This window comes from Aquarana catesbeiana, linkage group LG09, assembly GCF_042186555.1.
Source record: "Aquarana catesbeiana isolate 2022-GZ linkage group LG09, ASM4218655v1, whole genome shotgun sequence".
Taxonomy (NCBI): domain Eukaryota; kingdom Metazoa; phylum Chordata; class Amphibia; order Anura; family Ranidae; genus Aquarana; species Aquarana catesbeiana.
Genome location: NC_133332.1, coordinates 322,577,710 through 322,649,798, shown reverse-complemented (window position 1 = coordinate 322,649,798; position 72,089 = coordinate 322,577,710). Strand labels below are relative to the sequence as shown.

The 72,089-nt window shown below is 48.9% G+C and overlaps 2 protein-coding genes across 2 annotated transcripts; one reads left to right on the top strand and one right to left on the bottom strand.

Moving 5' to 3' along the window:
• Window positions 1-20,120: 20,120 nt before the first annotated feature.
• On the bottom strand, window positions 20,121-53,360 carry MAGT1 (magnesium transporter 1). Its single transcript, XM_073600829.1, has 10 exons — window positions 53,202-53,360; window positions 44,609-44,778; window positions 44,053-44,170; window positions 41,014-41,154; window positions 40,711-40,851; window positions 39,197-39,286; window positions 34,695-34,758; window positions 31,381-31,455; window positions 26,098-26,188; window positions 20,121-20,520 (listed from the first exon to the last, which is right to left on the bottom strand). The coding sequence occupies exons 1-10, from the start codon at window positions 53,292-53,294 to the stop codon at window positions 20,505-20,507; spliced, it is 999 nt and encodes a 332-aa protein (XP_073456930.1). The 5' UTR covers window positions 53,295-53,360; the 3' UTR covers window positions 20,121-20,504.
• Window positions 53,361-53,617: 257 nt separating this feature from the next.
• COX7B (cytochrome c oxidase subunit 7B) lies at window positions 53,618-62,545 on the top strand. The gene is made up of 3 exons (XM_073600831.1): window positions 53,618-53,773; window positions 59,455-59,579; window positions 62,341-62,545. The coding sequence occupies exons 1-3, from the start codon at window positions 53,737-53,739 to the stop codon at window positions 62,416-62,418; spliced, it is 240 nt and encodes a 79-aa protein (XP_073456932.1). The 5' UTR covers window positions 53,618-53,736; the 3' UTR covers window positions 62,419-62,545.
• The last annotated feature ends 9,544 nt before the right edge of the window (window positions 62,546-72,089 follow it).

The window sequence follows — 72,089 nt, the reverse complement described above, 5'->3', positions numbered from 1 at the left end:
CCCATAGAAGTCTATAGGATCACCATAGAGACCGAAAACCTCCCATAGAAGTCTATAGGATCTCCATAGAGACTGAAAACCTCCCATAGAAGTCTATAGGATCACCACAGAGAACAAAAACCTCCCATAGAAGTCTATAGGATCACCATACACACCGAAAACCTCCCATAGAAGGCTATAGGATCACCATACACACCGAAAACCTCCCATAGAAGTCTATAGGATCACCATAGAGACCGAAAACCTCCCATAGAAGTCTATAGGATCACCATAGAGACCTCAGACCTCCCATAGAAGTCTATAGGATCACCATAGAGACCGAAAACCTCCCATAGAAGTCTATAGGATCACCATAGAGACCACAGACCTCCCATAGAAGTCTATAGGATCACCACAGAGACCCAAAACCTCCCTTAGAAATCTATAGGATCACCATAGAGACCGAAAACCTCCCATAGAAGGCTATAGGATCACCATAGGGACCGAAAACCTCCCATAGAAGTCTATAGGATCACCATAGAGACCGAAAACCTCCCATAGAAGTCTATAGGATCACCATAGAGACCTCAGACCTCCCATAGAAGTCTATAGGATCACAATAGAGACCGAAAACCTCCCATAGAAGTCTATAGGATCACATTAGAGACCTCAGACCTCCCATAGAAGTCTATAGGATCACCAAAGAGACCACAGACCTCCCATAGAAGTCTATAGGATCACCATAGAGACCTCAGACCTCCCATAGAAGTCTATAGAATCACCATAGAGACCAAAAACCTACCATAGAAGTCTATAGGATCACCATAGAGACCGAACACCTCCCATAGAAGTCTATAGGATCACCATAGACACAGAAAACCTCCCATAGAAGTCTATAGGATCACCAAAGAGACTGCAGACCTCCCATAGAAGTCTATAGGATCACCATAGAGACCACAGACCTCCCATAGAAGTCTATAGGATCACCATAGAGACCGAAAACCTCCCATAGAAGTCTATAGGATCACCATAGAGACCGAAAACCTCCCATAGAAAGCTATAGGATCACCATAGAAACCGAAAACCTCCCATAGAAGTCTATAGGATCACCATAGAGACTGAAAACCTCCCATAGAAGTCTAAAGAATCACCATAGAGACCAAAAACCTCCCATACAAGTCTATAGGATCACTATAGAGACCACAGACCTCCCATAGAAGTCTATAGGATCACCATAGAGACCTCAGACCTCCCATAGAAGTCTATAGGATCACCATAGAGACCACAGACCTTCCATAGCAGTCTATAGGATCACCATGGAGACCACAGACCTCCCACAGAAGTCTATAGGATCACCATAGAGACTGAAAACCTCCCATAGAAGTCTATAGGATCACTATAGAGACCGAAAACCTCCCATAAAAGTCTATAGGATCACCATAGAGACCGAAAACCTCCCATAAAAGTCTATAGGATCACCATAGAGACCGAAAACCTCCTATAGAAGTCTATAGGATCACCATAGAGACCGAAAACCTCTCATAGAAGTCTATAGGATCACCATAGAAACCGAAAACCTCCCATACAAGTCTATAGGATCACCACAGAGCCCGAAAACCTCTTATAGAAGTCTATAGGATCACCATAGAGACCACAGACCTCCCATACAAGTCTATAGGATCACCATAGAGACCACAGACCTCCCATACAAGTCTATAGGATCACCATATAGACCACAGACATCCCATAGAAGTCTATAGGATCAGCATAGAGACCGAAAACCTCCCATAGAAGTCTATAGGATCACCATAGAGACTTAAAACCTCCCATAGAAGTCTATAGGATCACCATAGAGACTGAAAACCTCCCATAGAAGTCTGTAGGATCACCATAGAGACTGAAAACCTCCCATAGAAGTCTAATGGATCACCATAGAGACCGAAAACCTCCCATAGAAGTCTATAGGATCACCACAGAGCCCGAAAACCTCTCATAGAAGTCTATAGGATCACCATAGAGACGACAGACCTCCCATACAAGTCTATAGGATCACCATAGAGACCACAGACATCCCATAGAAGTCAATAGGATCACCATAAAGACCACAGACCTCCTATACAAGTCTATAGGATCACCATATAGACCAAAGACATCCAATAGAAGTCTATAGGATCACCATAGAGACCGAAAACCTCCCATAGAAGTCTATAGGATCACCATAGAGACCGAAAACCTCCCATAGAAGTCTATAGGATTACCATAGAGACCGAAAACCTCCCATAGAAGTCTATAGGATCACCATAGAGACCGAAAACCTCCCATAGAAGTCTAATGGATCACCATAGAGACCAAAAACCTCCTATAGAAGTCTATAGGATCGCTATAGAGACCACAGACCTCCCATAGAAATCTACAGAATCACCAGAGACCACAGACCTCCCATAGAAGTCTATAGGATCACCATAGAGACCAAAACCTCCCATAGAAGTCTATAGGGTCACCATAGAGACCACAGACCTCCCATAGGAGTCTATAGGATCACCATAGAGACCACAGACCTCCCATAGAAGTCTATAGGATCACCATGGAGACCACAGACCTCCCATAGAAGTCTATAGGATCACCATAGAGACTGAAAACCTCCCATAGAAGTCTATAGGATCACCATAGAGACCAAAAACCTCCCATAAAAGTCTATAGGATCACCATAGAGACCGAAAACCTCTTATAGAAGTCTATAGGATCACCATAGAGACCGAAAACCTCTCATAGAAGTCTATAGGATCACCATAGAAACCGAAAACCTCCCATACAAGTCTATAGGATCACCACAGAGCCCGAAAACCTCTTATAGAAGTCTATAGGATCACCATAGAGACCACAGACCTCCCATACAAGTCTATAGGATCAGCATAGAGACCACAGACCTCCCATACAAGTCTATAGGATCACCATATAGACCACAGACATCCCATAGAAGTCTATAGGATCAGCATAGAGACCGAAAACCTCCCATAGAAGTCTATAGGATCACCATAGAGACTTAAAACCTCCCATAGAAGTCTATAGGATCACCATAGAGACCGAAAACCTCCCATAGAAGTCTATAGGATCACCATAGAGACTGAAAACCTCCCATAGAAGTCTAATGGATCACCATAGAGACCGAAAACCTCCCATAGAAGTCTATAGGATCACCACAGAGCCCGAAAACCTCTTATAGAAGTCTATAGGATCACCATAGAGACCACAGACCTCCCATACAAGTCTATAGGATCACCATAGAGACCACAGACATCCCATAGAAGTCAATAGGATCACCATAAAGACCACAGACATCCTTTACAAGTCTATAGGATCACCATATAGACCACAGACATCCAATAGAAGTCTATAGGATCACCATAGAGACCGAAAACCTCCCATAGAAGTCTATAGGATCAGCATAGAGACAGAAAACCTCCCATAGAAGTCTATAGGATTACCATAGAGACCAAAAACCTCCCATAGAAGTCTATAGGATCACCATAGAGACTGAAAACCTCCCATAGAAGTCTATAGGATCACCATAGAGACCGAAAACCTCCCATAGAAGTCTAATGGATCACCATAGAGACCGAAAACCTCCTATAGAAGTCTATAGGATCGCTATAGAGACCACAGACCTCCCATAGAAATCTATAGAATCACCACAGAGACCACAGACCTCCCATAGAAGTCTATAGGATCACCATAGAGACCAAAAACCTCCCATAGAAGTCTATAGGGTCACCATAGAGACCGCAGACCTCCCATAGGAGTCTATAGGTTTACCATAGAGACCACAGACCTCCCATAGAAGTCTATAGGATCACCATAGAGACTGAAAACCTCCCATAGAAGTCTATAGAATCACCAAAGAGACCAAAAAACTCCCATACAAGTCTATAGGATCACTATAGAGACCACAGACCTCCCATAGAAGTCTATAGGATCACCATAGAGACCTCAGACCTCCCATAGAAGTCTATAGGATCACCATAGAGACCACAGACCTTCCATAGAAGTCTATAGGATCACCATGGAGACCACAGACCTCCCACAGAAGTCTATAGGATCACCATAGAGACTGAAAACCTCCCATAGAAGTCTATAGGATCACCATAGAGACCGAAAACCTCCCATAGAAGTCTAATGGATTACCATAGAGACCGAAAACCTCCTATAGAAGTCTATAGGATACTATAGAGACCACAAACCTCCCATAGAAATCTATAGAATCACCACAGAGACCACAGACCTCCCATAGAAGTCTATAGGATCACCATAGAGACCAAAAACCTCCCATAGAAGTCTATAGAGTCACCATAGAGACCACAGACCTCCCATAGGAGTCTATAGGATCACCATAGAGACCACAGACTTCCCATAGAAGTCTATAGGATCACCATAGAGACTGAAAACCTCCCATAGAAGTCTATAGAATCACCAAAGAGACCAAAAACCTCCCAATCAAGTCTATAGAATCACTATAGAGACCACAGACCTCCCATAGAAGTCTATAGGGTCACCATAGAGACCTCAGACCTCCCATAGAAGTCTATAGGATCACCATAGAGACCACAGACCTTCCATAGAAGTCTATAGGATCACCATGGAGACCTCAGACCTCCCACAGAAGTCTATAGGATCACAATAGAGACTGAAAACCTCCCATAGAAGTCTATAGGATCACCATAGAGACCGAAAACCTCCCATAAAAGTCTATAGGATCACCATAGAAACCGAAAACCTCTTATAGAAGTCTATAGGATCACCATAGAGACCGAAAACCTCTCATAGAAGTGTATAGGATCACCATAGAAACCGAAAACCTCCCATACAAGTCTATAGGATCACCACAGAGCCCGAAAACCTCTTATAGAAGTCTATAGGATCACCATAGAGACCACAGACCTCCCATACAAGTCTATAGGATCACCATAGAGACCACAGACCTCCCATACAAGTCTATAGGATCACCATATAGACCACAGACATCCCATAGAAGTCTATAGGATCAGCATAGAGACCGAAAACCTCCCATAGAAGTCTATAGGATCACCATAGAGACTTAAAACCTCCCATAGAAGTCTATAGGATCACCATAGAGACCGAAAACCTCCCATAGAAGTCTATAGGATCACCATAGAGACTGAAAACCTCCCATAGAAGTCTAATGGATCACCATAGAGACCGAAAACCTCCCATAGAAGTGTATAGGATCACCACAGAGCCCGAAAACATCTCATAGAAGTCTATAGGATCACCATAGAGACCACAGACCTCCCATACAAGTCTATAGGATCACCATAGAGACCACAGACATCCCATAGAAGTCAATAGCCTCACCATAAAGACCACAGACATCCTTTACAAGTCTATAGGATCACCATATAGACCACAGACATCCAATAGAAGTCTATAGGATCACCATAGAGACCGAAAACCTCCCATAGAAGTCTATAGGATCACCAAAGAGACCGAAAACCTCCCATAGAAGTCTATAGGATTACCATAGAGACCGAAAACCTCCCATAGAAGTCTATAGGATCACCATAGAGACTGAAAACCTGCCATAGAAGTCTATAGGATCACCATAGAGACCGAAAACCTCCCATAGAAGTCTAATGGATCACCATAGAGACCGAAAACCTCCTATAGAAGTCTATAGGATCGCTATAGAGACCACAGACCTCCCATAGAAATCTATAGAATCACCACAGAGACCACAGACCTCCCATAGAAGTCTATAGGATCACCATAGAGACCAAAAACCTCCCATAGAAGTCTATAGGGTCACCATCGAGACCACAGACCTCCCATAGGAGTCTATAGGATCACCATAGAGACCACAGACCTCCCATAGAAGTCTATAGGATCACCATAGAGACTGAAAACCTCCCATAGAAGTCTATAGAATCACCAAAGAGACCAAAAACCTCCCATACAAGTCTATAGGATCACTATAGAGACCACAGACCTCCCATAGAAGTCTATAGGATCACCATAGAGACCTCAGACCTCCCATAGAAGTCTATAGGATCACCATAGAGACCACAGACCTTCCATAGAAGTCTATAGGATCACCATGGAGACCACAGACCTCCCACAGAAGTCTATAGGATCACCATAGAGACTGAAAACCTCCCATAGAAGTCTATAGGATCACCATAGAGACCGAAAACCTCCCATAGAAGTCTAATGGATCACCATAGAGACCGAAAACCTCCTATAGAAGTCTATAGGATCGCTATAGAGACCACAGACCTCCCATAGAAATCTATAGAATCACCACAGAGACCACAGACCTCCCATAGAAGTCTATAGGATCACCATAGAGACCAAAAACCTCCCATAGAAGTCTATAGGGTCACCATAGAGACCACAGACCTCCCATAGAAGTCTATAGGATCACCATAGAGACTGAAAACCTCCCATAGAAGTCTATAGAATCACCAAAGAGACCAAAAACCTCCCATACAAGTCTATAGGATCACTATAGAGACCACAGACCTCCCATAGAAGTCTATAGGATCACCATAGAGACCACAGACCTTCCATAGAAGTCTATAGGATCACCATGGAGACCACAAACCTCCCACAGAAGTCTATAGGATCACCATAGAGACTGAAAACCTCCCATAGAAGTCTATAGGATCACCATAGAGACCGAAAACCTCCCATAAAAGTCTATAGGATCACCATAGAGACCGAAAACCTCTTATAGAAGTCTATAGGATCACCATAGAGACCACAGACCTCCCATACAAGATTATAGGATCACCATAGAGACCACAGACCTCCCATACAAGTCTATAGGATCACCATATAGACCACAGATATCCCATAGAAGTCTATAGGATCAGCATGGAGACCGAAAACCTCCCATAGAAGTCTATAGGATTACCATAGAGACTTAAAACCTCCCATAGAAGTCTATAGGATCACCATAGAGACTGAAAACCTCCCATAGAAGTCTATAGGATCACCATAGAGACTGAAAACCTCCCATAGAAGTCTAATGGATCACCATAGAGACCGAAAACCTCCCATAGAAGTCTATAGGATCACCACAGAGCCCGAAAACCTCTCATAGAAGTCTATAGGATCACCATAGAGACCACAGACCTCCCATACAAGTCTATAGGATCACCATAGAGACCACAGACATCCCATAGAAGATAATAGGTTCACCAAAGAGACCACAGACCTCCCACGGAAGTCTATAGGATCACCATTGAGACCACAGACCTTCCACAGAAGTCTATAGGATCACCGTAGAGACCACAGAGCTTCCATAGGAGTCTATAGGATCACCATAGAGACCACATAAATTTCCATAGAAGTCTATAGGATCATCATAGACACTACAGACCTTTCAATGAAGTCTATAGTATCACCATAGAGACCATAGACCTTCAAAAGTATCACCATAGAGACCACAGACCTCCCATAGAAGTCCAAAGGATCACCACAGAGACCATGGACCTCCCATAGACATTTGTAAGATCACCATAGAGACAACAGACCTTCAATAGAAGTCTATAGGATCACCATAGAGACCACAAACCTTCACCTCCAAACACCATATCCATTATTGGTACCAGCTGATTGGAGAAAAGTCAATGTAGCACCAATATTTAAAAACGGCCCAGAATACATCCCTGGGAATTACAGACCAGTTAGCCTAACATCAATAGTATGTAAACTCTTGGAGGGGATGATAAGGGAATATATACAAGATTTTAGTAATAAGAACGATATCATTAGCAGTAATCAGCATGGATTCATAAAGAATCGTTCTTGTCAAACCAATCTACTAACCTTCTATGAGGAGGTGAGTTTCCATCTAGATAAAGGAAGGCCCGTAGACGTGGTGTATTTGAATTTTGCAAAAGCATTTGACACAGTTCCCCATAAACGTTTACTGTTCAAAATAAGGTGCGTTGGCATGGACCATAGGGTGAGTACATGGATTGAAAACTGGCTACAAGGGCGAGTTCAGAGGGTGGTGATAAATGGGGAGTACTCAGAATGGTCAGGGGTGGGTAGTGGGGTTCCCCAGGGTTCTGTGCTGGGACCAATCCTATTTAATTTGTTCATAAACGATCTGGAGGATGGGATAAACAGTTCAATCTCTGTATTTGCAGACGATATAAAGCTAAGCAGGGCAATAACTTCTCCGCAGGATGTGGAAACCTTGCAAAAAGATCTGAACAAATTAATGGGGGAGGGGCGACTACATGGCAAATGAGGTTCAATGTAGAAAAATGTAAAATAATGCATTTGGGTGGCAAAAATCTGAATGCAATCTATACACTGGGGGGAGAACCTCTGGGGGGATCTAGGATGGAAAAGGACCTGGGGGTCCTAGTAGATGATAGGCTCAGCAATGACATGCAATGCCAAGCTGCTGCTAACAAAGCAAACAGAATATTGGCATTAAAAAGGGGATCAACTCCAGAGATAAAACGATAATTCTCCCACTCTACAAGACTCTGGTCCGGCCGCACCTGGAGTATGCTGTCCAGTTCTGGGCACCAGTCCTCAGGAAGGATGTACTGGAAATGGAGCGAGTACAAAGAAGGGCAACAAAGCTAATAAAGGGTCTGGAGGATCTTAGTTATGAGGAAAGGTTGTGAGCTCTGAACTTATTCTCTCTGGAGAAGAGACGCTTGAGAGGGGATATGATTTCAATATACAAATACCGGACTGGTGACCCCACAATAGGGATAAAACATTTTCGCAGAAAAGAGTTTATCAAGACTCGTGGCCACTCATTAAAATTAGAAGAAAAGAGGTTTAACCTTAAACTATGTAGAGGGTTCTTTACTGTAAGAGCGGCAAGGATGTGGAATTCCCTTCCACAGGCGGTGGTCTCAGCGGGGAGCATTGATAGCTTCAAGAAACTATTAGATAAGCACCTGAATGACCGCAACATACAGAGATATATATTGTAATACTGACACATAATCACACACATAGGTTGGACTTGATGGACTTGTGTCTTTTTTCAACCTCACCTACTATGTAATACTATGTAACTATGTAATATGGTGTTGCTCTGAACAAGACACTTGACTTCTTCCATAACCTCAAACCTAGTGAACATCTTTGGATGGGAAGATACTGAAGAACAGGTATTGATGTTGGATGAATAGACTTTGTAGCAAAGGTTTCCTGAAAGTTAGTTTGAGGTCAGGGCTTTGTTCAGGACCCTCCATTTCCTCCATGACCTCAGACCTACTGAACAACTGTGGGAATAAAAGACCTCATCCCAAAGGTGTCCCGTAGGGATAAGGTCAGGTACTGATGTTGGAGAAGAAGACCTTATACCAAAAAGGTCTTCCGAAAGTAGGGATGAGGTCAGGGCTTTGTACAGGACACTCGAGTTCCTCCACACTAAACTGGTCCCACCATGTCTTTATGAAGCTGGCTTTGTACACAGGGGGGCACAGTCATGGTGGAACAGAAAGGGTCTTCACCAAACTGTTATCAAAAGGCTGGAAGAGCACAATTGTCTCCAATGTCTTTGTATGATGGAGGATTACCAGGACCCTTCACTGGAGTCACCAGAACTCCATCATCTGGATAGTGGCACGGGGGGGGTCCATGTACAGTGCCTTGAAAAAGTATTCATACCCCTTGAAATTTCCCACACTTTGCATTGTTACAACCAAAGCCGTAAATGTATTTTATTGGGATTTTATGTGATAGACCAACACAAAATGGCACATAATTGTGAACTGGAAGGAAAATGATAAATGATACAAATAAATCTGTGAAAATTGTGGGGGGGGGGCATTTGTATGGCCCCCCCCGGAGTCAATACTTTGTAGAACCCCCTTTCTCTACAAGTCTTTTTGGGGATGTCTCTACCAGCTTTGCACATCTAGAAAGGGTCATTTTTGCCCATTCTTCTTTGTAAAATATTTCAAGCTCTGTCAGATTGGATGGAGAGCGTCTGTGAACAACAATTTTCAAGTCTTGCCAAAGATTCTCAATGTGATTTAGGTCTGGACTGTGACTGGGTCATTCTAACACATGAATATGCTTTGATCTAAACCATTCCATTGTAGCTCTGGCTGGATGTTTCGGGTCGTTGTCCTGCTGGAAGGTGAACCTCCCCCCAGTCTCAAGTCTTTTGTAGACTCTAACAGGTTTTCTTCTAAGATTGTCCTGTATTTGTCTCCATCCATCTTCCTACCATCTCTGACCAGCTTCCCTGTCCCTGCTGAAGAAAAGCATCTCCACCACATGATGCTGCCACCACCATGTTTCACAGTGGGGATGGTGTGTTCAGGGTAATGTGCAATGTTAGTTTTCCCCCACACATAGCGTTTGGCCAAAAAGTTGAATTTTGGTCACCTTCTTCCACATGTTTGCTGTGTCCTCCACATGGCTTCTCACAAACTGCAAACAGGACTTCTTATGGCTTTCTTTCACCAATGTATTTCTTCTTGTCACTCTTCCATAAAGGGCAGATTTGTGGAGAACACGACTAATAGTTGTCCTGTGGACAGATTCTCCCACCTGAGCTGTGGATCTCTGCAGCTCCTCCAGAGTTACCATGGACCTCTTGGCTGCTTCTCTGATGAATGCTCTCCTTGCCTGGCTGGTCAGTTTAGGTGGACGGCCATGTCTTGGTAGGGTTACAGTTGTGCCATACTCTTTCCATTCTCCGATGATGGATTGAACAGAGCCCTGTGAGATGTTCAAAGCTTGGGAGATTTTTTTATAACCTAACCCTGCTTTATACTTCACAACTTTATCCCTGACCTGTCTGGTGTGTTCCTTGGTCTTCATGATGCTGTTTGTTCACAAAGGTTTTCTAACAAACCTCTGAGGGCTTCACAGAACAGCTGTATTTATACTGAGATTAAATGACACTCAGGTGGACTCTATTTACTAATCAGGTGACTTCTGAAGGCAATTTAGTATAGGTGTGATGGCCAATATGTCTTAACTCTACAGGCTTTTGGTTAGTGACTGCCCTTGTTCACAGGAGCGTTGTGTACAGCAAGCTTTCTGGAAAGCATTTGCTGAGTGTTGGTCATGCTTTGAGCAGCCATGTTGAATCTTCTTCCGTTCCATTATGGGAATTTTGAACAAAGATCTTCCTGGGAGTTTGGACGGTCACTTTAGACTAGCAAGCTTCAAGTAGTCCAGAAGCTTTGAGAGTCTGCTAGCAGTTGTTTAAAGTGGCAGTCTACATTTCCATTAATATCGGTGTTTAACATTCCAATACTGGAGAAGAATGACAAGACGGGCTTCAACAAAGCTTGCTGAATACCCTGCGAATTCTTTGTAAAAGCTTGTGGTGCACACATTGCTCTTGTACAAGCTGATGGTCATGTGTACCAGGCCTTAGATGATATTTACTTCATAATTCATTTCAATAAATGACATACACTGGAATAGAAATGTAAAAGGATTTATTGGAAATCATCACACTTCCAGAGAACATTGTCAAGGTTTATTACAAGAGCCAGAAGAAAAGTCAGCAGTGAATGTGTACGGGTGTATGTGCGCTGGGTTCTGTTGTCTGGACTGTGAGCTGCAGAGGTACCGCTACTCAGAGGGCCAATCAAGCTCCCTACAGCTGAGAGTCAATCAATTACTGCTGGATGGTTCTCTGGAAGTTTCACCTCCAGCTATAGCAGGGGTCTCCAAACTCCGGCCAGAGATGTGGTCCTTCGCTAGCCTTTATCCAGCCCTTGGGGCAATATTCCTCCCATGAACACCAACAATGGGGCACCATTTCTTCTACTGATACCAATGATGGGGTACTATTCCTCACACTAATATCAATGATGGGAGACTACTCCTTCTACTGACCACCAACACTGAGGCCATGTTTACTCTCATCAATGCTGGGCTCAGGACATTTCCTACCCCCACTGACCACAGTTCGGCCCCCTTAAAGTCTAAAGGACAGTAAACTGGCCCTTTGTTTGAAAAGTTTGGAGACCCCTGAGCTACAGTACCAGCTTATGTCTGAAAGGGTGTGGGCTGGACTTCACCTATGTAGCTCCTTCCGTATTCCCAGCTAGCTAACTAGGAGAAAGGCAAATCTGAACCACAACCAACCCAATGACAGGGTGGTCCTATACATTCATAGTGCACCTCTGATCATTCTAGAAAAAAGAATTCAGACTGAACAGAATATGGAGAATGAAATCCTTCTCAGACATGCTATACCCCCCCCCCCCCCAAAGTCATGAACAGCGTCCCTATACCTGAAGCAAGGTGACCCTGCCGGCCCCCATTAGAGCGTATTCTTTAATATTCGGTGTAATTGGGATTCCGGTGATGGTTTGTGAAAGCTTTCCTTCTTTATCTCTTTCTTCTTCATTGTGAGATAAATACAAAGAGTATAAAAAGTGGAATTTAAACAACATAAGTGAATGTTTGTGGCTCTGGTGTGTGAGGACGATGTGTGACATGATCAGAGAGAGCTGAAAATTCGAGGAACTTATCACAAATGCAAAATTGTCTGATTTCAGGAACAATTTAGAGACAGGACAATTTATAAAAGAGAAGGCGGAACCATTTCCGGGGTAACTATGGCAACCAATGCCATTAGGTCTGAGTGTGCTATAGTGCACATGGGGGGGGGGGGGGGGGCGCCCACTTTCTATTATAAAGACGCAGCACAGCTGCAGATTTATTCAATCATACTGGGCGCAGTTTAAACCAAACCTGTTCTGTGCTTTATCCATTCAGGTCAAGCAGCCCCCCCCCCTCCCCCATACACAGTCCCCAGCTCATACTTACCTTCACACTCCTGCTGCTCCACTACAGCCAGAAAGGAAGAGAATTCCTTCAGGAAATGAAAGAGCATGTGACTGGACTCAGCCAATCCTACTGTTCCATAGGGATTTCTTACACAGGACTTCCCTTTCACTCCCACTATCTGCACAGAGCATTGGAGGAGAGGAAGGAAGAAAAGAAGGGTGCTGAGCAGAGAGCATCGAGGGGGAGGAAGGAAGTAAGGGCGCTGAGCAGAGAGCATCGGAGGAGAGGAAGGAAGGAAAGAAGGGTGCTGAGCACAGAGCATCGGAGGAGAGGAAGGAAGAAAAGAAGGGTGCTGAGCACAGAGCATCGGAGGAGAGGAAGGAAGAAAAGAAGGGTGCTGAGCACAGAGCATCGGAGGAGAGGAAGGAAGAAAAGAAGGGTGCTGAGCACAGAGCATCGAGGGGGAGGAAGGAAGGAAGGGCGCTGAGCACAGAGCATCGAGGGGGAGGAAGGAAGGAAGGGCGCTGAGCACAGAGCATCGGAGGAGAGGAAGGAAGGAAGGGCGCTGAGCACAGAGCATCGAGGGGGAGGAAGGAAGGAAGGGCGCTGAGCAGAGAGCATCGAGCGGGAGGAAGGAAGGGCGCTGAGCACAGAGCATCGGAGGATGAGAAGGCAGGAAGATTGCTGAGCAGAGAGCATCGGAGGAGAGACAGAAAGGAAGGAAGAAAAGAAGGGCGCTGAGCACAGAGCAGAGAGCATCGGAGGAGAGGAAGGAAGGAGAGGAAGGAAGGAGAGGCGCTGAGCAGAGAGCATTGGAGGAGAGGAAGGAAGGAAGAGCGCTGAGCACAGAGCATCAGAGGATGAGAAGGAAGGAAGAGCGCTGAGCACAGAGCATTGGAGGATGAGAAGGAAGGAAGAGCGCTGAGCACAGAGCATCGGAGGATGAGAAGGAAGGAAGAGCGCTGAGCATCGGAGGAGAGACAGAAAGGAAGGAAGGGCGCTGAGCAGAGAGCATCAAGGGGGAGGAAGGAAGGAAGAGCGCTGAGCACAGAGCATCGGAGGAGAGGAAGGAAGGAAGAGCGCTGAGCACAGAGCATCGGAGGATGAGAAGGAAGGAAGGGCGCTGAGCACAGAGCATGAGAAGGAAGGAAGGGCGCTGAGCACAGAGCATCGGAGGAGATGAAGGAAGGAAGGGCGCTGAGCACAGAGCATTGGAGGAGATGAAGGAAGGAAGGGCGCTGAGCACAGAGCATCAGAGGATGAGAAGGAAGGAAGAGCGCTGAGCAGAGAGCATCGGAGGAGAGGAAGGAAGGAAGGGCGCCGAGCATCGAGCATCGGAGGAGAGGAAGGAAGGAAGAGCGCTGAGCAGAGAGCATTGGAGGAGAGGAAGGAAGGAAGGGCGCTGAGCAGAGAGTATCGGAGGAGATGAAGGAAGGAAGAGCGCTGAGCAGAGAGCATTGGAAAGGAAGGAAGGGGGCTGAGCAGAGAGCATCGGAGGAAAGGAAGGAAGGGTGCTGAGCACAGAGCATCGGAGGAGAGGAAGAAAGGGTGCTGAGTACAGAGCATCGGAGGAGATGAAGGAAGGAAGGGCGCTGAGCAGAGAGCATCAGAGGAGATGAAGGAAGGAAGGGCGCTGAGCAGAGAGCATCAGAGGAGATGAAGGAAGGAAGGGCGCTGAGCACAGAGCATTGGAAAGGAAGGAAGGGGGCTGAGCAGAGAGCATCGGAGGAAAGGAAGGAAGGGTGCTGAGCACAGAGCATTGGAGGAGAGGACGGAAGGAAGAGCACTGAGCATCGGAGGAGAGGAAGAAAGAGCGCTGAGCATCGGAGGAGAGGAAGGAAGGAAGAGCGCTGAGCACAGAGCATCAGAGGAGAGGAAGGAAAAGCGGACGTTTGGTAACTCAAACCTTCAGCTTCCTCCACATATTTTCTATGGGATCAAGGTCTGGAGACTGGGTAGGCTACTCCAGGATCTTAATGTGCTTCTTCTTGAGCCCCTCCTTGCCTTGGCCTTGTTTTTTGGGTCATTGTCATGCTGGAAGACCCATCCACGACCCATTTTCAATGCTCTGGCTGAGGGAAGGAGGTTCTCACCCAAGATTTGATGGTACATGGCCCCATCCATTGTCCCTTTGATGCGGTGAAGTTGTCATGTCCCCTTAGCAGAAAAACACCCCCAAAGAATAACGTTTCCACCTCCATGTATGACGGTGGGGGATGGTGTTCTTGGGGTCATAGACAGCATTCCTCCTCCTCCTCCAAACACGGCGAGCTGAGTTGATGCCAAAGAGCTCGATTTTGGACTCATCTGACCACAACACTCTTACCCAGTTCTCCTCTGAATTATTCAGATGTTCATTAGCAGACTTCAGACGGACCTGTACATGTGATTTCCTGAGCAGGAGGACCTTGTGGGGGCTGTGGGATTTCAGTCCTTCAGGGTGTAGTGTGTTACCGATTGTTTACTTGGTGACTATGGTCCCAGCTGAGATCATTGACAAGATTCTCCCGTGTAATTCTGGGCTGATTCCTCACCGTTCTCATGATCATTGAACCTCCACGAGGTGAGATCTCGTATGGAGCCCCAGGTAGAGGGAGATTGCAGTATATTTTACGTTTCTTCCATTTGTGAATAATCGCACCAACTGTTGTCACCCTCTCACCAAGCTGCATGGCGATGGTCTTGTAGCCCATTTCAGCCTTGTGTAGGTCTCCAATCTTCTCCCCGACATCCTTGGACAGATCTTTGGTCTTGGCCATGGTGGAGAGATTGGAATCTGATTGATTGATTCTGTGGACAGGTGTCTTCTATACAGGTAACAAGCTGAGATTAAGAGCACTCCCTTTGAGGCTGGGTTCACACTGGTACAACATGGCAGTCATACCACTTTGGATCTGACTTTGCCCTGCGACTTGAAGTCAGACTTCAATGAAAAGGGACATGACTTTCATCCCTGACAATACCAAGCACTGTGTCTGGTATGAATCTTTAGGGGGAGCTCCAGCCAAATATAAAAAAAAAAAAAAATGGCACGGGTTTCCCCTCCAAGAGCATACCAGGCCCTTCGGTCTGGGATGAGTTTTAAGGGTACCCCCCACGCCAAAAAAGACTGTGCGGGGGTACCCCCCAAAATCCATACCAGGCCCTTATCCGAGCACACAGCCCGGCAGGTTAGAAAAGGGGTTGGGGACGAGCAAGCATCCCCCCCTCCAGAACCATACCAGGCCACATGCCCTCAACATGGGGGGGGGGGTGCTTTGGGGCAGGGGGGGCCTTGGGCCCCCCACCCTAAAGCACCTTGTCCCCATGTTGATGAGGACAAGGGCCTCTTCCCGACAACCCTGTCCATTGGTTGTCGGGGTCTGTGGGCGGGGGGGCTGATCGGAATCCTCCAGATTCCAGCCCCCCACCCCAATTCTCCAGCTCTTCTGTCTCTTCCACTGACGTCGTCTGCCTCTGTCGGTTCTTCTCCGCTGATGTCTTCTGGCCCTCTCCGGTTCTTCTCCCTCTGGCCGCTGTCTTCTGCCTCTGCCGGGTCTTCTCGCTTTTTTGCCGTGTCTTCTGCCTCTGTCCTTCTTCCGATGTTGACTCAACGCTCTCTCCCCCTCTAATGCTGGGTGCGCATTGTGCCACTACTTATATTGGCATGGGCGGGGTCACCAGGTGACGTCACCCGGAGGCCCTGCCTCTTATGACTTCACTGCCTGGGGCATGATGGAGTAGTGACGTCATAATGGGCGGGCCTCCAGTGACCCCGCTCCAGCTATGACTAAGCACTCCTTGTAGTGCGAAACGCGTAAGCTTTGTTCCACTTTGCTGTGACCTGTATTTTGGATGACAGCTTATTGAATGAAGGCAAATATCTTTGGAGTGCGCTGTCCAGAATTTCTTTGATGTCTAACTGACCCCGCTCCATGCCAATATAAGTAGTGGCACACCGCGCACCCAGCCTTAGAGCAAGCGAGAGTGTCGAGTCAACATCGGAAGAAGAACAGAGGCAGAAGACACGGCAAAAGAGCGAGCAGACCCGGCAGAGGCAGAAGACCCGGAGAGGGCCAGAAGACAGCGGAGGGAGAAGAACCGGCAGAGGCAGAAGACATCAGCGGAGGAGGCAGAAGACGTTGCCAGTAGAGAGAGAAGAGCCGGAGAGGTGAGAAATCGGAAGAGACACCGGAGCGGTCTTAACAAATTACTTTAAAAACATGTGTACTGTTTGATTTTTGGACACTTTTTTTTTTTTTTTTTAGGTGACTGGGTAGGGGTGCCCCATACTTATTCACATGGGTGGAAGGCCGGCATCTAGAGGCCCCCTTGTTAAAGGAGGCTTCCAGATTCCGATAAGTCCCCCGCACACAGACCCTGACAACCAACGGCCAGGGTTGTTGGGAAGAGGCCCTTGTCCTCATCAACATGGGGGCAAGGTGCTGGGGGGGGGGGGGCGCAGGGCTTCCCTTGCCCCAAAGCACCCACACCCCCCATGTTGAGGGCATGCGGCCTGCTATGGTTCAAGGGGGGGGGGCACGCTGGGGCGTCGCTCGCTTGTCCCCTCCCTTTTCCTGACCTGCCAGGCTGCATGCTCGGATAAGGGTCTGGTATGCTCTTGAAGGGGAAACCCATGACGTTTTTTTTTTTGCGTGGGGTTCCCCTTAAAGATCATCAGAGCACAAGTCACATGCCAAAGTGGGATCAGTTAAAACGGCGATCCGACTTCAGTGATGTTCAATGGGCTGAAGTAGGATCAAAGTTGGACCAAAGTAGCGCAGGGAGCATTTTCAAAGTCGGACCAGTTAAGACGACTCCCATAGGGAAACATTGATTTTCACACGTCATGCGACATGAGCTTCCAAAGTCGGAGCGTTTTTGGTACCGGTGTGAACCCGGCCTAAGAGAGAGTGCTCCTAATCTCAGCTTGTTACCTAAATAAAAAACACCACCTGGGAGCCAGAAATCTTGCTGATTGATCGGGGATCAAATACTTATTTCACTCATTAAAATGCAAATCAACTTTTATGAAATGCATTTTTCTGGATACTTTTGTTGTTATTTTGTCTCTCACCATTATAATAAACCGTCCAATAAAATTATAGACTGATCGTTTGTCAGCGGGCGAACGTACAAAATCAGCAACCGATCAAATACTCCCCCCTCACTGTACATTCCAGATCAGAGTCAAATCTACAGAAACTCCTCCCACCTTCTGTACAGCCACGCCCACAGACTGTGTTCGTCCAATGTACAGGGAGGAAAGCGCTGAGTCAGGAATTCTGTGCGTTCCAATAGAAGACAGTGAAGGGAGTCTAGAGGTCTGCACATCGAATGCATTGCATTGATCAGTTACTGATCGATTAATAAAACGGTCATTCACTCCCAGTGGATAAAATCTCCATCCCTACCCACCCCCCATGCCCAATGCCCCTTGTATGTCCCGGCCAACGCACATCACTTCCTGTGCTCTTCCACTCGTCTCAGAGGTGCGGGGCTCTCGTGTCGGGGGGGGGGGGGGGGGGTGGTAGATCTCAGATCGGGGGGGGGGGGAGGGGGGGGGGAATCTCCCATCGGGGGAGGGGTGGAGCACTTTCAGCCATCACTACCAGAATACATTAGACCAGCAAGACAAGAAGAGAAGGAACTCACTGAGCGTAGCACAAAACCACCCGTGTGATTAGACACTGACGGAAGCAGCCACCACCAGATGTATCCATGTGCTGCACACTAGTTCTGTGATGCCCACACACCATTGGGCGGCCCATGTTCCCGTGTTAAAGACGGCGCTTGTCTCCATAACGATCGGTATCTGGTGGGATGGCTCCCGATCACATGACAGCCAAATCACACCGTGGTCACATGATCGCCGATCCTTCCCACCCCCAGGCACGCTGACCCCATTAGGGATGCCAACTTAACCACTTCCGGACCGCCGCACCCCGATATACGTTCTAAGTTTGAAGAGGAATATCGTTATGGTAGCAGCTCCCATAGTATCCTCTTCTTCGGCCGGTGGTCTGCTTTCCGATAAGAGTGGTCTCTGCGGCGGATTCGCTACGAGATCACTTTTATTGGCGGCGTGAGAGGGGGGGCCCTCCGCCACTTATCGGAGCCGTCAGTAGTGGCGGAGGCGATCGGATCTTCATCCTTGCTGGGCATGGAGATGAGTGAGGGGAAGATGGGGCCCACCCGACTCCATGACACTGAAGGGCGGAAGCGACATCAAAACGTCACTTCCACCCACACCTCTTAAAAGGGACATTTTTTTTTTATTTTTTTTTTAAATGACAACATATTTTTTTTTTTTTATTGCATTTCTTTTTGTCTTTTTGACCCCCCCAGATCTCACATTAAAGAGGACCTGTCATGATTTTTTCTATTACATGGGATGTTTACATTCCTTGTAATAGGAATAAAAGTGACACTATTTTTATTTTGTTTAAACAGTGTAAAAATAAAAAAAAAAAAAAAAAGGTAAAATAAATAAGAAAAAAAAATATAAAAACCATTTTTTTAAACGTGCCCCGTCCCACCGAGTGAACGCATACGTGAGCAGCGCCCGCATATAAAAATGGCGTTCAAACCACACATGTGAGGTGTCGCCGCGATCGTTAGAGCGAGAGCAATAATTCTACCCCTGGACCTCCTCTGTAACTCAAAACATGTAACCTGTAGAATTTTTAAAACTTTGCCTATGGAGATTTTTTAAGAGTAAAAGTTTATCGCCATTCCACGAGTGGGCGCAATTTTAAAGCATGACATGTTGGGTATCAATTTACTCGGCGTAACATTATCTTTTTCACAATATAAAAAAAAATTGGGCTAACTTTACTGCTGTCTTATTTTTTTTATTCAAAAAAGTGTATTTAAAAAAAAAAAAAAAAAAAAAAGTGCGCTCGTAAGACCGCAGCGCAAATACGGTGTGACAGAAAGTATTGCAACGACCGCCATTTCATTCTCTAGGGCAGGGATATGCAATTAGCGGACCTCCAGCTGTTGCAAAACTACAAGTCCCATCATGCCTCTGCCTCTGGGTGTCATGCTTGTGGCTGTCAGAGTCTTGCTATGCTTTATGGGACTTGTAGTTCTGCAACAGCTGGAGGTCTGCTAATTGCATATCCCTGCTCTAGGGTGTTAGAAAAAAAATATAATGTTTGGGGGTTCTAAGTCATTTTCTAGCATTAAAAACGTGTTTTTAACTAAACAACAAATCTCAGGAAGAGGCTCGGCCCTTAAATGGTTAAATAGACCTCTACAGTAAGTACAGTAAGTACCGGTAGTTACCTCTACAGTAAGTGTCTGTGTGAAATCTTCCACCACAAAATGCACTCGGCCAACTATCTAGAGAGAGAAAAACCTCCTAAATATCATCTACAGAATCGATACAAAATCTTCAAAACTTTTCCAACTCGTTTTATTATCTGAAATATAAAGAGGTGAAATCCCATAATGAACCCAGTGCTGTGCGAATGTCGGCACCCATGGCCGGAGCGCGGTGACCACGCGATGGAGAGATCTTCTAGAGGTGACCTCGCTGGAAGGATCAGGAGAGGAGGACATTAGAATAGTGGGAGTACGAGGATCTCACTGCATCTGACTAAGGCACTGCATGAAATCTTTGGTTCACAGACACCAAGAAAAACAAATCTCATTCCTAATGGAGGAGCAGAAAATGTCCCGCCGGGACCGTCCGCCCCCCAAATCTCTGTCAGCAAAAGACGAGCCCCCGCATGAACCGTTCCCAGTCTTCCCAGTTCCATCACAGCCGCTTCCCAGTCCTTCTATGTCATCAGGAAGCTGGAAGGAAAAAGACAGAATTTAGTGATCCGGCCACTCAGACATTACGACTGTTTAGTACATAGAAGACCATAAATGACATAAAGGGGGGACACAGGATTCACGGGTTTAATGCAATTGGGTTATATGCAGGAGGGCTGGACACTGGCAAGCAAAAGCCATTGGTCAGCCAGGTATAGCTCCTCCCACAAATTTTATCATTGGGCATTTCATTGGCTGCATCAGCACGTAAAAGGCACAATGAAACGCTCATTGATAAACTAGGGGGAGGAGCCAGCATGAGTGATGTCACTAGCATGAGGAGTTATTGGAGTAGAGCATGTGATGGCAATGGAGGTCTGTCATTGGCTGCTGTCCTAGGAGGATGGACATCTTAAAGCCAATCTGCTTTTCCTCTTCAAGAGGTTTCCTTCCAATCAGGATTCCATACATGGTTGTTCCAGCCGATCTCACTGACTGGCCCAACGTCTGAAAAGTCCCATCCATACACCAATCAGGGAGGAAGCAGAAGACTCGGGATAGGAGGCCGATCTGACCCAGTCCTGGAAGAACTTCCCATTCCAGGCTTCCCCCACCAGTCAGTCCATCCTAGGAAGGAACAATTACCAGGCAGACTCCCTCAGCTTCTGGACCCGGGGGGAGCCGTTCCTACACCTGGAGGGGTTCCACGACCCGGACGTTTGTTGTTGAACTTTGAGGCTGGGAGGTTCACAACCAACTGAACAGGTTTTGGAGACATCTTGATGATCCTCATTGCTCAGGGAGAATGTGGAACGCCAACCGGGCAAGAATCCTGGTGAACGTTGCTTGGGCTCTTCCAGATTTTCCGGGTCTTTTGTCTGAAGGACAGATTTACCAACCTGCTTCATAATTGGGGGCTTTAAAAAAAGGGAATGACTGCTGGAAGTCGGGGGAACCTTTGATTTGCGATTTCTAGGATGGTAGAAGCGAGGGAAACTATCTGTAAATCCCATCATTGGACATGGAAGGTGTAATACATCACTTAGTGCAGGTCTCAGGGGTTGTCAACCCAGGAGGTCCTCTTCTTCATACAGCTGGGCTCTCAGGACTATCACAGGTCGGGGGGTTCTGCCCCTTCTATCCGGTTTCAGAGACCTTTGGTGCCTCGTTCCTCGAGCTTCGCCTTTCTACAGAGAGTCTCCTATGTAGCTCCAACCTTTCATTCCTCATTTTGAGATCGGTGGGATCTCAATCTGGTCCTCTGGAGACCTTCCTCTCTCTGCTCTAACCCACAAGGTAGTATTCCTTAAAGATATCATGTGTGGAAGGCGAGGAAGCTCTGAGGACAATGTAGGGACAAGGTGGTGTATAGGATCACGCTCTGAGGAGGGTGTAGGGACAAGGTGGTGTATAGGATCACGCTCTGAGGACGGTGTAGGGACAAGGTGGTGTATAGGATCACGCTCTGAGGATGGAGTAAGGACAAGGTGGTGTATAGGATCACGTTCTGAGGATGGTGTATGGACAAGGTGGTGTATAGGATCACGCTCTGAGGACGGTGTAAGGACAAGGTGGTGTATAGGATCACGCTCTGAGGATGGAGTAGGGACAAGGTGGTGTATAGGATCACGCTCTGAGGACGGTGTAAGGACAAGGTGGTGTATAGGATCACGCTCTGAGGAGGGTGTAGGGACAAGGTGGTGTATAGGATCACGCTCTGAGGACGGTGTAAGGACAAGGTGGTGTATAGGATCACGCTCTGAGGACGGAGTAGGGACAAGGTGGTGTATAGGATCACGCTCTGAGGATGGAGTAGGGACAAGGTGGTGTATAGGATCACGCTCTGAGGATGGAGTAGGGACAAGGTGCTGTATAGGATCACGCTCTGAGGATGGAGTAGGGACAAGGTGGTGTATAGGATCACGCTCTGAGGATGGAGTAAGGACAAGGTGGTGTATAGGATCACGCTCTGAGGACGGAGTAGGGACAAGGTGGTGTATAGGATCACGCTCTGAGGGCGGTGTAAGGACAAGGTGGTGTATAGGATCACGCTCTGAGGACGGAGTAGGGACAAGGTGGTGTATAGGATCACGCTCTGAGGGCGGTGTAAGGACAAGGTGCTGTATAGGATCACGCTCTGAGGACGGAGTAGGGACAAGGTGGTGTATAGGATCACGCTCTGAGGACGGTGTAAGGACAAGGTGGTGTATAGGATCACGCTCTGAGGATGGAGTGGGGACAAGGTGGTGTATAGGATCACGCTCTGAGGATGGAGTAAGGACAAGGTGGTGTATAGGATCACGCTCTGAGGATGGAGTAGGGACAAGGTGGTGTATAGGATCACGTTCTGAGGATGGTGTATGGACAAGGTGGTGTATAGGATCACGCTCTGAGGACGGTGTAAGGACAAGGTGGTGTATAGGATCACGCTCTGAGGATGGAGTAGGGACAAGGTGGTGTATAGGATCACGTTCTGAGGATGGAGTAGGGACAAGGTGGTGTATAGGATCACGCTCTGAGGAGGGTGTATGGACAAGGTGGTGTATAGGATCACGCTCTGAGGATGGAGTAAGGACAAGGTGGTGTATAGGATCACGTTCTGAGGATGGAGTAGGGACAAGGTGGTGTATAGGATCACGCTCTGAGGAGGGTGTATGGACAAGGTGGTGTATAGGATCACGCTCTGAGGATGGAGTAAGGACAAGGTGCTGTATAGGATCACGCTCTGAGGACGGTGTAAGGACAAGGTGGTGTATAGGATCACGCTCTGAGGATGGAGTAAGGACAAGGTGGTGTATAGGATCACGCTCTGAGGATGGAGTAGGGACAAGGTGGTGTATAGGATCACGCTCTGAGGATGGAGTAGGGACAAGGTGGTGTATAGGATCACGCTCTGAGGACGGAGCAGGGACAAGGTGGTGTATAAGATCACGCTCTGAGGACGGAGCAGGGACAAGGTGGTGTATAGGATCACACTCTGAGGACGGTGTAAGGACAAGGTGGTGTATAGGATCACGCTCTGAGGACGGTGTAAGGACAAGGTGGTGTATAGGATCACGCTCTGAGGACAATGTAAGGACAAGGTGGTGTATAGGATCACGCTCTGAGGATGGTGTAAGGACAAGGTGGTGTATAGGATCACGCTCTGAGGATGGAGTAGGGACAAGGTGGTGTATAGGATCACGCTCTGAGGATGGAGTAGGGACAAGGTGGTGTATAGGATCACGCTCTGAGGATGGAGTAAGGACAAGGTGGTGTATAAGATCACGCTCTGAGGACGGAGCAGGGACAAGGTGGTGTATAGGATCACGCTCTGAGGACGGTGTAAGGACAAGGTGGTGTATAGGATCACGCTCTGAGGACGGTGTAAGGACAAGGTGGTGTATAGGATCACGCTCTGAGGACAATGTAAGGACAAGGTGGTGTATAGGATCACGCTCTGAGGATGGTGTAAGGACAAGGTGGTGTATAGGATCACGCTCTGAGGATGGAGTAGGGACAAGGTGGTGTATAGGATCACGCTCTGAGGATGGAGTAGGGACAAGGTGGTGTATAGGATCACGCTCTGAGGATGGAGTAGGGACAAGGTGGTGTATAGGATCACGCTCTGAGGACGGAGTAGGGACAAGGTGGTGTATAGGATCACGCTCTGAGGACGATGTAGGGACAAGGTGGTGTATAGGATCACGCTCTGAGGATGGAGTAGGGACAAGGTGGTGTATAGGATCACGCTCTGAGGATGGAGTAGGGACAAGGTGGTGTATAGGATCACGCTCTGAGGACGGTGTAAGGACAAGGTGGTGTATAGGATCACGCTCTGAGGATGGAGTGGGGACAAGGTGGTGTATAGGATCACACTCTGAGGAGGGTGTAGGGACAAGGTGGTGTATAGGATCACGCTCTGAGGAGGGTGTAGGGACAAGGTGGTGTATAGGATCACGCTCTGAGGATGGTGTAAGGACAAGGTGGTGTATAGGATCACGCTCTGAGGATGGTGTAAGGACAAGGTGGTGTATAGGATCACGCTCTGAGGATGGAGTAAGGACAAGGTGGTGTATAAGATCACGCTCTGAGGACGGAGCAGGGACAAGGTGGTGTATAGGATCACGCTCTGAGGACGGAGCAGGGACAAGGTGGTTATAGGATCACGCTCTGAGGACGGAGTAGGGACAAGGTGGTGTATAGGATCACGCTCTGAGGACGGTGTAAGGACAAGGTGGTGTATAGGATCACGCTCTGAGGACGGTGTAAGGACAAGGTGGTGTATAGGATCACGCTCTGAGGAGGGTGTAGGGACAAGGTGGTGTATAGGATCACGCTCTGAGGATGGAGTAGGGACAAGGTGGTGTATAGGATCACGCTCTGAGGACAGAGTAGGGACAAGGTGGTGTATAGGATCACGCTCTGAGGAGGGTGTAGGGACAAGGTGGTGTATAGGATCACGCTCTGAGGATGGAGTAGGGACAAGGTGGTGTATAGGATCACGCTCTGAGGATGGAGTAAGGACAAGGTGGTGTATAGGATCACGCTCTGAGGAGGGTGTAAGGACAAGGTGGTGTATAGGATCACGCTCTGAGGACGGAGTAGGGACAAGGTGGTGTATAGGATCACGCTCTGAGGACGGAGTAGGGACAAGGTGGTGTATAGGATCACGCTCTGAGGACAGAGTAGGGACAAGGTGGTGTATAGGATCACGCTCTGAGGACGATGTAGGGACAAGGTGGTGTATAGGATCACGCTCTGAGGACAGAGTAGGGACAAGGTGGTGTATAGGATCACGCTCTGAGGACGATGTAGGGACAAGGTGGTGTATAGGATCACGCTCTGAGGACAGAGTAGGGACAAGGTGGTGTATAGGATCACGCTCTGAGGACGATGTAGGGACAAGGTGGTGTATAGGATCACGCTCTGAGGACGGAGTAGGGACAAGGTGGTGTATAGGATCACGCTCTGAGGACGGAGTAAGGACAAGGTGGTGTATAGGATCACGCTCTGAGGACGGTGTAGGGACAAGGTGGTGTATAGGATCACGCTCTGAGGACGGTGTAGGGACAAGGTGGTGTATAGGATCACGCTCTGAGGATGGAGTAGGGACAAGGTGGTGTATAGGATCACGCTCTGAGGATGGAGTAGGGACAAGGTGGTGTATAGGATCACGCTCTGAGGACAGAGTAGGGACAAGGTGGTGTATAGGATCACGCTCTGAGGACGATGTAGGGACAAGGTGGTGTATAGGATCACGCTCTGAGGACGGTGTAGGGACAAGGTGGTGTATAGGATCACGCTCTGAGGATGGTGTAAGGACAAGGTGGTGTATAGGATCACGCTCTGAGGATGGTGTAAGGACAAGGTGGTGTATAGGATCACGCTCTGAGGACAGAGTAGGGACAAGGTGGTGTATACAAGGCATGCCAGTAGTAGAGTACACACTTTTTTTTGCCAGTGTCCAGTCCTCCTGTGGGGGGCAGTATACCCCGAGGAATAAATATTATCAGAGCCTCTCTATGGACCTCAAGAAAACCCATTTAATGAGGAGTATAAAACTCATTAGTAGTGATGGTGGGAAGGAGCGGAGTGAAGATCGATCCGGATTGGAACACAAATAATAATTCTTACCTGTATGGGTAGCCGTGGTATTTGGATCGGAACACAGACAGCAGCCAGCTAAAGAAAAGTACCACCAGACCCATTCCAGCCATACACATTACTGCCAAGAGAGGGGAACAAAATCTGTCAGCTTCACCAATCCGGATCTCCAAAATATAGTAATAACCTACTAAAAACATATACTGCACCCCTCCCCCGGTTTAATCCAATCCCGCCCCCTTCCCTCGCTTTCATCCAATCCCGCCCCTTTCCCTCGCTTTCATCCAATCCCGCCCCCTCCCCTCGCTGTCAACCAGTCCCGCCCCTTTCCCTCGCTTTCATCCAATCCCGCCCCCTCCCCTCGCTGTCAACCAGTCCCGCCCCTTTCCCTCGCTTTCATCAAATCCCACCCCCTCCCCTCGCTTTCATCCAATCCCGCCCCTTTCCCTCACATTCATCCAATCCCGCCCCTCCCCTCGCTTTCAACCAATCCCACCCCTTTCCCTCACTTTAATCCAATCCTGCCCCCTCCCCTTGCTTTCATCCAATCCCGCCCCTTTCCCTCGCTGTCAACCAATCCCACCCCTTTCCCTCGCTTTAATCCAATCCCGCCCCCTCCCCTCGCTTTCATCCAATCCCGCCCCTTTCCCTCGCTTTCATCCAATCCCGCCCCTTTCCCTCGCTGTCAACCAATCCCGCCCCTTTCCCTCGCTTTCATCCAATCCCGCCCCTTTCCCTCACATTCATCCAATCCCGCCCCTTTCCCTCACCTTCATCCAATCCTGCCCCTTTCCCTCACATTCATCCAATCCTGCCCCTTTCCCTCACCTTCATCCAATCCCGCCCCTTTCCCTCGCTTTCATCCAATCCTGCCCCTTTCCCTCACCTTCATCCAATCCCGCCCCTTTCCCTCGCTTTCATCCAATCCTGCCCCTTTCCCTCACCTTCATCCAATCCCGCCCCTTTCCCTCGCTTTCATCCAATCCCGCCCCTTTCCCTCGCTTTCATCCAATCCCGCCCCTTTCCCTCGCTGTCAACCAATCCCACCCCTTTCCCTCGCTTTCATCCAATCCTGCCCCTTTCCCTCACATTCATCCAATCCCGCCCCTTTCCCTCACCTTCATCCAATCCTGCCCCTTTCCCTCACATTCATCCAATCCTGCCCCTTTCCCTCACCTTCATCCAATCCCGCCCCTTTCCCTCACATTCATCCAATCCCGCCCCTTTCCCTCACCTTCATCCAATCCCGCCCCTTTCCCTCACCTTCATCCAATCCCGCCCCTTTCCCTCACATTCATCCAATCCCGCCCCTTTCCCTCACCTTCATCCAATCCCGCCCCTTTCCCTCACATTCATCCAATCCCGCCCCTTTCCCTCACCTTCATCCAATCCCGCCCCTTTCCCTCACCTTCATCCAATCCTGCCCCTTTCCCTCACATTCATCCAATCCCGCCCCTTTCCCTCACCTTCATCCAATCCCGCCCCTTTCCCTCACCTTCATCCAATCCCGCCCCTTTCCCTCACATTCATCCAATCCCGCCCCTTTCCCTCACCTTCATCCAATCCCGCCCCTTTCCCTCACCTTCATCCAATCCCGCCCCTTTCCCTCACATTCATCCAATCCCGCCCCTTTCCCTCACCTTCATCCAATCCCGCCCCTTTCCCTCACATTCATCCAATCCCGCCCCTTTCCCTCACCTTCATCCAATCCCGCCCCTTTCCCTCACATTCATCCAATCCTGCCCCTTTCCCTCACATTCATCCAATCCTGCCCCTTTCCCTCACATTCATCCAATCCTGCCCCTTTCCCTCACATTCATCCAATCCCGCCCCCTTCCCCTTGCTTTCATCCAACCCCGCCCCCTTCTTTCCAAGTTCTTTGCTTTTCTTTTCCCTTCACTATTATGATGTTCATTTTTGTTCTTTAGGTTTAAATGATCTGCTCTGAAAAGGTGACGAACCAATCACACATGGCGTTCTAGGATCATCACTTCTGATTAGTCAATGACCATTTCTTCTATGTCATTTCTAGTGTATTGCGCCTCGTCCTCCGCCGTGTCCCATTTGTGGAGATCTCATGTCCTTGAGATCCGGATACTTCATAAACTCACCATGTGACTGGTGTCCCCCAAGAAACAATCGCCCAATGTTATTTAGTATCCGACTATCGCTTGTTTATAAGGTTTTCTTTTGATAATGAATATTTACCCAGAAAAAGTGATATATTGTAAGTCTACACTAAAAGAAATGACTTCTCAGGCTTATTAAAGCGGAGTTCCACCCAAAAAGGGGAAGCTCCACTTGTTTGTGCCTCCCCCCGCTACATTTGGCCCCTTACGGGGGAGGAGTGGGTACCCGTTTTTGGTTTTTGACTTGTCCCCAATTCTGGGAGACTTTGCAAGATCCCCCAGAAGCTTGACCCCCCTCCTCCTTCCCCCACCACCAGGCTAGTCACAAAAGCACTTTGCGCATGCGCAGTAGAGAACCGGCTTCCCTTAAGAGGAATAGTGGCGGCAGCACCCGACTGAAAAACAAAAAAAAAAACTGCTGAAGTGTCAACATCACGGGATCCCTGGACAGGAAAGTGTCCTAATATTAGAAGTCAGCAGCTCAGGATTTGTAGAGGATTTGTAGCTGCTGACTTTTCTTTTGGTTCACTTTAAAGGCGGGATCTACAGTGCCTTGCAAAAGTATTCACACCCCCCCCTTGGCTTTTTACCTATTTTGTTACATTACAGCCTTTAGTTCAATGTTATTTTTAATCTGAATTCTATGTGATGATCAGAACACAATAGTCTAAGTTGGGGAAGTAAAATTAGTAAAATACATAAAACTATTTTTCAGAAATAAAAAACTGATAATTGGCATGTGCGTAAGTATTCACCCCCTTTGTTATGAAGCCCATAAAAAGCTCTGGTGCCACCAATTACCTTCAGAAGTCCCATAATTAGTGAAATGATGTCCACCTGTGTGCAATCTAAGTGTCACATGATCTGTCATTACATAGACACACCTTTGTGAAAGGCCCCAGAGGCTGCAACACCTAAGAGAGAGGAACCACTAACCAAACACTGCCATGAAGACCAAGGAACTCTCCAAACAAGTAAGGGACAATGTTGGTGAGAAGTACAAGTCAGGGTTAGGTTATAAAAAAATATCCAAGTCTTTGATGATCCCTAGGAGCTACATCAAATCTATCATCACCAAATGGAAAGAACATGGCACAACAGCAAACCTGCCAAGAGACGGCCGCACACCAAAACTCACGGAGCGGGCAAGGAGGACATCAGAGAGGAGCACAGAGACCTAAGGTAACCCTGGAGGAGCTGCAGAGTTCCACAGCAGAGACTGGAGTATCTGTACATAGGACCACAATAAGCCGTACGCTCCATAGAGTTGGGCTTTATGGCAGAGTGGCCAGAAGAAAGACATTACTTTCAGCAAAAAACAAAATGGCACATTTTGAGTTTGTGAAAAGACGTGGGAGACTCGCAAAATGTATGGAGGAAGGTGCTCTGGTCTGATGAGACTAAAATTCAACTTTTTGGCCATCAAAGAAAGAAAAATGTCTGGCGCAAACCCAACACATCACATCACAAAAAGAACACCATCCCCACTGTGATACAAACCCAACACATCACCCAAAGAACACCATCCCCACTGTGAAACATGGTGGTGGCAGCATCAAGCTGTGGGGATGATTTTCAGCAGTCAGGACTGGGAAACTGGTCAGAGTTGAGGGAAAGATGGATGGTGCTAAATACAGAGATATTCTTGAGCAAAACCTGTAGCACTCTGTGTGTGATTTGAGGCTAGGATGGAGGTTCACCTTCCAGCAGGACAATGACCCCAAACACACTGCTAAAGCAACACTTGAGGGGTTTAAGGGTGTCATGACCTTGCAGTAATACATTCATGTCCTGTCTGTCTCTTACCTGGTCTGTGTATCAGCCTTGAGGCTTGTACTCTCACACCTGCATGCTTAGGTAATCTTCCCTCAGTGTGGCTCCACCCTAGCCTCAACAGGAACCACTATTTAACACCGTATTCTCCAAGCCTGCCTTGCCGTGCAATATTGTGTGTTTGGCTTCCTGTTTGCCGTGTGCTCTGAGTTTGTCTCTGTTACCGATCTTGGCGCGTACCCGACTATCCCTGACTTTTGGCGTGTTCTCTGTTATCCTTGTCTGCTAGTCGCCCCGACATTTGGCTACCTCCTTACTATCCCTTGCTGTCCTGGGCTGCTGTTTCCTCTCCATCCTCCTGTAGCCTACCGTGAGCTGGGAGACCCTGGGGGCCGCGACCTGGAGCCAGTTGCAGCCCAGTCCATCCTCACCACTAGAGGCTCTGGTGAACACCTGCTGGCTCTTAGACTCCGCGCCCTGGGGAATCTATGCTCTAACTCACTGTGGGATCCATGTTGGTGCTCCAGGGGACCTGCCTTCCTGAACCATCCCGAGTTCCATCTGCAGCAGTCAGCCTTAGGGTCCACTATCATAGCGGTGCACTCCTGACCCCAACGGGGTGCATCTGTCACCTGGATACAGGTGACCTGACAAAGGGGAAACATGTAAATGTGTTGGAATGGCCTAGTCAAAGCCCAGACCTCAATCCAATAGAAAATCTGTGGTCAGACTTAAAGATTGCTCTTCACAAGCGCAAACCATCCAACTTGAAGGAGCTGGAGCAGCTTTGCAAGGAGGAATGGGCAGAAATCCCAGTGGTGAGATGTGACACCTCATAGAGACTTATCCAAAGAGACTCGGAGCTGTGATAGGTGTCTCTACAAAGTATTGACTTTAGGGGGGTGAATAGTTATGCACATTGACTTTTTCTGTTATTTTGTCCTATTTGTTGTTTACTTCACAATAAAAAAAAAAAAAAAAAATCTTCAAAGTTGTGGGCGTGTTCTGTAAATGAAACGATACAAATCCTCAAACAATCCATGTTAATTCCAGGTTGTGAGGCAACAAAACACGAAAAATGCCAAGGGGGTGAATACTTTTGCAAGGCAAATTAATAATTTTGCAAGGCAAATAATTATGGTTTATATAGGTTATCTAACTGTTTAATTTTTACATAAAAGAGAAGAAGGTCACAGGACAGGGAGATGATGGAAGGAAAGTAGAGATAATCTGACGCTGTGACCGGCGCCCTCTATAGTACTGGAAGCAGCACTGCAATCCTCCAGGAGAAGGTCAGGAGAAGGTCGCTACTCATCACCTTTCCCATCACAAATGTGGAGATGAGGAATTTATCCCCAACTTTTCACCCATAATACTCTGCGCCCCTCCCCCCCCAATCACTAAGACTCACTTTTTCGCTTCCCTACATCCATATCAGAAGTGGCGGCTTCGTGTAGAAGAACCATCCCCAGCGTGACTCCGCCATCTGAAAAGGCAAATTTAAGGAACGAAACAAAAAAAAATACTCAGACAAGGCAATCAATCTTCGGAGAATTAATCGCTCAGAATGCGCTCCAGATTGCAGCTTCAGTGTCATTTCTTTGCAGCCAGTCTACAGATCTATGGCGGGGGTCACAGACAAGAAACTAAAGCCAGTGGGGCGCCTCGGCCTATGTCAGCCACAATTATTGGCGGAGGAGGGGAAGAGAGAGAGAGGAGAGCCGATCGGATGATCAGAGCACCGAGGAACATCACAGCTTTCATTTCAATTGCTGTGTGTTCCCCGCACTCGCTGTCACATACAGCCCCTCCCCCTGCGCCGGGAACTTTGATAGATGGGATTGGGCGGGTGATCTGTCTATCAAAGTTCCTCTGCCAGAAGGCGGGGCTGTTTGATGGCGAGCAGCGTGAACACACAGCAATTGAAATGAAAGCAGTTATTGTGTCCCCCGTGCTCTGATCATCCAGCCGGCAATCCTGTTCCTATCCTCTCTTTCCCTGCACAGGCAGGCTGCATTGGTGAGTACAGGCTGCACTGATGGGCACAGGTGAAGCTGCATTAGTGGGCACAGGCTACATTGATGGGCACAGGCTACATTGATGGGCACAGGGGAAGCTGCATTGATGGGCAGGCTGCACTGATGGGCACAGGGGAAGCTGCACTGATGGGCACAGGTGAAGCTGCATTGAGGAGCACAGGTGAAGCTGCATTAGTGGGCACAGGCTACATTGATGGGCACAGGCTACATTGATGGGCACAGGGGAAGCTGCATTGATGGGCACAGGGGAAGCTGCACTGATGGGCACAGGGGAAGCTGCACTGATGGGCACAGGGGAAGCTGCACTGATGGGCACAGGGGAAGCTGCACTGATGGGCACAGGGGAAGCTGCACTGATGGGCACAGGGGAAGCTGCACTGATGGGCACAGGGGAAGCTGCACTGATGGGCACAGGGGAAGCTGCATTGATGGGCACAGGGGAAGCTGTTTGGTAATATTTTTATAACTTAATTCTGCATAAAACATTTAAGTTTAATTTCATGAGATAATTTATGAGGGCATGTTTAGGGGGTGGAATTAGGGGCGGGAGGGGCAACTGGTGGCGAGTAACCTTTGAGGCCTGACTAGTAGCTCAGGACTTGAAATTTTGAGCCCTAAGTTATAGCAACCAGCAACTACGGCTTCATTCATTAGCATGGCTACAAATCAATATATTGGAAGCTAAGCTGTGTGATGCGAAGAGCGGACCTTACCTGGCATCCTACACCATGAGAGATCATCAAGCATCATACCGGCTCACAAGCCATGCCAGTGAATAGCATTTAGAGGTCAGTAGTGATCGGTACGGACAACTTAAGTCCTCCAAGAGTCTGGTCCATCTCCAGGGCGGTCCTTGTTCCAGGTGCTTCATAGTGCCTGACAGCTGGCTGTCCCTTTACACAAGTGCTGGATATACAAGAGTCCCCGGCCCTGCATGGAAGTTCCAACCCGATTGTATACAGGAAACAAAATTACAGCCATTCCCATCCCCTGACTAGAAGTATGGAGCTGTCCTCTTTATGGCCTTACCATCCTCCACTCCTCCTACAAGATATTGGGGGGGTGTCTGTGGGAATTTGTGAGGTCAGATACTGATGTTGGATAAGAAGACCTGGCTCACATGTTGGGCGCCTGTCACGGAACCCCGTCCTCAACAGGATTATGTCCGCCGTATAGAAGCTTCCTTGCCCGGTACCAGCGCGATCCAAGACCCCTTAGCTCTCCCAGTCACTTGAAGTATCAGTGTAGGGTGACAACAGACTCAAACACCTGTACACAGAGATATACAGGAGGACAACCCCCCCCCCTTTGTATAATGACACGGGCGTGGTAAACTTTACCTCCTCCAGTATTCAAACATTTGAACTGTAGGCCGTCTCCCAGCGAATCCACATATACATCCCATAATAACCCCACTCCCAAGGCAGACTCAAACAATAGAACAATGGGATACAGGCACTTAAACACATAGCAACCCCCCACCCCACCTCAAACTATCTAGCAATGGTCTGAGGCCAAAAGGTGGACCTTATCTTCATATATTCTGAGGGAGATTGTTCAGAAATATTAATGTCCCAAGTGAAAGAGCCCCTTCATTCCTTCACCACAAACCACACACATATAGAACCCGGGAGAACAGGAAATGATGAGTCCAGTGAGGTTGTACGGTGAGACTGGTTAGTACAGATCATAGTGGGGTTCTCGGTCACCTTGTGCCCCTAATAGACACAGGGTGACTTACACATAGGAGGGGGTGGGGGAGCTGGACAAGGAGATTCCAGAGCTCTCCAAGGTAAGCTGGGTTCCACAAGCCCCCCACCCCAAATGACTCCCGTCACAGCGCAAATAAAAACAACTCTTGGTCACACTTGGGGTTCAAATTCATCCCGAAAGGTGACCAATAGGGTTGCGGTCAGGGCTCTGTGCAGGACACCCCATCCTAAAACCATAGTCATTAATATGGAGTTGCCCCCTGTTTTGGCTATACCATCTTCCACTTTTCTTGGAAAGTTTTCCAGAAGATTTTGGAGGGTGTATGTGGGAATGTGTGTCCATTTGGGAGGTCAGGTACGAATGTCGGTGATCCAGTTCACCCCAAAGGTGATCAGTAGGGATGAGGTCAGGGCTCTGTGCAGGACACTGGAGTTCCTCCACACAAAACTGGTCACACCATGTCTCTATGGAGCTGGCTTTGTACACAGGGGGGGGGGGTACATTTATGTCTTTATGGAGCTGGCTTTGTACACGGGGGGGGGGGGCACATTTATGTCTTTATGGAGCTGCACAGTCATGCTGGAACAGAAAAAGGATCTTTACCAAACTGTTACCACAAGGTTGGAGAAGTACAATTGTCTACAATGTCTTTGTATGATGAAGGATTACCAGGATACTTCACTGGAAACCCCTGAACCCCATCATTGGAGGGGGGGGTACACATACATCTGACCATATAATGTAGGTGTGGAGGGGGCAGAACTCACAAATGATTCGATGCACTTTTATCGAATGTATTGCAGAGTATAACTGATACACAAGTATTCCCCGATGTGTATAAAGCTGATATCTGGCTCCATACACCATCTTTCACCAAGCTCCAAGAAGATTTTAATGATTTCAGACATGCAAGTCGACTTTGTTGTGTGGCATATCTGTTCAGGCTCCTGAGCTTCAATCATAAAAAGGATACTAAACAACAAGACAATGTGCGTCTCTGCCACAAACTGGGCTTGGCTGCTTCCATGTATGTAACTCTGCAGGGAACACAAAAAAGAGGAACAAGAATTTAAAATGATTCCTGGAAAAAAGTCTCTCTACAAGAATATATCCCCCGGGCTGTAGATCAGAGCATTAAAAAGTCAGGAGATATATACATAATCCTATGTATTCTTAGGGTTGCACTTTTCTTGCTGCTCACATAAACCTGTGAGAAATGCATCTTCACTACTACTAATCCATCAGAACATGGGACATGGGCTTCCTTCCCTACTAATCCATCAGAACATGGGGCATGGGCTTCCTTCCCTACTACTAATCCATCAGAACATGGGACATGGGCTTCCTTCTCTCCTACTAATCCATCAGAACATGGGACATGGGCTTCCTTCCCTAGTACTAATCCATCAGAACATGGGACACGGGCTTCCTTCCCTAGCACTAATCCATCAGAACATGGGCTTCCTTCCCTACTAATCCATCAGAACATGGGGCATGGGCTTCCTTCCCTACTAATCCATCAGAACATGGGGCATGGGCTTCCTTCTCTACTACTAATCCATCAGAACATGGGGCATGGGCTTCCTTCCCTACTACTAATCAGAACATGGAGCATGGGCTTCCTTCTCTACTACTAATCCATCACAACATGGGGCATGGGCTTCCTTCTCTACTACTAATCCATCAGAACATGGGGCATGGGCTTCCTTCTCTCCTACTAATCCATCAGAACATGGGACATGGGCTTCCTTCTCTCCTACTAATCCATCAGAACATGGGCTTCCTTCCCTACTAATCCATCAGAACATGGGGCATGGGCTTCCTTCTCTCCTACTAATCCCTCAGAACATGGGACATGGGCTTCCTTCTCTCCTACTAATCCATCAGAACATGGGGCATGGGCTTCCTTCTCTCCTACTAATCCATCAGAACATGGGGCATGGGGTTCCTTCTCTCCTACTAATCAGGACATGGGATTCCTTCTCTCCTACTAATCTATCAGAACATGGGGCATGGGCTTCCTTCTCTCCTACTAATCCATCAGAACATGGGGCATGGGCTTCCTTCCCTACTACTAATCAGGACATGGGATTCCTTCTCTCCTACTAATCTATCAGAACATGGGACATGGGATTCCTTCTCTCCTACTAATCCATCAGAACATGGGACATGGGCTTCCTTCTCTACTAATCCATCAGAACATGGGGCATGGGCTTCCTTCTCTCCTACTAATCCATCAGAACATGGGCTTCCTTCCCTACTACTAATCCATCAGAACATGGGGCATGGGCTTCCTTCTCTCCTACTAATCCATCAGAACATGGGGCATGGGCTTCCTTCTCTCCTACTAATCCATCAGAACATGGGACACGGGCTTCCTTCCCTACTAATCCATCAGAACATGGGGCATGGGCTCCCTTCTCTACTACTAATCCATCAGAACATGGGACACGGGCTTCCTTCCCTACTAATCCATCAGAACATGGGGCATGGGCTTCCTTCTCTCCTACTAATCCATCAGAACATGGGGCATGGGCTTCCTTCCCTCCTACTAATCAGAACATGGGACATGGGATTCCTTCTCTTCTACTAATCTATCAGAACATGGAACATGGGCTTCCTTCCCTACTACTAATTCATCAGAACATAGGGCATGGGCTTCCTTATCTCCTACTAATCCATCAGAACATGCGGCATGGGCTTCCTTCTCTACTACTAATCCATCAGAACATGGGGCACGGGCTTCCTTCTCTACTACTAATCCATCAGAACATGGGACATGGGCTTCCTTCCCTACTACTAATCCCTCAGAACATGGGCTTCCTTCCCTACTACTAATCCATCAGAACATGGGACATGGGCTTCCTTCCCTACCACTAATCCATCAGAACATGGGACATGGGCTTCCTTCCCTACCACTAATCCATCAGAACATGGGACATGGGCTTCCTTCTCTACTACTAATCCATCAGAACATGGGACATGGGCTTCCTTCCCTACCACTAATCCATCAGAACATGGGGCATGGGCTTCCTTCTCTCCTACTAATCCATCAGAACATGGGACATGGGTTTCCTTCCCTACTACTAATCCCTCAGAACATGGGCTTCCTTCCCTACTACTAATCCATCAGAACATGGGGCATGGGCTTCCTTCTCTACTACTAATCCATCAGAACATGGGACATGGGCTTCCTTCTCTACTACTAATCCATCAGAACATGGGGCACGGGCTTCCTTCTCTACTACTAATCCATCAGAACATGGGCTTCCTTCCCTACCACTAATCCATCAGAACATGGGGCATGGGCTTCCTTCTCTCCTACTAATCCATCAGAACATGGGACATGGGCTTCCTTCTCTCCTACTAATCCATCAGAACATGGGACATGGGCTTCCTTCTCTACTACTAATCCATCAGAACATGGGACATGGGCTTCCTTCCCTACCACTAATCCATCAGAACATGGGACATGGGCTTCCTTCTCTCCTACTAATCCATCAGAACATGGGACATGGGCTTTCTTCCCTACTACTAATCCATCAGAACATGGGACATGGGCTTCCTTCTCTCCTACTAATCCATGAGAACATGGGACACGGGCTTTCTTCCCTACTACTAATCCATCAGAACATGGGACATGGGCTTCCTTCTCTCCTACTAATCCATGAGAACATGGGACACGGGCTTCCTTCCCTACCACTAATCCATCAGAACATGGGGCATGGGCTTCCTTCTCTCCTACTAATCCATCAGAACATGGAACATGGGCTTTCTTCTCTACTACTAATCCATCAGAACATGGGGCATGGGCTTCCTTCCCTACTACTAATCCATCAGAACATGGGACACGGGCTTCCTTCCCTACCACTAATCCATCAGAACATGGGGCATGGGCTTCCTTCTCTCCTACTAATCCATCAGAACATGGGACATGGGCTTCCTTCCCTACTAATCTATCAGAACATGGGACATGGTCTTCCTTCCCTACTACTAATCCATCAGAACATGGGCTTCCTTCCCTACCACTAATCCATCAGAACATGGGACATGGGCTTTCTATCTCTCCTACTAATCCATCAGAACATGGGACATGGGCTTCCTTCCCTACTACTAATCTATCAGAACATGGGACATGGGCTTCCTTCCCTACCACTAATCCATCAGAACATGGGGCATGGGCTTCCTTCTCTCCTACTAATCCATCAGAACATGGGACATGGGCTTTCTTCCCTACTACTAATCCATCAGAACATGGGACATGGGCTTCCTTCTCTCCTACTAATCCATGAGAACATGGGACACGGGCTTCCTTCCCTACCACTAATCCATCAGAACATGGGCTTCCTTCCCTACCACTAATCCATCAGAACATGGGCTTCCTTCTCTCCTACTAATCCATCAGAACATGGAACATGGGCTTTCTTCCCTACTACTAATCCATCAGAACATGGGGCATGGGCTTCCTTACCTACTACTAATCCATCAGAACATGGGACATGGGCTTCCTTCCCTACTAATCAGAACATGGGACATGGTCTTTCTTCCCTACTACTAATCCATCAGAACATGGGCTTCCGTCCCTACCACTAATCCATCAGAACATGGGACATGGGCTTCCTTCTCTCCTACTAATCCATCAGAACATGGGACATGGGCTTCCTTCCCTACTACTAATCCATCAGAACATGGGACATGGGCTTCCTTCCCTACTACTAATCCATCAGAACATGGGGCATGGGCTTCCTTACCTACTACTAATCCATCAGAACATGGGACATGGGCTTCCTTCCCTACTAATCAGAACATGGGACATGGTCTTTCTTCCCTACTACTAATCCATCAGAACATGGGCTTCCGTCCCTACCACTAATCCATCAGAACATGGGACATGGGCTTCCTTCTCTCCTACTAATCCATCAGAACATGGGACATGGGCTTCCTTCCCTACTACTAATCCATCAGAACATGGGACATGGGCTTCCTTCCCTACTACTAATCCATCAGAACATGGGACATGGGCTTCCTTCCCTACTACTAATCCATCAGAACATGGGACATGGGCTTCCTTCTCTCCTACTAATCCGTCAAAACATGGGACATGGATGAATGAATGATTTGTAAAGCGCTGCAAATGCGAACTGAATCGCCTCAAGGCAATGGGCTTCCTTTACTACTAATCCATCAGAACATGGGGCATGGGCTTCCTTCTCTACTACTAATCCTTTAGAACATGGGACATGGGCTTCCTTCTCTACTACTAATCCTTTAGAACATGGGACATGGGCTTTCTTCCCTACCACTTATCCATCAGAACATGGGTTGATCTGTAGTATGAGCATGTTTTGTCACAAGTATACGATTTGTAGGTTCGGTCCATCTCTGACATATGGAAAATCTTGCGCTCTCTCTCACACAAACACAGGTTTCTATCCGCTCCCACCATGATGGAAAAGAAGGAGAAGGCGTATTTACCACTTGGCCATTATGTGGGTTCTTGTGCGCATACGGCGGCCCCCGGATGTGATTCCACATTTGTCCAGAAGTCATCGCCAACACAAAACACTGGTAGGAAGAAAGAGAAGGTAACCATAAAAGGCCTGAAAATGACAAGCAAGACTTACAAAAGTATTGGAGCCAAATCTACATCACATCTCCTCCAAGTAATGGGGCAATCCTGACCTCCCAGCAGAGTAATGTGTGCCTCCCAGGGGCGGGGCAGCGAGGAGAGCCTCCCAGGGGCGGGGCAGCGAAGAAGAGCCTCCCAGGGGCGGGGCAGCAAAGAGCGCCTCCCAGGGGCGGGGCAGCAAAGAGCGCCTCCCAGGGGCGGGGCAGCAAAGAGCGCCTCCCAGGGGCGGGGCAGCAAAGAGCGCCTCCCAGGGGCGGGGCAGCAAAGAGCGCCTCCCAGGGGCGGGGCAGCAAAGAGCGCCTCCCAGGGGCGGGGCAGCAAAGAGCGCCTCCCAGGGGCGGGGCAGCAAAGAGCGCCTCCCAGGGGCGGGGCAGCAAAGAGCGCCTCCCAGGGGGGGCAGCAAAGAGCGCCTCCCAGGGGGGGGCAGCAAAGAGCGCCTCCCAGGGGGGGGGCAGCAAAGAGCGCCTCCCAGGGGGGGGGGGCAGCAAAGAGCGCCTCCCGGGGGGGGGGGCAGCAAAGAGCGCCTCCCGGGGGGGGGGGCGGGGCAGCAAAGAGCGCCTCCCAGGGGCGGGGCAGCGAAGAGCGCCTCCCAGGGGCGGGGCAGCAAAGAGAAGGTAACCATAAAAGGCCTGAAAATGACAAGCAAGACTTACAAAAGTATTGGAGCCAAATCTACATCACATCTCCTCCAAGTAATGGGGCAATCCTGACCTCCCAGCAGAGTAATGTGTGCCTCCCAGGGGCGGGGCAGCGAGGAGAGCCTCCCAGGGGCGGGGCAGCAAAGAGCGCCTCCCAGGGGCAGGGCAGCAAAGAGCGCCTCCCAGGGGGGGGGGCAGCAAAGAGCGCCTCCCAGGGGGGGGGGGGGCAGCAAAGAGCGCCTCCCAGGGGGGGGGGGGGCAGCAAAGAGCGCCTCCCAGGGGGGGGGGGGCAGCGAAGAGCGCCTCCCAGGGGGGGGGGGGGGGCAGCGAAGAGCGCCTCCCGGGGGGGGGGGGGGGCAGCGAAGAGCGCCTCCCAGGGGGGGGCAGCGAAGAGCGCCTCCCAGGGGCGGGGCAGCGAAGAGCGCCTCCCAGGGGCGGGGCAGCGAAGAGCGCCTCCCAGGGGCGGGGCAGCGAAGAGCGCCTCCCAGGGGCGGGGCAGCGAAGAGTGCCTCCCAGGGGCGGGGCAGCGAAGAGCGCCTCCCAGGGGCGGGGCAGCGAAGAGCGCCTCCCAGGGGCGGGGCAGCGAAGAGCGCCTCCCAGGGGCAGACACGCCCTTTATATTATCAGTGCTGCATGAATAATTTAATAAGCAGTAAAGTAATTCCCATTCTAGTTGGATTGCAGGCACACTACAAACACGAATAGATTATATAAGAAGATACCAAAGCAGCCAAGGCCCATCCAGTCTTGTTATAGAGGAAGTCGAGGTTACTTCTCCGTAAATACACCAATCCACCAATCACAGCCAACAGCAAGCCCAGCATGAGCGGACCAGCATAACTCGGAGGTCTTATTACACGGATCTGGGAAAGACAACATGAAAAAAAAAAAAGAAGAAGAATGGAAAAGTGTAAACGGCAATGGGAAAAATTTACCAGAATAAACACAAAAAAGATACATTTTTGGTAAAAGAAATAATGAAAAGGGTCCTGCAGCACTTCAGAGGCTCTGCAGCTCACACTTACATTGACATCGGTGCGGTCAGCGATCCATCGAGCGATCTGCTCTGCAGCAAATCCTCGGACCTGCAGCTCATACGTGTCGCCTCGTTTGGGTTTCCCTTTGGGGGGGAAATGAATGAAGGTCGGGGCGGAGTTCATGTTTAGCTACGGCAAGAAGATGGAGAGAGGGGAAAACGATTGTGAATATTCATTCATGGTCACATCTCATGGAAACATTTGTAGGACTGATCTCTAGTGCCGAGGATCAGAAGGCAATCAGCATCCTCATTGGATGGATAGATAAAAAAAAATATTTTATTATATACACAGCTGTGCTCATAAGTTTACATACCCTGACAGAATTTCTGATTTCTTGGCCATTTTTCAGAGAATATAAATGATAACACAAATACTTTTCTCTCACTCATGGTTAGTATTTGGCTGAAGACATTTATTATCAATCAGCTGTGTTTACTCTTTTTATATCATAATCACAACAGAAACTACCCAAATGACCCTGATCAAAAGTTTACATACCCCAGTTCTTAATACCGTGTATTGCCCCCTTTACCATCAATGACATCTTGAAGTCTTTTGTGGTATTTGTGGATGAGGCTCTTTATCTTCTCAGATGGTTCCTCTTGGTAAAAGTCCTCCAGTTCCTGTAAATTCTTGGGCTGTCTTCCATGAACGGCACGTTTGAGATCTCCCCAGAGGGGCTCAATGATATTGAGGTCAGAAGACTGAGATGACCACTCCAGAACCTTCACTTTATTCTGCTGTAGCCAATGACAGGTCGACTTGGCCTTGTGTTTTGGATCATTGTCATGTTGGAATGTCCAAGTACGTCCCATGTGCAGCTTCCTGGCTGATGAATGATATGTTCCTCCAGTATTTTCTGATAACATACTGCATTCATCTTGCCATCAATTGTGACCAAATTTCCTGTGTCTTTGTATCTCGCACATCCCCAAAACATCAGCGATCCACCTCCGTGTTTCACAGTAGGGATGGTGGACCTTTCATCATAGACCTTGTTGTCTCCTCTCCAAATGTGTTTATGTTGTGGCCAAATAGCTCAATTTTGGTCTCATAACTCCAAATGACTTTGTGGCAGAAGGTTTGAGGCTTGTCTCTGTGTTGTTTGGCGTATTGTAAGCGGATACTTCGTGACATTTGTGTAGTAATGACTTTCTTCTCGAGACTCGACCATGCAGCCCATCTTTCTTCTCGAGACTCGACCATGCAGCCCATCTTTCTTCTCGAGACTCGACCATGCAGCCCATCTTTCTTCTCGAGACTCGACCATCCAGCCCATCTTTCTTCTGGAGACTCGACCATCCAGCCCATCTTTCTTCTGGAGACTCGACCATCCAGCCCATCTTTCTTCTGGAGACTCGACCATCCAGCCCATCTTTCTTCTGGAGACTCGACCATCCAGCCCATCTTTCTTCTCGAGACTCGACCATGCAGCCCATCTTTCTTCTGGAGACTCGACCATGCAGCCCATCTTTCTTCTGGAGACTCGACCATGCAGCCCATCTTTCTTCTGGAGACTCGACCATGCAGCCCATCTTTCTTCTGGAGACTCGACCATGCAGCCCATCTTTCTTCTGGAGACTCGACCATGCAGACCATCTTTCTTCTGGAGACTCGACCATGCAGACCATCTTTCTTCTGGAGACTCGACCATGCAGACCATCTTTCTTCTGGAGACTCGACCATGCAGACCATCTTTCTTCTCGAGACTCGACCATGCAGACCATCTTTCTTCAAGTGCCTCCTTATTGTGCATCTTGAAACAGCCACACCACATGTTTTCAGAGAGTTCTGTATTTCACATGAAGTTATTTGTGAGGTTTTCTTTGCATCCCGAACAATTTTCCTGGCAGTTGTGGCTGAAATTTTAGTTGGTCTACCTGACCGTGGTTTGGTTTCACCAGAACCCCTCATTTTCCACTTCTTGATTAGAGTTTGAACACTGCTGATTGGCATTCTCAATTCCTTGGAAAGCTTTGTATATCCCTTCCCTGTTTTATACAGTTCAACTACCTTTTCCCGCAGATCCTTTGACAATTCTTTTGCTTTCCCCCATGACTCAGAATCCAGAAACGTCAGTGCAGCACTGGATGAGAGATGCAAGGGTCTGTCAGGAGTCCAGAAACTCATTGACCTTTTATATACACACACTAATTACAAGCAAACAGATCTCAGGTGAGGGTGGTTATCTTTAATAGCCATTCAAACCCCTTTGTGTCAACTTGTGTGCATGTTATCAGGCCAAAATCACCAGGGTATGTAAACTTTTGATCAGGATCATTTGGGTAGTTTGTGTTGTGATTATGATATAAGAAGAGTAAATACAGATGATTGATAATAAATGGCTTCAGCCAAACACTAACCATGAGTGAGAGAAAAGTTTTTGTGTTATCATCTATATTCTCTGAAATATGGCCAAGAAATCATAAATTCTGCCAGGGTATGTAAACTTATGAGCACAACTGTATATATACACACATTCCTAGGGAGGGGAGAGGAGAAGGGGATTGGAGGGAGGGGAGAGGAGAAGGGGATTGGAGGGAGGGGAGAGAAGAAGGGGATTGGATGGAGGGAAGAGGAGAAGTTGATTGGATGGAGGGAAGAGGAGAAGTTGATTGGATGGAGGGAAGAGGAGAAGTTGATTGGATGGAGGGAAGAAGAGAAGTTGATTGGATGGAGGGAAGAAGAGAAGTTGATTGGATGGAGGGAAGAAGAGAAGTTGATTGGAGGGAGGGGAGAGAAGAAGGGGATTGGATGGAGGGAAGAGGAGGAGTTGATTGGATGGAGGGAAGAGGAGGAGTTGATTGGATGGAGGGAAGAGGAGAAGTTGATTGGATGGAGGGAAGAGGAGGAGTTGATTGGATGGAGGGAAGAGGAGAAGTTGATTGGATGGAGGGAAGAGGAGAAGTTGATTGGATGGAGGGAAGAAGAGAAGTTGATTGGAGGGAGGGGAGAGAAGAAGGGGATTGGATGGAGGGAAGAGAAGTTGATTGGATGGAGGGAAGAATGGAGGAGGAGATTTACCATTTGGAAAACATCGGATCCTTCATCAAAGTCCACCATGGCGAAGAATATTCGGTTGGTGAAGGCACTGGAGTAGCGCCAGGAATTGGCCAGGATTTGGTATTCTTCATCGGCTTGTCTAATGGATCAGAGAGAGAAATCTGTGAGAGAAATGAAGAGCCGGATCTCTGGAGTCAGACTGTCCCGGGACGCTTCTTCCCCACACATGGTCAGAGAGGAGACGTCTGGTGGCAGTGATCCCTTCTACTGGAACAATGACAGAATATCGGGGTGAAGGGACATGACTGGGGGGGACAGACATGACGATGGGGGGGGGGGGTGAAGGAACAAGATTGGGGGTGGGGGACAGGCACGATGATTGGGGGGGGACAGACACGATGACTGGGGGGGGGTGAAGGAACAAGATTGGGGGGGGGACAGACACGATGATTGGGGGGGACAGACACGATCATGGGGGGGTGAAGGGACATGATGACTGGGGGGGGGGACAGACACGATCATGGGGGGGTGAAGGGACATGACTGGGGGGGGACAGACACCACGAGGGTCTCCTTACTTGCACACTACACACTGTCGGTGGGACTGCAGAGCTGTGAACATGACAATGACGGAATAATTTCTGGGTGGAGCTTTGATGAGCCGTCGGAATTTATCGCCATTCATACGGATGACGGGTCTCTTACTGGCCCAATCCATCAGCTGACCGACCTTCTCCGATAGCAACATCTGAGGGAGACATGGAGGATGTCAGTACAATCACAGAGATCTACAGAGGGGGAAATACCGATCGTCTCCCCTGCAGATGGTGTAAGTTTTGCCCCCTTACATAGAAATGAAGGGTCTATAATTTTTATCATAGGTGTATTTTATATGATAGAGACAGAATATCAACCAAAAATCCAGAAAAATCACACAATACAAATGTTATAAATGGAGTAAAATAAGTATTTGATCCCCTTAGTAGTTGGTGGAGAAACCCTTGTTGGTGATCACAGAGGTCAGACGTTTCTTGTAGGTGGTGATCAGTTTCCACACATCTCAGGAGGGATTTTGTCTTCTTTACAGATCTTCTCTAAATCCTGAAGGTTTCTTGACATCTCGAAGTTTCATCTCCTCCATACATTTTCTATAGGATTAAGGTCTGGAGACTGGATAGGCCACTCCATGACCTTCATGTGCTTCTTCTTGAGCCCCTCCTTTGTTGCCTTGGTGATATGTTTTGGGTCATTGTCATGCTGGAAGACCCATCCATGACCCATCTTCAGTGTTCTGGATGAGGGAAGAAGGTTCTCCTCCAAGATCTTACAATACATGGCCCCGTCCATTGGACCCTCAATGCGGCAAAGTCGGCCTGAACCTTTATCAGAGAAACAGCCCCAAATCATCATGTTTCCACCTCCGTGTGTGACTGTAGGGATCATGTGTGACTGTAGGGATCATGTGTGACTGTAGGGATCATGTGTGACTGTAGGGATGATGATGTGACTGTAGGGATGATGATGTGACTGTAGGGATGATGTGTGACTGTAGGGATGGGGTGTGACTGTAGGGATGGGGTGTGACTGTAGGGATGGGGTGTGACTGTAGGGATGGGGTGTGACTGTAGGGATGGGGTGTGACTGTAGGGATGATGATGTGACTGTAGGGATGATGATGTGACTGTAGGGATGATGATGTGACTGTAGGGATGGTGTGTGACTGTAGGGATGGGGTGTGACTGTAGGGATGGGGTGTGACTGTAGGGATGGGGTGTGACTGTAGGGATGATGTGACTGTAGGGATGATGGTGTGTGACTGTAGGGATGGGGTGTGACTGTAGGGATGGGGTGTGACTGTAGGGATGATGTGTGACTGTAGGGATGATGTGTGACTGTAGGGATGATGTGTGACTGTAGGGATGATGTGTGACTGTAGGGATGATGTGTGACTGTAGGGATGATGTGTGACTGTAGGGATGGGGTGTGACTGTAGGGATGGGGTGTGACTGTAGGGATGGGGTGTGACTGTAGGGATGATGTGACTGTAGGGATGATGTGACTGTAGGGATGGGGTGTGACTGTAGGGATGGGGTGTGACTGTAGGGATGGGGTGTGACTGTAGGGATGATGTGTGACTGTAGGGATGATGTGTGACTGTAGGGATGGTGTGTGACTGTAGGGATGGTGTGTGACTGTAGGGATGGTGTGTGACTGTAGGGATGGTGTGTGACTGTAGGGATGGTGTGTGACTGTAGGGATGATGATGTGACTGTAGGGATGATGATGTGACTGTAGGGATGATGATGTGACTGTAGGGATGATGTGTGACTGTAGGGATGGTGTGTGACTGTAGGGATGGTGTGTGACTGAAGGGATGATGTGTGACTGAAGGGATGGTGTGTGACTGTAGGGATGGTGTGTGACTGAAGGGATGATGTGTGACTGTAGGGATGATGTGACTGTAGGGATGATGTGACTGTAGGGATGATGTGACTGTAGGGATGATGTGTGACTGTAGGGATGATGTGTGACTGTAGGGATGATGTGTGACTGTAGGGATGATGTGTGACTGTAGGGATGGGGTTCTTTTTTCTTCCTCCAAACACGGCGAGTCGAGTTGATGCCAAAGAGCTGAATTTTGGTCTCATCTGACCACAGAACTTTCTCCTTCTCTGAATCATTTAGATGTTGATTGGTAGACTTCAGACGTTCCTCTACATGTGTCTTCCTGAGGAGGGGACCTTGCGGGGGCTGCAGGATTTCAATCCATGGTGGTGTATTGTGTTACCAATGGTTTGTTTGGTGACTGAGGTCCCAACTGCCTTGAGATCCTTCACAAGCTCCTCCCGTGTAGTTCTGGGCGGATCCCTCACTTTTCTCATGACCATCCTCACCCCATGAGGAGAAATCTTCCATGGAGCTCCAGACCGAGGACGATTGATGGTTATTTTGTATTTCTTCCATTTGTGAATAATCGCTCCAACAGTTGTCTCCTTCTCACCAAGCTTCTTGCTGATGGTCTTGTAGCCCATTCCAGCCTTGTGCAGGTCTACAATCTTCTCCCTGACGTCCTCTGACAGATCTTTGGTCTTCCCCATGATGGTGAGGATTGGATGGAAGAAAGAGATTCTGTGGACAGGTGTCTTTTATACACATAACGAGTTGTCGTTAGGAGAACCTTCTTACATTGACAGGACTAATCTGTGTACCACATGAGCACCTCCTGTAGTGTCTGTGTATACTCCATATATACCCCCCATATATACTATATACACTCTCTATATACTCCATATATACCCCCATATATACTATATACACTCTCTATATACTCCATATATACCCCCATATATACTATATACACTCTCTATATACTCCATATATACCCCCATATATACTATATACACTCTCTATATACTCCATATATACCCCCCATATATACTATATACACTCTCTATATACTCCATATATACCCCCCATATATACTATATACACTCTATATACTCCATATATACTATATACACTCTCTATATACTCCATATATACTATATACACTCTCTATATACCCCATATATACTATATACACTCTCTATATACCCCATATATACTATATACACTCGCTATATACTCCATATATACTATATACACTCTCTATATACTCCATATATACCCCCCATATATACTATATACACTCTCTATATACTCCATATATACCCCCATATATACTATATACACTCTCTATATACTCCATATATACCCCCCATATATACTATATACACTCTCTATATACTCCATATATACCCCCCATATATACTATATACACTCCATATATACTATATACACTCTCTATATACTCCATATATACTATATACACTCTCTATATACCCCATATATACTATATACACTCTCTATATACCCCATATATACTATATACACTCGCTATATACTCCATATATACTATATACACTCTCTATATACTCCATATATACCCCCATATATACTATATACACTCTCTATATACCCCCCATATATACTATATACACTCTCTATATACTCCATATATATCCCCATATATACTCTATACACTCTCTATATACTCCATATATACCCCCCATATATACTATATACACTCTCTGTATACTCCATATATACCCCCCATATATACTATATACACTCTCTATATACTCCATATATACCCCCATATATACTATATACACTCTCTACATACTCCATATATACTATATACACTCTCTATATACTCCATATATACTATATACACTCTCTCTATATATACTCCATATATACTGTATACACTCTCTATATACCCCATATATACTATATACACTCTCTATATACTCCATATATACTATATACACTCTCTATATACTCCATATATACCCCCCATATATACTATATACACTCTCTATATACTCCATATATACTATATACACTCTCTATATACTCCATATATACCCCCCATATATACTATATACACTCTCTATATACTCCATATATACTATATACACTCTCTATATACTCCATATATACCCCCCATATATACTATATACACTCTCTATATACCCCATATATACTATATACACTCTCTATATACTCCATATATACCCCCCATATATACTATATACACTCTCTATATACTCCATATATACTATATACACTCTCTATATACTCCATATATACTATATACACTCTCTATATACTCCATATATACTATATACACTCTCTATATACTCCATATATACCCCCCATATATACTATATACACTCTCTATATACTCCATATATACCCCCATATATACTATATACACTCTCTATATACTCCATATATACTATATACACTCTCTATATACTCCATATATACTATATACACTCTCTCTATATATACTCCATATATACTGTATACACTCTCTATATACCCCATATATACTATATACACTCTCTATATACTCCATATATACTATATACACTCTCTATATACTCCATATATACTATATACACTCTCTATATACTCCATATATACCCCCCATATATACTATATACACTCTCTATATACCCCATATATACTATATACACTCTCTATATACTCCATATATACCCCCCATATATACTATATACACTCTCTATATACTCCATATATACTATATACACTCTCTATATACTCCATATATACCCCCCATATATACTATATACACTCTCTATATACTCCATATATACCCCCATATATACTATATACACTCTCTATATACTCCATATATACTATATACACTCTCTATATACTCCATATATACTATATACACTCTCTATATACTCCATATATACTATATACACTCTCTATATACTCCATATATACTATATACACTCTCTATATACTCCATATATACTATATACACTCTCTATATACTCCATATATACTATATACACTCTCTATATACTCCATATATACCCCCCATATATACTATATACACTCTCTATATACTCCATATATACTATATACACTCTCTATATACTCCATATATACTATATACACTCTCTATACCCCCCATATATACTATATACACTCTCTATATACTCCATATATACTATATACACACTCTCTATATACTCCATATATATATACAGTGGCTTGTGAAAGTATTCATCCCCCTTGAACTTTTAAACCTTTTGCCACATTTCAGGCTTCAAACATAAAGATATAAAATTTTTATTTTTTGTGAAGAATCACCAACAAGTGGGACACAATTGTGAAGTGGAACAAATTAAAAAACTGAAAAGTGGTGCGTGCAAAATGATTGGGCCCCTTTACTTTCAGTGCAGCAAACTGACTCCAGAAGTTCAGCGAGGATCTCTGAATGATCCAATGTTGTCCTAAATGACTGATGGTGATAAATAGAATCCACCTGTGTGTAATCAAGTCTCTGTATAAATGCACCTGCTCTGTGATAGTCTCTGACCCCATTCACACAGGGGCAACACGACTTGCAAACGAATGCCCAGGCGACTTGCAAAACGACTTCTGCATAGAAGTCTATGCAAGTCGCCCCAAGTCGCCCCCGAAGTCGTACAGGAACCTTTTTCTAAGTCGGAGCGACTTGTGTCGCTCCCCTTAGAACGGCTCCATAGTACAGAACGGGAGGCGACTTGTCAGGTGACTAGGTCGCCTGACAAGTCATCCCTGTGTGAATGGGGTCTCAGGGTTCAGAGAGCATCATGAAGACCAAGGAACACACCAGGCAGGTCCGTAATACTGTTGTGGAGAAGTTTAAAGCCGGATTTGGATATAAAAAGATTTCCCAAGCTTTAAACATCCCAAGGAGCACTGTGCAAGCCATCATTTTGAAATGGAAGGAGTATCAGACCACTGCAAATCTACCAAGACCTGGCTGTCCCTCTAAACTTTCATCTCAGACAAGGAGAAGACTGATCAGAGATGCAGCCAAGAGGCCCATGATCACTCTGGATGAACTGCAGAGAACTACAGCTGAGGTGGGAGAGTCTGTCCATAGGACAATAATCAGTCGTACACGGCACAAATCTGCCCTTTATGGAAGAGTGGCAAGAAGAAAGCCATTTCTCAAAGATATCCATAAAAAGTCTCCTCTAAAGTTTGCCACAAGCCACCTGGGAGACACACCAAACATGTGGAAGAAGGTGCTCTGGTCCCATGAAACCAAAATCCAACTTTTTGGCCACAATGCAAAACGATATGTTTGGTGTAAAAGCAACACAGCTCATCACACTCAACACACCATCCCCACTGTGAAACATGGTGGTGGCAGCATCATGGTTTGGGCCTGCTTTTCTTCAGCAGGGACAGGGAAGATGGTTAAAATTGAGGGGAAGATGGATGCAGCCAAATACAGGACCATTCTGGATGAAAACCTGTTGGAGTCTGCAAAAGACCTGAAACTGGGACGGAGATTTATCTTCCAACAAGACAATGATCCCAAACATACAGCAAAATCTACAAAGGAATGGTTCACAAATAAACGTATCCAGGTGTTAGAATGGCCAAGTCAAAGTCCAGACCTGAATCCAATCGAGAATCTGTGGAAAGAGCTGAAAACTGCTGTTCACAAACGCTCTCCATCCAACCTCACTGAGCTCCAGCTGTATTACAAGGAAGAATGGGCAAGAATTTCAGTCTCTCGATGTGCAAAACTGATAGAGACATACCCCAAGAGACTTCCAGCTGTAATCGCAGCAAAAGGCGGCTCTACAAAGTATTAACACAAGGGGGCCCAATCATTTTCCACCCCACACTTTTCATTTTTTAGTTAAAAAAGTTTAAAATATCCAAAAGATTTCGTTCCACTTCACAATTGTGTCCCACTTGTTGGTGATTCTTCACAAAAAATAAACATTTTATATCTTTATGTTTGAAGCCTGAAATGTGGCAAAAGGTTGAAAAGTTCAAGGGGGATGAATACTTTCACAAGCCACTGTGTACCACATGAGCCCCTACTGTAGCCAGTCTGTGGGGATCAAATACTTATTTTACTCACATCTATAGGAAGTGGGGGAGGGTCATCCACTTCCTGTACAATGCAGGGAACTGTCAGCACCGGGGCCCCGCCCACAGCCCCGACACCCCGCCCACAGCCCCGACACCGGGGCCCCGCCCACAGCCCCGACACCCCGCCCACAGCCCCGAAACCGGGGCCCCGCCCACAGCCCCAACACCGGGGCCCAGCCCACAGCCCCGACACCGGGGCCCCGCCCACAGCCCCGACACCGGGACCCCGCCCACAGCCCCGAAACCGGGGCCCCGACACCGGGGCCCAGCCCACAGCCCCGACACCGGGGCCCCGCCCACAGCCCCAACACCGGGACCCCGCCCACAGCCCCGACACCGGGACCCCGCCCACAGCCCCGAAACCGGGGCCCCGCCCACAGCCCCAACACCGGGGCCCCGACACCGGGGCCCCGCCCACAGCCCCGACACCGGGACCCCGCCCACAGCCCCGACACCGGGGCCCAGCCCACAGCCCCGACACCGGGACCCCGCCCACAACCCCGGACACCAGGACCCCGCCCACAGCCCCGAAACCCCCACACTGGGGCCCCAGAGGGAGGAGAATCACCTTCCTTTCAGTGGACGGGGGTTGGGTTGCCTCCCCCACTTTTAGATCATGTGATCACATTCAACATTTTTATGTGTATTCACCTGTGTGATGTCACCAGGGACCCGCCCCCAATAGACACTACTCAATATAAGCTCCACCCCTTATAGACACTCCTCCCACTATAAGCCCCACCCCCTGTGAGACACTCCTCTCACTATAAGCCCCACCCCCTGAGAGACACTCCTCCCACTATAAGCCCCACCCCCTGAGAGACACTCCTCCCACTATAAGCCCCACCCCCTGAGAGACACTCCTCCCATAATAAGCCCCACCCCCTGAGAGACACTCCTCCCATAATAAGCCCCACCCCCTGAGAGACACTCCTCCCATAATAAGCCCCACCCCCTGAGAGACACTCCTCCCATAATAAGCCCCACCCCCTGAGAGACACTCCTCCCATAAGCCCCACCCCCTGAAACACTCCTCCCACTATAAGCCCCACCCCCTGAAACACTCCTCCCACTATAAGCCCCACCCCCTGAGACACTCCTCCCACTATAAGCCCCACCCCCTGAGACACTCCTCCCATAATAAGCCCCACCCCCTGAGAGACACTCCTCCCACTATAAGCCCCACCCCTGAGAGACACTCCTCCCACTATAAGCCCCACCCCCTGAGAGACACTCCTCCCACTATAAGCCCCACCCCCTGAAACACTCCTCCCACTATAAGCCCCACCCCCTGAGACACTCCTCCCACTATAAGCCCCACCCCCTGAGACACTCCTCCCATAATAAGCCCCACCCCCTGAGAGACACTCCTCCCACTATAAGCCCCACCCCTGAGAGACACTCCTCCCACTATAAGCCCCACCCCCTGAGAGACACTCCTCCCACTATAAGCCCCACCCCCTGAGAGACACTCCTCCCACTATAAGCCCCACCCCCACTGTAAGTCTTGCCTTCTGACACGCCCCATTATAAGCCCCGCCCACTGTAAGCCATGATAGGCTCCGGTGTAGAGTCAGTTGAACGCCCCGCCCCCCCGGTCTCTCTCTATGGATATTATACCCCGCCCCCCTCTCCTCCGGTCACCTCCTTCTTCTTCTGTCCCTCGGACACCGCCCCGCACAGGATGAGAACCATCCCGGCCACCAGCAACACTCTGCCCGCCGCCACCATCTCCATCACTTCCTCCTCACCGCTACCGGCGTCCTACGTCATCACGTCACCACACCGAGGTGCAGCTCTCTGATTGGAGGACGCCGGGAGAGATCGGCCAATCAGCGCTCAGGCCGTTGTTCCAGTCCCATTGGTCGGAGGACAGGTGGGCGGAGCCTCACTGACAGTTTCATTCATTCCTCCCCGCCCACACCGCACACTGAGGGGGCGGGGTCTGCGTGCGGGCGGCCAATCCACTTCAGGGTCATGTGACAGGAGGATTCCCCGCCCCCTTCACACCTCCTCTGCTCTCTACGACCAATCAGCGGCGGGTGACAGGACTACAACTCTCGGCGTGCAGTGCGTGTCCTCTGTGCGAGGGGGCGTGTCCGGAGAGCGGATATCCGGCGCCGCCATTTTGTTTTTCTCCATTCGTGTCAAGGGTAAGAAGAGGAAGAAGAGGAGGAAGATGTTCTCCGTGCTGAGGTCCGCGCTACAAGTCTCCGGTGAGTGGAGGAGGGGAGAGAGAGAGAGATATATATATATATATATATATAATGGAGGAGAGATAATGACTTCCCCCTCCTGTGTATGTCTCTGGTGAGTGGAGGAGGGGAGAGATATATATATATATATATATATACATGGTGTATGGGGGGATGGGAGATCTATATATATATATATATACATGGTGTATGGGGGGGGGATGGGATATATATATATATATATATATATATATATAATGGAGGAGAGATAATGATTCCCCCTCCTGTGTATGTCTCTGGTGAGTGGAGGAGGGGAGAGAGATATATATATATATATATACATGGTGTATGGGGGGGGATGGGATATATATATACATGGTGTATGGGGGGATGGGATATATATATACATGGTGTATGGGGGGATGGGATATATATATACATGGTGTATGGGGGGATGGGATATATATATACATGGTGTATGGGGGGATGGGAGATCTATATATACATGGTGTATGGGGGGATGCGAGATCTATATATACATGGTGTATGGGGGGATGGGAGATCTATATATACATGGTGTATGGGGGGATGGGATATATGTATACATGGTGTATGGGGGGATGGGAGATCTATATATACATGGTGTATGGGGGGATGGGAGATCTATATATACATGGTGTATGGGGGGGGATGGGAGATCTATATATACATGGTGTATGGGGGGATGGGAGATCTATATATACATGGTGTATGGGGGGGGATGGGAGATCTATATATACATGGTGTATGGGGGGATGGGATATATATATACATGGTGTATGGGGGGATGGGAGATCTATATATACATGGTGTATGGGGGGATGGGATATATATATACATGGTGTATGGGGGGATGGGAGATCTATATATACATGGTGTATGGGGGGATGGGATATATATATACATGGTGTATGGGGGGATGGGAGATCTATATATACATGGTGTATGGGGGGGGATGGGAGATCTATATATACATGGTGTATGGGGGGATGGGATATCTATATATATATACTGTGTGTAGTAATACCTCTGGGTGCAGTTTCTGGTTTATAGCGGGCCGTCACCTTCATTATCACCACTTGTATTTATATTTTCTCCGCACACTTCACAATCTTTTCTGAGGTTTTAATAAAGAGTAACTGAAGGAAGTAGCAGGAAAGAGGTAGAAGGAAAGCTGCAGGGAAGCTCAAATACCTTTCCTTAGTATTCTTTAGAACATTCTCTGGAACACTTGTAGTTGAATGCGATCCCCTTGTGGGATTCAATCTTTGCTCCCCTGGATAGGCCTCTCTCACTTGTCTAGCAGTCAGTACGGAGCACCAACAAAAGTCTCTGCCACAGACTTGTTTGGAATAAAACCCGTCCGATCCTCTGCCACAGGATGTATTGGTTTGTGATGAATGTCAGACACAGTACTTGGACCTTTAAGCCGACCCGGCAGTACTATGCAGTAAGATTACTTCAGGATACGTCCTCCAACCGAGTCACCAGGCCCCTCTCCAGACCAGCACTCTGCGTGATCCTTCCATGACGGCTCCTCCCCTGGGATCTCCTCGGTTGTCCAGCTTCTTCACTCAGGATGGACAGCTCAGGACCATTCCTTGGCTGCTGTGGTAGACCCCAGACAGGCTTCTGGGCTCACCCACACGCCGCAGGGATGTGGGCCTCCAGAACGGAGGTGGTACTCCTAACACATACCTGTCAGGAGGGCCAACAGGTGGAATGAAAAGAACATAAAACATGGCGTCTGTCCCATAAATACCCTCTCCCAGAATGCAACTAGGAGGACCACCAACACCGAGTTATCTCCGGGACAGAGGAGCACTCATATACTTTCCAACACCCGCCGATGGTGACAACGACACCTACAGGCACAGTGTGGAACCACACGCAACTCAGCCAAGCTGGAACAGAGGTGATTTACCTATCAGTTGTAGATTGAAAATCTACCTGCACTATATATATAATTATGGAGGAGGAGGAGGGGTGTGTGTATATATATATATATATATATATATATATATATATATATATATATATATATATATATATATATATATATATATAATGGAGGAGAGACAATCAATTCACCCCCTGTATATGTCTCCAGTGAATGGAGAAGGGGAGAGAGACACACCTTCCCCCTCCTGTGTATATCTCTGAGGAGGAGAGATATATATATATTAATTATATAGGGGGGATGGGAGATCTATTCATAGGGGGAGGGGTCCTGTACATTGTATGAAGTGATCCTCCCCTCCCCCCTCTCATATAACATTCGGATGAATCTCTTTGGGGTCTGAATGTGAAGAATCCGAAGTCTTCATTATAAAGGATCATCAGGAAGTTATTATATAAAGTATTTGGGGTCTCAGAAGCTCCTCCCCCTTGTTGAGATCATGTGTTCTGGTAATGTTCAGAGGGGGGGGACACTCTCTCCCCTCCCCCCCTCTTTTCCTGTGTACTCCCAGGTTTTGTACTCAGATCAGGGTCTGGTGTGGAATTTGGGAGCCCCACACCTTTCCTTATTTTAATTTGGGTGTGGGGTTCCCCTTAATATCCATACAAGACCCAAAGGGCCTGGTAATGGACTGGGGGGTACCCATGCCGTTTGTCTCACTGATTTTCATCCATATTGCCAGGACCCGACATTTCATTAAACCCGCAAGCAGTTTTAAATGAGATTTTTTCCTTTAAAAATGACATTTGGTGCAGGGACTGTTCTAAACATGGGAAACACGCGTCACTTTACAGGCATACTATAGACACCCCTCAGGTACGATATTTAAAGGAATATTTCACTTTTTTTTTTTTTTTTATTTTACTGTAAGCAAAAACGGCCATTTTTAACTTTTTTTTTGCATTGATCCATGTGCCCTGGGGCAGGACCCGGGTCCCCAAACACTCCCCTGGGGTAGGACCCGGGTCCCCAAACACTCCCCTGGGGCAGGACCCGGGTCCCCAAACACTCCCCTGGGGTAGGACCCGGGTCCCCAAACACTCCCCTGGGGTAGGACCCGGGTCCCCAAACACTCCCCTGGGGTAGGACCCGGGTCCCCAAACACTCCCCTGGGGCAGGACCCGGGTCCCCAAACACCCCCCTGGGGCAGGACCCGGGTCCCCAAACACCCCCCTGGGGCAGGACCCGGGTCCCCAAACACCCCCCTGGGGCAGGACCCGGGTCCCCAAACACCCCCCTGGGGCAGGACCCGGGTCCCCAAACACCCCCCTGGGGCAGGACCCGGGTCCCCAAACACCCCCCTGGGGCAGGACCCGGGTCCCCAAACACCCCCCTGGGGCAGGACCCGGGTCCCCAAACACCCCCCTGGGGCAGGACCCGGGTCCCCAAACACCCCCCTGGGGCAGGACCCGGGTCCCCAAACACCCCCCTGGGGCAGGACCCGGGTCCCCAAACACCCCCCTGGGGCAGGACCCGGGTCCCCAAACACCCCCCTGGGGCAGGACCCGGGTCCCCAAACACCCCCCTGGGGCAGGACCCGGGTCCCCAAACACCCCCCTGGGGCAGGACCCGGGTCCCCAAACACTCCCCTGGGGCAGGACCCGGGTCCCCAAACACTCCCCTGGGGCAGGACCCGGGTCCCCAAACACTCCCCTGGGGCAGGACCCGGGTCCCCAAACACTCCCCTGGGGCAGGACCCGGGTCCCCAAACACTCCCCTGGGGCAGGACCCGGGTCCCCAAACACTCCCCTGGGGCAGGACCCGGGTCCCCAAACACTCCCCTGGAGCAGGACCCGGGTCCCCAAACACTTTGTATGACAATAATTTGCATATAAGCCTTTAAAATGAGCACTTTTGATTTCGGATGTTCGAGTCCCATAGACTTCAATCGGGTTCTGCGGCTTTCAAATTTGCTGTGAACTCCACATATTGTTCATTCTTCAGTGAACAGACGATCTTCAGGTCAGACATCGGCCTCATCCATCGTTCCATTCTGGACCCCACTCAGGTTCTGTCCCCATTGAGGAGATTTCCCATCACTTCCTGTCCCCCACAGCCATACAGGAAGTGAAGGGAAATCCCAGAACTCTCCCCTCTATTCCTATTGTGGGGATCTCTTTCCATGATGATGATCTCCCCTCCCCCGGCTCCTCCCCTCTGATGGGACACAACAAGGTGATTGGACGCCCCATGATAGAAATGACAGGTGCTCCTTTATATGGAAGGACATCATCTTCTTCTTTAGAATCTCTAATATTTACCAACAAAAAGAAAGTTTCCTATTCATAATAAGATGGCGATATGAGGAGCGATCGTACAGGGGGAGGGATCGTACAGGGGGAGGGATCGTACATAGAGATCGTACAGGGGGAGGGATCGTACAGGGGGAGGGATCGTACAGGGGGAGGGATCGTACATAGAGATCGTACATAGAGATCGTACATAGAGATCGTACATAGAGATCGTACATAGAGATCGTACAGGGGGAGGGATCGTACATAGAGATCGTACATAGAGATCGTACATAGAGATCGTACAGGGGGAGGGATCGTACATAGAGATCGTACAGGGGGAGGGATCGTACATAGAGATCGTACAGGGGGAGGGATCGTACATAGAGATCGTACAGGGGGAGGGATCGTACATAGAGATCGTACATAGAGATCGTACATAGAGATCGTACATAGAGATCGTACATAGAGATCGTACATAGAGATCGTACAGGGGGAGGGATCGTACATAGAGATCGTACATAGAGATCGTACATAGAGATCGTACATAGAGATCGTACATAGAGATCGTACATAGAGATCGTACAGGGGGAGGGATCGTACATAGAGATCGTACAGGGGGAGGGATCGTACATAGAGATCGTACAGGGGGAGGGATCGTACATAGGGATCGTACAGGGGGAGGGATCGTACATATACAGAACTGAGCTCCACTTCATGCTGAATTATCTCCACTAATAATATTACTTAGAAAACATTTACTGATTTGTTTTTTTTTTTGTTTTTTACTACAAAAACTTTTTATTAAAATAAATGCGATTAAAAAAAACTTTTTTTTTTTTTTATTCACCCCAATGATGGTAAACTGGAGAAATAGGTTACATTTAGTTCTAGTTTAATGATGTCACCGCTCCGCCCCCCTCCAACCGACCCATCCCCCTCTCCTCATACTGAGGGGTATTGAAGGTCTATATAGAATGTGTACAAACTTCATAGGAGGTCGGGGGCGGAGTCTGTGGAAGGTCGGGGGCGGAGTCTTTGGAAGGTCGGGTAGAAGCTCTGTGATGTGAGGATGTTCTGTAGGTCAAGGGGTGGAGTCTGGAAGGTCAGGCTCTGGGTTATAGCTCTGTGGAGGTCAGTGTGTCCTATAGAGGATTTATGGAGGTGGGCGGGTCTGTAGAGGGGGGGTGGGTCTGTAGAGGGTGGTGGGCGGGTCTATAGAGGATCGGTGGTTACACTAGAACTGATCACACAACTTTTGTCTTTATATTTTTGGATGGAGGGGGAGGGATGAGACCCCCTGTCGGGTTTTATCTTCTCGGCTGTCTCCACACACTTCTTCTGGCAGCGTTGATCACTTTATACAATTATTTATGTGACTACAGATAAGCTCCGCCCATTCTACACACAGGGATGGCACCAGAGTAATCCCTATAGTCCCCTCCCCCCTCATCTATAATTTGTGGTTGCAGGTCGCGGTGTGCAGAAAACGATCAGCAGACGATCTCATCACAAAGCTGAACCCGACTTCCATGACAAGTATGGGAACGTCATTTTGGCCTCCGGGACCGCCTTCTGTGTCGGCATCTGGGCTTATGTGAGTATCCCACCCCCTATCCTCATCATATGGTGGGAGGGGTAATGTTTATTATGAGGAGGTCGGCGGCGGTGGAGGGGCTGAGGAAGTCGGGTGGCGGTGGAGGGGCTGAGGAGGTTGGTGGGTGATGGTGGGGCTGAGGTGGGTGGCGGTGGGGCTGAGGAGGTCGGTGGGCGGAGGAGGAGGAGGTTGGTAGGTGGTGGGCGGAGGAGGTTGGTAGGTGGTGGAGGGGCTGAGGAGGTCGGTGGCTGACGGTGGTGGAGGGGCTGAGGAGGTGGGTGGCGGCGGGGCTGAGGAGGTCGGTGGGCGGCGGCGGGGGAGGGGTTGAGGAGGTTGGTGGGTGGCGGGGCTGAGGAGGTCGGTCTGTAGATGACGGAGGAAGTCGGTGGGCGGCGGAGGAGGAGGTTGGTAGGTGGTGGAGGGGCTGAGGAGGTTGGTGGGTGGGCGGTGGTGGGGCTGAGGAGGTTGGTTGGTGGGTGGGCGGCGGTGGGGCGGAGGAGGTTGGTGGGCGGCGGTGGGACTGAGGAAGTTGGCGGCGGTGGGGCTGAGGAGGTTGGTGGGCGGGCGGTGGTGGGGCTGAGGAGGTTGGTTGGTGGGTGGGCGGCGGTGGGGCTGAGGAGGTTGGTGGGCGGGCGGCGGTGGGGCGGAGGAGGTTGGTTGGTGGGTGGGCGGCGGTGGGGCGGAGGAGGTTGGTGGGCGGCGGTGGGACTGAGGAGGTTGGTGGGCGGCGGTGGGACTGAGGAGGTTGGTGGGCGGCGGTGGGACTGAGGAAGTTGGTGGGCGGCGGTGGGACTGAGGAAGTTGGTGGGCGGCGGTGGGACTGAGGAAGTTGGTGGGCGGCGGCGGAGGGGGGGTTGAGGAGGTTGGTGGGTGGCGGCGGGGCTGAGGAGGTCGGTCTGTAGGTGACGGAGGAAGTCGGCAGACAGCGGTGGGGCTGAGGTGGGCGGCGGAGGAGGTTGGTAGGTGGTGGAGGGGCTGAGGTCGGTGGCTGACGGTGGTGGAGGAGCTGAGGAGGTTGGTGGGTGGGCGGCGGTGGAGGGGCTGAGGAGGTTGGTGGGCGGCGGGGCTGAGGAGGTTGGTGGGCGGCGGGGCTGAGGAGGTTGGTGGGCGGCGGAGGGGTTGAGGAGGTTGGTGGGCGGCGGAGGGGTTGAGGAGGTTGGTGGGCGGCGGAGGGGTTGAGGAGGTTGGTGGGCGGCGGCGGGGCTGAGGAGGTTGGTGGGCGGCGGCGGGGCTGAGGAGGTTGGTGGGCGGCGGCGGGGCTGAGGAGGTTGGTGGGCGGCGGCGGGGCTGAGGAGGTTGGTGGGCGGCGGCGGGGCTGAGGAGGTTGGTGGGCGGCGGCGGGGCTGAGGAGGTTGGTGGGCGGCGGGGCTGAGGAGGTTGGTGGGCGGCGGGGCTGAGGAGCTGAGGAGGTCGGTGGGCGGCGGAGGGGTTGAGGAGGTTGGTGGGTGGCGGCGGGGCTGAGGAGGTTGGTGGGCGGCGGGGCTGAGGAGGTCGGTCTGTAGGTGACGGAGGAAGTCGGTAGACAGCGGTGGGGCTGAGGAGGTCGGTGGGCGGCGGAGGAGGTTGGTAGGTGGTGGAGGGGCTGAGGTCGGTGGCTGACGGTGGTGGAGGAGCTGAGGAGGTTGGTGGGTGGGCGGCGGCGGTGGGGCTGAGGAGGTGGGTGGGCGGCGGTGGGGCTGAGGAGGTTGGTGGGTGGGCGGCGGTGGGGCTGAGGAGGTTGGTGGGTGGGCGGCGGTGGGGCTGAGGAGGTTGGTGGGTGGCGGCGGGGCTGAGGAGGTTGGTCTGTAGGTGACGGAGGAGGTCGGTAGACAGCGGTGGGGCTGAGGCGGGCGGCGGTGGGGCTGAGGAGGTTGGTTGGGCGGCGGGGCTGAGGAGGTTGGTGGGCGGCGGAGGGGTTGAGGAGGTTGGTGGGTGGCGGCGGGGCTGAGGAGGTCGGTCTGTAGGTGACGGAGGAAGTCGGTAGACAGCGGTGGGGCTGAGGAGGTCGGTGGGAGGCGGAGGAGGAGGTTGGTAGGTGGTGGGCGGAGGAGGTTGGTAGGTGGTGGAGGGGCTGAGGAGGTCAGTGGCTGACGGTGGTGGAGGGGCTGAGGAGGTGGGTGGGTGGCGGCGGCGGCGGGGCTGAGGAGGTCGGTCTGTGGGTGACGGAGGAAGTCGGTGGGCGGTGGAGGGGGCAGGGCTGAGGAGGTCGGTGGGTGGCGGAGGAGGCGGGTCTGAGGTTGGTGGGTGGTGGAGGAGGCGGGGCTGAGGAGGTCGGTCTGTAGGTGACGGAGGAAGTCGGTAGACAGCGGTGGGGCTGAGGAGGTCGGTGGGCGGCGGAGGAGGAGGTTGGTAGGTGGTGGAGGGGCTGAGGAGGTCGGTGGCTGACGGTGGTGGAGGGGCTGAGGAGGTGGGTGGGTGGCGGCGGCGGGGCTGAGGAGGTCGGTCTGTGGGTGACGGAGGAAGTCGGTGGGCGGTGGAGGGGGCAGGGCTGAGGTCGGTGGGTGGCGGAGGAGGTGGGTGGCGGAGGAGGCGGGGCTGAGGTCGGTGGGTGGCGGAGGAGGCGGGGCTGAGGTCGGTGGGTGGCGGAGGAGGCGGGGCTGAGGTCGGTGGGTGGCGGAGGAGGCGGGGCTGAGGTCGGTGGGTGGCGGAGGAGGCGGGTCTGAGGAGGTCGGTGGGTGGCGGAGGAGGCGGGGCTGAGGAGGTCGGTGGGTGGTGGAGGAGGCGGGGCTGAGGAAGTTGTTGAGGAGATCTGGAGGCTGATGGGCTCTTTGTTTGGTTTCAGGTGATCACCTCCACAGGGATTTGCTGGAACGTGTCTCCGGTCGGTAGAGTGACACCGAAGGAATGGCGGGAGAAGTAGAGGGACCCGGACTGACCACTCCGTGCTTTACATAAGCTGTACATAGACCAGCCCGCTATGACCTCTGTGTTCTCCCCTCACAGGGAGGGGCCAAAGTAATAAATCTGAAATAAATGTATAAATCTCTTCTGGAAGTTTCTTCTTTATATGTATTGGAAATATAATGATTGTCTCTGTGTAATGATGGAGGGTGCGCTCCCCATCCCCCAATGATCATTGATGTATAACACCGGAGGGCTCTCCCCCTGTTGGCGGGAAATGGTTTGTCTCAAAGATACTTTGTCTGGACAGTTTGGTCTGTTGAAGGAAGTATAGAAGTAAACTTACTGGCAGGATCACCTGGTGGGGGGGGGGGGATATAAATCTGAGGGTTGAATTTTTCGGGGTGTTTCGATCCTCTCATCTGTCGGGACGGGTTCAGTTCCCGGAGATCTGAGGAGTGAATCTCTGGAGCTTCAGGGGTGATGATTGGTTGTTTCTGTCTGTAGAAGTGGGTGGAGTCTAATTAAAGGGGATGTAATCCCCCCCCCCCCCATATATCCAGTCAAGTGAACGGCCTCGAGAAGAAACAAATCTACATAAGTTGTACTGATGTATCGGCTGTCTTCAGCTTTATGTATCCTTTAGAAAGTGCACATTGTGTTAGGAGATTTTCTCTTCCTGTTCAGTGGGGGGGTTCTTGTCATACACTGTGAGAGAGCTGATTGGAGGAAAGGCATAGCCCCCCTCCCCCACAGACATAGACAGAGACCTGCAGAGCTGTTCTGGGAATAGACAAGCTCTCTGCTAATCTATTTATAGCCGTCTGATTTTATCTTTGTTGTCGGAAGTTATAATGCTGATAAGAGAAGAACGGAGGGAGTGGGAGGAGTCGGGATTTCATGAATCGGATTTACATTCACTTTAAACCTAAAATAACACAGATGGGTGGCCTGTCAGTGTTTGTGCATGCACAGCTCAGCGCACATTCATGGCATGACTTTGAGGTGTAGCAATGTGACCTGCGTGCGCATTCATGGGTGTGATGTCATCCCGCCTGACCAATCCGGTGACTGAAGAGTCAGAAAGAAGATGGAAGTTCCTGTGATTGGCTGGAGCGCTCGCCGGGTGCGTCCGCCATGATGTGTGGATTGAATTCTCTGCTACATTTTAAGGATAAGCTCGAGGGGGAGGGGGAGGGTCATTCTTCCAAACACTTTCCTCGCCTGTCCTTTGAGGGGCGCCATCACTCAGATCGGAGACCGGAGTGCGCCTGCCCAAGGAAAGTCCCATCCCCCACCTAAGACCAATCCCATGGAGAAAACCAACAAAATACAGCCAATCAGAATGAAGAATGAAGGTGTGGGGAGCCCACAACACTCTACATGTATTCTGCCCAATGTCCAGGAGAGGGAGCTCCAGCTATACACAATAGAGCAGTAAGGCGGGGGTGGGGGTGGGGAGTAGCACGATTCCTCCTGGATGTCTTTGCAGAGAGAAGTCCCCCTCCCCCCTATATCTTCTCTCAATCTATCTTAACCCCTTCCTTACTGTACATCCAGTTCAGGAGTTTGTAGTCCAGAAAGGGATTTAGGACCCCCCTCCCCCATGTTTGGGATCCTGTTATAAAGGCGGGCATGCTGGGAGGAGGAGAGATCCTGGGATGACCACAATTATTGTGTCCTGCCCTCCTGTAGGTGGCAGTATAACCCGACAGTATAGGACTTCCTGTGTCCCTCGATGGGTTCTTACAAGAGGATGAGCTGGATACACACCAGGCAACTTTTGTTGTTAGATTTACCTTCAACCATGTAGTAGAAGGTCCGCCCTGATTGGATACAAATTACAAGTGTTTAGGTGCGACCTCATCCTGTATGGTTTTGGTAACAAAATCCTCCACCAGGGGGCGCCATCATACAGTATGAGATGTAATGATACAAATCCTCCACCAGGGGGCGCCATCATACAGTATGAGATGTAATGATACAAATCTACCACCAGGGGGCGCCATCATACAGTATGAGATGTAATGATACAAATCCTCCACCAGGGGGCGCCATCATACAGTATGAGGTGTAATGATACAAATCCTCCACCAGGGGGCGCCATCATACAGTATGAGATGTAATGATACAAATCCCCCACCAGGGGGCGCCATCATACAGTATGAGATGTAATGATACAAATCTCCCACCAGGGGGCGCCATCATACAGTATGAGATGTAATGATACAAATCCTCCACCAGGGGGCGCCATCATACAGTATGAGATGTAATGATACAAATCTACCACCAGGGGGCGCCATCATACAGTATGAGATGTAATGATACAAATCCTCCACCAGGGGGCGCCATCATACAGTATGAGATGTAATGATACAAATCTACCACCAGGGGGCGCCATCATACAGTATGAGATGTAATGATACAAATCCTCCACCAGGGGGCGCCATCATACAGTATGAGATGTAATGATACAAATCCCCCACCAGGGGGCGCCATCATACAGTATGAGATGTAATGATACAAATCTACCACCAGGGGGCGCCATCATACAGTATGAGGTGTAATGATACAAATCCTCCACCAGGGGGCGCCATCATACAGTATGAGATGTAATGATACAAATCCTCCACCAGGGGGCGCCATCATACAGTATGAGATGTAATGATACAAATCCTCCACCAGGGGGCGCCATCATACAGTATGAGATGTAATGATACAAATCCTCCACCAGGGGGCGCCATCATACAGTATGAGATGTAATGATACAAATCCTCCACCAGGGGGCGCCATCATACAGTATGAGATGTAATGATACAAATCCCCCACCAGGGGGCGCCATCATACAGTATGAGATGTAATGATACAAATCCTCCACCAGGGGGCGCCATCATACAGTATGAGGTGTAATGATACAAATCCTCCACCAGGGGGCGCCATCATACAGTATGAGGTGTAATGATACAAATCCTCCACCAGGGGGCGCCATCATACAGTATGAGGTGTAATGATACAAATCCTCCACCAGGGGGCGCCATCATACAGTATGAGATGTAATGATACAAATCCTCCACCAGGGGGCGCCATCATACAGTATGAGATGTAATGATACAAATCCCCCACCAGGGGGCGCCATCATACAGTATGAGGTGTAATGATACAAATCCTCCACCAGGGGGCGCCATCATACAGTATGAGGTGTAATGATACAAATCCTCCACCAGGGGGCGCCATCATACAGTATGAGATGTAATGATACAAATCCTCCACCAGGGGGCGCCATCATACAGTATGAGATGTAATGATACAAATCCTCCACCAGGGGGCGCCATCATACAGTATGAGATGTAATGATACAAATCCTCCACCAGGGGGCGCCATCATACAGTATGAGGTGTAATGATACAAATCTACCACCAGGGGGCGCCATCATACAGTATGAGATGTAATGATACAAATCCTCCACCAGGGGGCGCCATCATACAGTATGAGATGTAATGATACAAATCCTCCACCAGGGGGCGCCATCATACAGTATGAGGTGTAATGATACAAATCCTCCACCAGGGGGCGCCATCATACAGTATGAGGTGTAATGATACAAATCCTCCACCAGGGGGCGCCATCATACAGTATGAGATGTAATGATACAAATCCCCCACCAGGGGGCGCCATCATACAGTATGAGATGTAATGATACAAATCTCCCACCAGGGGGCGCCATCATACAGTATGAGATGTAATGATACAAATCCTCCACCAGGGGGCGCCATCATACAGTATGAGATGTAATGATACAAATCTACCACCAGGGGGCGCCATCATACAGTATGAGATGTAATGATACAAATCCTCCACCAGGGGGCGCCATCATACAGTATGAGATGTAATGATACAAATCCCCCACCAGGGGGCGCCATCATACAGTATGAGATGTAATGATACAAATCCTCCACCAGGGGGCGCCATCATACAGTATGAGGTGTAATGATACAAATCCTCCACCAGGGGGCGCCATCATACAGTATGAGGTGTAATGATACAAATCCTCCACCAGGGGGCGCCATCATACAGTATGAGGTGTAATGATACAAATCCTCCACCAGGGGGCGCCATCATACAGTATGAGATGTAATGATACAAATCCTCCACCAGGGGGCGCCATCATACAGTATGAGATGTAATGATACAAATCCTCCACCAGGGGGCGCCATCATACAGTATGAGGTGTAATGATACAAATCCTCCACCAGGGGGCGCCATCATACAGTATGAGATGTAATGATACAAATCCCCCACCAGGGGGCGCCATCATACAGTATGAGATGTAATGATACAAATCTACCACCAGGGGGCGCCATCATACAGTATGAGGTGTAATGATACAAATCCTCCACCAGGGGGCGCCATCATACAGTATGAGATGTAATGATACAAATCCTCCACCAGGGGGCGCCATCATACAGTATGAGGTGTAATGATACAAATCCTCCACCAGGGGGCGCCATCATAATGTATGGGGGTGTAATGATACCAATCCTCCACCAGGGGGCGCCATCATACAGTATGAGGTGTAATGATACAAATCCTCCACCAGGGGGCGCCATCATACAGTATGAGATGTAATGATACAAATCCTCCACCAGGGGGCGCCATCATACAGTATGAGGTGTAATGATACAAATCTACCACCAGGGGGCGCCATCATACAGTATGAGGTGTAATGATACAAATCCTCCACCAGGGGGCGCCATCATACAGTATGAGATGTAATGATACAAATCCTCCACCAGGGGGCGCCATCATACAGTATGAGATGTAATGATACAAATCTCCCACCAGGGGGCGCCATCATACAGTATGAGATGTAATGATACAAATCCCCCACCAGGGGGCGCCATCATACAGTATGATATGTAATGATACAAATCTACCACCAGGGGGCGCCATCATACAGTATGAGGTGTAATGATACAAATCCTCCACCAGGGGGCGCCATCATACAGTATGAGGTGTAATGATACAAATCCTCCACCAGGGGGCGCCATCATACAGTATGAGGTGTAATGATACAAATCCTCCACCAGGGGGCGCCATCATACAGTATGAGATGTAATGATACAAATCCTCCACCAGGGGGCGCCATCATACAGTATGAGATGTAATGATACAAATCCCCCACCAGGGGGCGCCATCATACAGTATGAGGTGTAATGATACAAATCCCCCACCAGGGGGCGCCATCATACAGTATGAGATGTAATGATACAAATCCTCCACCAGGGGGCGCCATCATACAGTATGAGATGTAATGATACAAATCCTCCACCAGGGGGCGCCATCATACAGTATGAGATGTAATGATACAAATCCTCCACCAGGGGGCGCCATCATACAGTATGAGATGTAATGATACAAATCCTCCACCAGGGGGCGCCATCATACAGTATGAGATGTAATGATACAAATCCCCCACCAGGGGGCGCCATCATACAGTATGAGATGTAATGATACAAATCCTCCACCAGGGGGCGCCATCATACAGTATGAGGTGTAATGATACAAATCCTCCACCAGGGGGCGCCATCATACAGTATGAGATGTAATGATACAAATCCTCCACCAGGGGGCGCCATCATACAGTATGAGGTGTAATGATACAAATCCTCCACCAGGGGGCGCCATCATACAGTATGAGATGTAATGATACAAATCCTCCACCAGGGGGCGCCATCATACAGTATGAGATGTAATTATACAAATCCTCCACCAGGGGGCGCCATCATACAGTATGAGATGTAATGATACAAATCCTCCACCAGGGGGCGCCATCATACAGTATGAGATGTAATGATACAAATCCTCCACCAGGGGGCGCCATCATACAGTATGAGATGTAACGATACAAATCCTCCACCAGGGGGCGCCATCATACAGTATGAGATGTAATGATACAAATCCTCCACCAGGGGGCGCCATCATACAGTATGAGATGTAATGATACAAATCCTCCACCAGGGGGCGCCATCATACAGTATGAGATGTAATGATACAAATCCTCCACCAGGGGGCGCCATCATACAGTATGAGATGTAATGATACAAATCCTCCACCAGGGGGCGCCATCATACAGTATGAGATGTAACGATACAAATCCTCCACCAGGGGGCGCCATCATACAGTATGAGATGTAATGATACAAATCCTCCACCAGGGGGCGCCATCATACAGTATGAGATGTAATGATACAAATCCTCCACCAGGGGGCGCCATCATACAGTATGAGATGTAATGATACAAATCTACCACCAGGGGGCGCCATCATACAGTATGAGATGTAATGATACAAATCCTCCACCAGGGGGCGCCATCATACAGTATGAGATGTAATGATACAAATCCTCCACCAGGGGGCGCCATCATACAGTATGAGATGTAATGATACAAATCTACCACCAGGGGGCGCCATCATACAGTATGAGATGTAATGATACAAATCCTCCACCAGGGGGCGCCATCATACAGTATGAGATGTAATGATACAAATCCTCCACCAGGGGGCGCCATCATACAGTATGAGATGTAATGATACAAATCCTCCACCAGGGGGCGCCATCATACAGTATGAGATGTAATGATACAAATCCTCCACCAGGGGGCGCCATCATACAGTATGAGATGTAATGATACAAATCCCCCACCAGGGGGCGCCATCATACAGTATGAGATGTAATGATACAAATCCTCCACCAGGGGGCGCCATCATACAGTATGAGGTGTAATGATACAAATCCTCCACCAGGGGGCGCCATCATACAGTATGAGGTGTAATGATACAAATCCTCCACCAGGGGGCGCCATCATACAGTATGAGGTGTAATGATACAAATCCTCCACCAGGGGGCGCCATCATACAGTATGAGATGTAATGATACAAATCCTCCACCAGGGGGCGCCATCATACAGTATGAGGTGTAATGATACAAATCCTCCACCAGGGGGCGCCATCATACAGTATGAGATGTAATGATACAAATCCTCCACCAGGGGGCGCCATCATACAGTATGAGATGTAATGATACAAATCCTCCACCAGGGGGCGCCATCATACAGTATGAGATGTAATGATACAAATCCTCCACCAGGGGGCGCCATCATACAGTATGAGGTGTAATGATACAAATCCTCCACCAGGGGGCGCCATCATACAGTATGAGGTGTAATGATACAAATCCCCCACCAGGGGGGCGCCATCATACAGTATGAGATGTAACGATACAAATCCTCCACCAGGGGGCGCCATCATACAGTATGAGGTGTAATGATACAAATCTTCCACCAGGGGGCGCCATCATACAGTATGAGATGTAATGATACAAATCCTCCACCAGGGGGCGCCATCATACAGTATGAGGTGTAATGATACAAATCCTCCACCAGGGGGCGCCATCATACAGTATGATATGTAATGATACAAATCTACCACCAGGGGGCGCCATCATACAGTATGAGATGTAATGATACAAATCCTCCACCAGGGGGCGCCATCATACAGTATGAGATGTAATGATACAAATCCTCCACCAGGGGGCGCCATCATACAGTATGAGGTGTAATGATACAAATCCTCCACCAGGGGGCGCCATCATACAGTATGAGATGTAATGATACAAATCCTCCACCAGGGGGCGCCATCATACAGTATGAGATGTAATGATACAAATCCTCCACCAGGGGGCGCCATCATACAGTATGAGGTGTAATGATACAAATCCTCCACCAGGGGGCGCCATCATACAGTATGAGGTGTAATGATACAAATCCTCCACCAGGGGGCGCCATCATACAGTATGAGGTGTAATGATACAAATCCTCCACCAGGGGGCGCCATCATACAGTATGAGATGTAATGATACAAATCCTCCACCAGGGGGCGCCATCATACAGTATGAGATGTAATGATACAAATCCCCCACCAGGGGGCGCCATCATACAGTATGAGGTGTAATGATACAAATCCTCCACCAGGGGGCGCCATCATACAGTATGAGATGTAATGATACAAATCCTCCACCAGGGGGCGCCATCATACAGTATGAGATGTAATGATACAAATCCTCCACCAGGGGGCGCCATCATACAGTATGAGATGTAATGATACAAATCCTCCACCAGGGGGCGCCATCATACAGTATGAGATGTAATGATACAAATCCTCCACCAGGGGGCGCCATCATACAGTATGAGATGTAATGATACAAATCCTCCACCAGGGGGCGCCATCATACAGTATGAGATGTAATGATACAAATCCTCCACCAGGGGGCGCCATCATACAGTATGAGATGTAATGATACAAATCCTCCACCAGGGGGCGCCATCATACAGTATGAGATGTAATGATACAAATCCTCCACCAGGGGGGCGCCATCATACAGTATGAGATGTAATGATACAAATCCTCCACCAGGGGGCGCCATCATACAGTATGAGATGTAATGATACAAATCCTCCACCAGGGGGCGCCATCATACAGTATGAGATGTAATGATACAAATCCTCCACCAGGGGGCGCCATCATACAGTATGAGATGTAATGATACAAATCCTCCACCAGGGGGCGCCATCATACAGTATGAGATGTAATGATACAAATCCTCCACCAGGGGGCGCCATCATACAGTATGAGATGTAACTGATACAAATCCTCCACCAGGGGGCGCCATCATACAGTATGAGATGTAATGATACAAATCCTCCACCAGGGGGCGCCATCATACAGTATGAGATGTAATGATACAAATCCTCCACCAGGGGGCGCCATCATACAGTATGAGGTGTAATGATACAAATCCTCCACCAGGGGGCGCCATCATACAGTATGAGATGTAATGATACAAATCCTCCACCAGGGGGCGCCATCATACAGTATGAGGTGTAATGATACAAATCCCTCCACCAGGGGGCGCCATCATACAGTATGAGGTGTAATGATACAAATCCTCCACCAGGGGGCGCCATCATACAGTATGAGATGTAATGATACAAATCCTCCACCAGGGGGCGCCATCATACAGTATGAGATGTAATGATACAAATCCTCCACCAGGGGGGCGCCATCATACAGTATGAGGTGTAAATGATACAAATCCTCCACCAGGGGGCGCCATCATACAGTATGAGGTGTAATGATACAAATCCTCCCACCAGGGGGCGCCATCATACAGTATGAGGATGTAATGATACAAATCCTCCACCAGGGGGCGCCATCATACAGTATGAGATGTAATGATACAAATCCTCCACCAGGGGGCGCCATCATACAGTATGAGATGTAATGATACAAATCCTCCACCAGGGGGCGCCATCATACAGTATGAGATGTAATGATACAAATCCCTCCACCAGGGGGCGCCATCATACAGTATGAGATGTAATGATACAAATCCTCCACCAGGGGGCGCCATCATACAGTATGAGGATGTAATGATACAAATCCTCCCACCAGGGGGCGCCATCATACAGTATGAGATGTAATGATACAAATCCTCCACCAGGGGGCGCCATCATACAGTATGAGATGTAATGATACAAATCCTCCACCAGGGGGCGCCATCATACAGTATGAGATGTAATGATACAAATCCTCCACCAGGGGGCGCCATCATACAGTATGAGATGTAATGATAC

Excerpts from the sequence above, each read along its gene's own strand:
- MAGT1 (XM_073600829.1), bottom strand. The coding sequence starts at position 53,294 with ATGGAGATGGTGGCGGCGGGCAGAGTGTTGCTGGTGGCCGGGATGGTT. Across the intron at positions 34,759-39,196 it reads ACCCACATAATGGCCAAGTG|AGTTACATACATGGAAGCAG; the intron begins GTAAATACGCCT and ends TGTTCCCTGCAG. Across the intron at positions 31,456-34,694 it reads GCACATTGTCTTGTTGTTTA|ATGGCGGAGTCACGCTGGGG; the intron begins GTATCCTTTTTA and ends TTGCCTTTTCAG.
- COX7B (XM_073600831.1), top strand. The coding sequence starts at position 53,737 with ATGTTCTCCGTGCTGAGGTCCGCGCTACAAGTCTCCG. Across the intron at positions 53,774-59,454 it reads GTCCGCGCTACAAGTCTCCG|GTCGCGGTGTGCAGAAAACG; the intron begins GTGAGTGGAGGA and ends TTGTGGTTGCAG. Across the intron at positions 59,580-62,340 it reads GTGTCGGCATCTGGGCTTAT|GTGATCACCTCCACAGGGAT; the intron begins GTGAGTATCCCA and ends GTTTGGTTTCAG.